The sequence below is a fragment of the Papaver somniferum genome, chromosome 3, assembly GCF_003573695.1.
Source record: "Papaver somniferum cultivar HN1 chromosome 3, ASM357369v1, whole genome shotgun sequence".
NCBI lineage: Eukaryota > Viridiplantae > Streptophyta > Magnoliopsida > Ranunculales > Papaveraceae > Papaver > Papaver somniferum.
Window position 1 is genome coordinate 127,975,660 of NC_039360.1, and position 72,089 is coordinate 128,047,748.

Here is a 72,089-nt window from a genome sequence, read left to right on the forward strand (position 1 = left end):
GATTAATTTGTTGTTCAGTCCTTTTCATCTATGAGCATTTATTTACTAGACCATCTATCCCTAATCACTGATTTTTAGTTTGCCACTCGATATCTAGTTATCGGATATTGAATTATCAAGATTTGATCAATCCCGGTAATGCTATCTATAAAATTATAATGGGTCGATTCAAATGATTTTTTCGTTCAAAAAGAAAACATACAGTTGATGTTAGGGTTTTCAGATCTAAATAATGTTTGTTTGTAATCATAATACAATGATGGGTTTTGTTTTTAATGTATAAAGTTTAAAGGAGAACTTGAAAAAGAAATTTATTATAAAGAAAACACACATACATTACAGATTTGTTGGTCTTCATCGATAATAAAAGAAAAACTTTTTAATTTATCATGTAAACTTTCAAATCTTGATAAGTCCTCTCGGAAAGTTGCACAAAAGCAAAAATTATTTCACGGAAACATATGAAAGAAATGGAAGTACAAAAGCAGACTAATGGAGATAGAGAGACCATGAAATACAAATCACAATATTAAATAAAGTATAAGGAGAGAAAAGTCCTTAATTAATAATACATGGATATTATATGTGTGTTTAACAAATAAAATACATAATAAATAATATAAAATCAGTATAACTAGATCTAAATCGTAAGATGGATATACGACGACTCTGAACTTCATTTTTGCTATCACACGCGCAACTCATAAATAAAAACACATTTGATTTAGTCTCACGCAAACAATCTTCACTTTTTAGATATAGGAACAAGATCTAATCCGCTGCATGTTTTGTTGTTAAGTTTGTTAGCATGACTCATTAGACTAGAATGGTCTCTATTCCCCGACCAATATGATCGGAAAACATCAAAGGTGGACTGTCATAAACCCAAGCACCAAAGGTGGACTATCATCATCACTCTAGTTAAGTTAGTAGTTAAGATCGACTGTGTTTAATCAATAACCCCCGTGTTTACAGTTAAGTGACTCTTTGTTAATTTAATAAGCTCACGACTATCTTCCATAACAACGTGATATTTTGAAATTTCACAAAACTTAAAACATCACAAGTACAAGTTTCATTATCTCATGTTACACATACACTAGGTTCCCATTTGAAACTTTATTATATAATATTATATCACATATATAAAAAGTGTTAGTTAATCCAATTCATTTAGTTAATTGATTATTAAAAAAAAAAACTGCGTAACAATCCCTTGTTACATGATTATAAATCTTAATCTATTTTATTTGTTAGAAAAAACCTATAGTTTATATATATAAAAATAACTTGAAACCTTTGAAGGACTTCGAACATGTATATATAAATATAATTCGTGTGTCGAAATTACATGTAAATGTATTTCTTGCACGTGTGTATTAAATTAACAGTTCATCTCTTTCAAGTGAAATATTGTATAAAAATAACCTCAATTTATGTATATATTTTTGTGGTCCCAATGATATTCTTATATACATATTTTATAGTATATGTTAAGTTCGATTGCAATAATGAAAGAAGTTGAAATCTTTTGAAGACTTTGAACATTTCTATGTATATATAATTTCTTACACGTCTATATTAGAAGTAACAATTCATATTTTTCAAGTGAAACCCTCTATATAATAATATCCTCCATGTAAGATTTTTTTTCTGTTGTCGCAATTATAATTTTATATAGAGGTTCTACTGAATGTATGATAAGTGCATAAATTCATATGATTTTAGTGTTCATTCCATACTTGTTTTAGCTATTAATCTTACATAGTTTCATATTATTACTCTTATTTTCTTTTATTTGTCTTTATTAGGTGAATCATCCAAAAAGGAGCTACAAATTTCTAAAAGGAGCTAAGAAGAGAAGTACTCCAAGTATCCAAGTTCCTAAGTCAAAGAGAAGTGAAAGAAGTGCGACGAAACAGAGCAAAAATGCTCAAAATCAAGACACGGGCCAAATACCAAGCTTAACTCATTCAAATTAAGTATTTATTATTATTATCATCTTGAATATAACTCAATTACAAAAATAATGCAAAAATAATGAGATTATTCTGAGTTCAATCGAAGAAGTTAGGGGCAAAACACGCTCATCGAATATCGACGTCTACAAGAGGGTACGCATACTGGTACGTGTACCGTGAAAACTCTAGATTTCGTGGACTGAAGGGTACGCATACTGGTATGGATACCAAAAAGTTCCTGGACACTGTTCTAAGAATATGGTATGCATACTGGTACGTGTACCATGAAGGCTAAATTTACGAACTATCTTTTAGGTCATTCTTTCGTAGTCGGTCGGGTTCTTGAACCAACTTAGATACTTGAAGGCCAAGCAATGTAAACCTATATAAATCTCCCCCTCCTTTAATGAGAGAAAGCCTCGACTGAAAACACTAAGCATTTTTTGGTGTACCGCCGTACTTTACGTTACCACCGTACATTTCGTACACCAAACGTATTTTACAGCCAAAACGTTTTTTACATCAGCCATTGGATTGTCCACATCTATAACCACAATGGTTAAGTTTATTTATTTTCTTTCTCTTCCTCGATTAATCCAAATTTTCTCTTCTGTCTCTTCTCCCTTGCCTCTTTTTCTCTTCTAAACAACTAAAAATCCATTGATCAAATCAATTTGCAATGAATGACGGAGATGAAAAGTTGCATTGGTTGTTTTTCACTTCCTCGATTAGGTATGAAAATTTTCTCAAATTGTTTTATTTTTGTAATATGAAATTCGAGGGTTTCTGTAAATTGTTTTGGTGTAATGTTTGAGATTTGGTAACTTTGTACCTTGGAATTTAGGGATTTAAATACTGATAACAATACCATTTGATGTGGTTGAACTTTGACTCAAGTGAATTGATGTTTTTAAACAAGAAAAAATTTGACGACATGTTGGTATTTACTTACAAGATGGTGGTGTTTGCTTAAAGAGTATTGTAGATTAATGAATTAGACCGTCATGATGTGTTACCCATTATTCTTGATATAGTTGTATGTGAGAATTTTGATTTGTTGCATCTTATGCAAGCATTTATCATATTGTTTTCAAAACTTTGCAGTTTCAATTATCAAAAAGGAGCTAATATTATGAACTTATTTAGCTAAATTGTTTACTGTTTAATCCAGGTATAGAAAGGAATTGGAACAAACAAATGCGGCCAAACATGAAATTTTTCCCTCCCATATCGGTATCATCCAACTCTCCTGGAAACCAAGGCCAGGTACCTTAAATCTCTTCCCCTTTAATGTGTAAATTCTAGCTGTTGGGTGGAATTTGGTTTAATTTGTATGAACATCACTTCAAAGATATAAATTGTTACTGTAAAACCCGATGAGATTATCCATTTTAATTTATTTGGGTAATTGACTTTGCAGACACCTGATCCCCAGGTAAAGTGCACGCCGAGGTTTCAGGGAAGCTTCTACATATGTTAGAAAGGATGCAGAATTGATGTTAAATATAGGTAGCACGCCACACAAGCGTGAGAATTGTTTGTCACAAATGCAATGGACAAAATGTTTGTCAGAGTAACGCTTGGGTCGGTAGTTAGTGGAGTTCGTCTTAACATGTTCACCACTGCATGTTACGGCGTACAAAATCTTCTTGCTGAGAAGTGTTATGTACATGATGCTTATAATATGTGGCAGCTGCAGGTTCACCTATAATCGCTGCAGTACTCTGCTTAATCATGCTAGGTCCCATTTAGTAGCGCATGAGAAATATGATGTTGGTTTCTTTTTTAGTCACTGTAGTTGGATTCCAAATCCACTTGCTATTACATCTAAATCCTAAATTCATTTACAAAGAAAATGTTAGACGACTCACTTTTGCATTGGTGTGTCCTAATTTTGAGAAAATGTAAAATTCGTGTAAAAAAATAGCGGCTGCCGAAGTACAAAACACGTGCTTTTCACTTGTATGTATTAGTTCATGTAGAAAGAGAATAAAAAAAGGCACTAAATTGTGAGATTTGGAGAGGAGAAACAACACATGGAGCGAAAGCTAGGGTTTCAGAACGGTTCCTCTTTCATAACGTTATATCTTTACTTTTCTTATATGTATACCATGGATGTTTCGGCATCCATGAGTATCTAAACACCTATTGATTAAGGATTAATTCTAAGTTGTAAATAAGATTTGAGTTATCATATTAATCTACTTTGAAGTTCTTTATATGATTATCACTTGTTTATACAATATCAAATATTTACGATTGATTAATAGATTGTTTAGGTGGCCAACTAAATTGATTTTTTGATTTAATCTAATGCTAGTATTGAGTTAGAAGATAAGTAATCCTTGAATAACTTGTACACCAGTAGAGAACATGAGACCTTGTAGAGGGATTCTGTGGAGCGATTGTCTGTATAATAACACTAGAAAGTGGACCTTGATCTAAGAATATAACTGCTAGGATCAACCTATAAACTCACAAAAGATGAAGCATTCGACCAAATTACACCTTGAATGAGCTATTACTAGGTGGTTAAGACGAATATAATATGGTATTAGAGAGGTTCCGAACTCAGTGATAAAAGAAATTTAGGGGGTAACACTGATCTAGCTGTTATTCCACGATTGGTGATAATCTATGATTAACGACGAGTAGATAAGTATAATAACTCATTGACGGTTTAGTAACGAAGAAGGATTCCTCAATAATCTCTCTCTCTATTGCTTAAAACTTGATCTTTTTAATTTTTTTTAATTTTAGTTTGCTTAAAAATCTAAAACAAACCCCACTTTGTGGCACTTTGACAACTAAAAATCAATGCTCTTCATGGGAGCGAACTTGACTTCCATTATATTACTAGTTAATTGTGTGGAAATAAGATTATTAATTTGATTGCACTTACGACAACCATCAAATTTTGGCACCGCTGCCGGGAATAATCAGTAGCTTTAGTTGTTATTTCTTTTAATATTATTTTTGTTCTTAGATTTTTTTTGTTCTACTTTTTGTTTTCTAAACTTGTGGTTTCAGGTACTTAATCTATGGCACCGAAAGATAGGGATTACCAGAGGTGAGAATTCAAACCCGTAAAGGAATGGTATTACAAGCACACCAACAACCAAAACTAGAACCGTCTACATTAGACATGACGAACGGTGCAGCTCCACCACCGTCACCACCTCCGGAGAGGAGGACGTTGAGAAACCTAACATCCCCATGTTTGGACTCTCAACTACTGTGTATTACTGAATGACACAGTGTAACTTATGTCAAATATTTTTCGTTGGCTTCTGAAGTTCAAGGGACTACTCGGTGAAGATCCTAATTGACATCTCCAACAATTTCATAATACAGTAAGAAGTATGAAAAAGAGTGACGACGATTCTGATACAGCTTTCTTAAAAGTTTTTCCATTTTCACTGGCGGACCAAGAAAAATCTTGGTTATATTATCTCCCTCCCGGAAGTATTACCTGAAAAAGCGGGATCTAACAACCACACCTAATATTTCGCTTAACAACCTGTATGGACTAACTCCAATATACTTTCAAGAGAATCATCTAGACAGTCAGACTCAATCTTAAGAAAAGTATATCTAAGAGTTATATCTCAATTTCTTAATTCAATATGCAATCAAACAAATAGGAATTTGCGAGCCCGAGCAACCCAAGGTCGGATTCACAAACTGATTGAACTTACGCACAACCTGTGATATTTCAATTATATAAACAAATATAATGCGGAAAAGAAATAACACATACACCAGAAATTTTGTTAATGAGGAAACCGCAAATGTAGAAAAACCCCGGGTCCTATTCCAGATTTGAACACCACACCGTATTAAGCCGCTACAGACACTAGCCTACTCCAAGTTAACTTCGGACTGGAATGTAGTTGATCCCTAACCAATATCACATTGATGAAGGTACAATCGCTTTCCTTACACCTCTAAATCCCAGCAGGAATCTGCGCACTTGATTCCCGTAGTTGATCTCACCCACAACTAAGAGTTTCTACGACCCAAAGTCGAAGACTTGATAAACCAATCTGTCTCACACAAAGAAGTCTATTGAATAGATAAATCTGTCTCCGACAGAAATACCTAAGAGTTTTGTTCCTTCTTTTGATAAATCAAGGTGAACATGAACCAATTGATACACCAGACTTGTATTCACGAAGAACAGCCTAGTAATATCAATAACCTCACAATAATCTTAATCGTATGGTAGCGAAACAAGATATTGTGGAATTACAAACGATGAGACGAAGATGTTTGTGACTACTTTTTATCTTGCCTATCGGAGATTATATCTTGAGAAAATCTTAGAGAAGATAGTACTCAATACGATAGAAAACAGCAAGATCAGAACACGCAACTATAGAGAAATAGTTGGGTCTGGCTTCACAATCCCAATGAAGTCTTTAAGTCGTTAAACTACAGGATTTTGGGAAAAAACTAATGTTAAAGGAGAATCGACTCTAGTCACAACTAGTATCACACATGAGACGTTGGGATTAGGTTTCCCAGTTGCTAGAGTTCTCCGTTATATAGTCTTCAAATCATGGTTTGCAGTCAATGTTACCTTGGTAACAAAGTATTCAATATTCACCGTTAGATGAGAACCTGATTAGACTCAAGCTAATATCTTTCAACCGTTAGATCGAACTTAGCTTGTTACACACAAATGAAAAGTGACTTCATTTAGATATGAGTAACCGTACCTAAACGTGTAGCCATATGAACACTTTCATATCAACCTTATTCATCTTAACCATAACTAGTTCCAATGACTCAAATGAAACTAGTTCTAGAGTTGTTGAATTGTTTATATTCTCATTGAATTATACAAGACACAATTGAAGAAAAATCGATTTTGATTCACTCGAATAAATTCATAAACATTATATCCACGGTTTGCAAAAAATTGCATTCCTTAATATATGAATGTATTAGTTCATGAACAAACTGATTTTAGAACATAACCTACTCAAGTATGCAAACGGGTACGCATACCTAAGTGGCTAGACTAAGTTTGGGTTCGCCAGTATGCGAACGGGTACACATACGTTCCAAACTCAGTTAAATCCCGGAACTTGAAACTCACGCCAGTGCCCAAATTCATACTAAGTTCCCGGAATTTCATTAACCAACCTGCACACATACGGGTACGCATAATATGGTTCCCAGACTTGGAATATCTTGCAACAGTTAGCATACAAGTAGGCATATTGTGCTATATCCAATCATGGTTATTTGATCTAAACTCCCATTTCAATCATTGAAACATTCTTAGAAGACGACAATGGCTGTCTCACACAAACTATTAGCTTCGAAGAAATTTTCAAGTGATCGAATAATCAATACGAAACATTCTGAGTCTACATCAAATGAATGTCTCACACAACTCATGTAAGATGTTACCAGGCGATTTTCACATGATCATCTTTTGACTTTCGTCAAGAATATAAGATGAACTTGGTTAAAGCGAAAGCTTACCAACACATATTTCGAGAAATATATAAGCGAGTTAAACTTAGCTCGAAATATCAAATGTGTATAATCGAAGTCTATATAGATATACGACTTTTGTCTCAAATATAAGATAGAGTAGATAGAATTTTGAGTGATAGATGATTTCAAGTCTTCACATACCTTTTATTGATGAAGTTCCACAAGATTCCCTTAGTAGTTATTTGTCTTCAATCGATGAACGCCGTGAAGTCTAATGCTCAACTACACTTTCTATCCTAATCCGAGACTTAGTTATAAGTAGACTAGAAATCAAGACTTATAGTTTTGGCAACTAAACTTGACAACAAGCTTGAGATAGCATCGCTTGCGAGTTTGACCGAGCAGTGCTCTAAAAATTTACCCCTTCGTCAATTTTAGTGACAAAACTATCACCAGATATGGATTACAAAATAGATAAACTTTATAGCTTCCCATCCAAATGCTTGATTTCCTTGGTTCTTCAACATTACTCAAAATATTCGTCACTTCCAAGTACTCCAGTAATTCTGAACGTGTTCAACCCAGCATCATAGTTGTTGAAGATATGTAGCTATAATAATGAGAAAACAGTAGCTCTCAATCATTGTTATACAATGTCATAATATTAATACACAACATCAAAGTCCAATTATATCACAACTTTGACAAAAATACTATGGTGATATGTATTACTCCCCCTTAGTCAATACTTCATCCCACCTGAAAACCACTCCCCCTTACATAATGATCCGTAAACCATATGTATTTGTAGTGTGAACTACACATTAATTCTCCGCCTTTTTGTCAGTATAAATTGGCAAAGGTACGAAAACTAGTGGGATCATAATGAAATTCTCATAGAGATACTTCATGAATAAAAGAGAACATATCAACTTTGTTTTGATGATTTCGCATAGTCGAAACTTAGTGTAATCATCAAGGAGTTTATAAAGATACAAGATAAATCCTATAATATTCCATAGCCGCATTCCCCACAAAGATTTGGCAATTAAGCACAAATTCAATTAAGAACTCTCCCCCATATGATGTCATTCCCGAAAGAACAACAAGAGCGACCTTACTTTACAAGAAAAGAAGGATTTCTTCGGAAATTAACAAATTATATGAGACATGAATTTGTATCCAAAAAACTCAATTAAATTAACCACAAGATAACCCATGATTAATTTAATCGGAAATGCTCAACATAAGAAAACTTACGGAGCTGCACAGTACTTTCACATAGAAGTGGATCATGGAAAGATCAATACTGCGGAATATTCAAAGATTCATTCTATTTATCATCAATATTTGCATAAAAACATATAATAGACTTAATCTTTGCAATCAAAAGTTCATCCTATCTTCTATCAATATTTGCATAATGACATAATAGGCTTAACTTTTGACATATATGGGACAATCATAGTTCACGGACGCGAACACACATATCCCATAAAAAAATTTTGCAATATATAAAACCAATAAAGATTAATACTGCAAAATCATCTTCCAAATAAACTTTAGAATTTAAGTAAATAAATCCAAAAACATTGCGAGATGAAAGTTGTTGGCAATAGCTATGCGTACTCACAATAATTGTTATTCTAAATCCTAGTTATCCTTCTTAAAACACAAGAATAAATTCTCATAAGAAGTTTCCTAGATAAAGGTTAAGCAAGAAACAAATGTCATTTCACTTACTTTAAAGACTCTTCTCATATTCCATATAATCATCAAGCTCATCTTCGATTATATGAATCATGGGTTCAAGACTATCCATCTTGTCTTCAAGTATTTTGATTGAGGATTCTAGTTTACTCTTCAATGGACGTACTTGCTCCAAGACAAGATTCATGGTTAACGAGAGTTTATCAAAAAGAGAAACAGTGGGATTTCTATCAGAGGATGAATCACGTTCATCTTGAAACATATCATTATCATAAGAACCAAAACAAACTTTCTTAGAGGGAAAGTGAACAGTCCATATATCATCTTCTTTACTGGAAAAACTTGATGAGGACATGATAGAGAAGGTAAATGAAATGCTTGCTTAAGGAAAAGAAATATTCTATTTAAAAAGAAGAAGAGATGGGAAAAATACCCAAAAAGACCTTTGACACATACCCTAACAGAAACTTAAAAGAATTTAGATATGAAGACCATCCAAGTGTTCAGAAACGGTTCATGGCTAAATAACCGAAATTGGAGCAATTTTCGGGAGATACACGAACAAGTCAGTAGAAATCTTTTCACATCCCTCTTGAGATTATAGTTCTTGTCCAAGGGAAAACATAAAAGAACAATCATGAAACTTACAGGATAAAAAAAATAAAAAAAAGGGAGCTCAGAGGATCGGCGAATTTCTGAGTCGACTCGTTTTTAATTTTATTAATGATTATTTGATTTCTTTTTATCTCTGTGATTTCACCATGGTAGAATCTATTCTAATATTTTCTAAAGATCTTATTCGAGATTTCTTTTCAACTTTTTGTTTATTATTAGATTCTTAAAATCTTTTACTAGATTTTTAGATATTTTTGTATGGCTAACTAATATTATTTTATCTCCAAATGTGTTTGCAGTTGGTGATGTCCCTAATGATGTTTACCATGTTTACAGTTGTGATTCAGGCGTTTGCAAAAGTTGTACTGCTGCTTTTTGAAGCTATTGTGTTCTTCAAGTTTGCCATGATTTTTCCTCTGGAAAATTTTCTCTGCCGATTCAACTCGGTTACTGGGTGGGTTGGTCAATGCTGTGTCCTGGTGAAATCCAAAATTCAAAATATCCGTTACATATTTACTCCGTTAATCTCTCTCGTTATTATCGGCAATCTCTACAGCTACCACTTTCCTTTTTCTGAAGCAGACTTACTTTGTGAAGGAAATAGTCAATTAAGAATATATTCTCAATTACGGGATACTAGGAATATTATCTACCGAAATTTCAATAATCTCCCTAATTCTCTAGGGTTACAATTCTATAAAAGAAATGGTGAATATTTTTTCTATAATCTCAACAATTTTCTTCCAATATCTCAAAATCATTCTCAAATGGCAGAAGACAATGCTAACTCGGTTATAGATCTAGCTGCAAAATTTATGCAAGAAGCTTTGGATCTTGGTGATGTTGATGAAGTGGTTTATGTTCAATCTAAAAATGAAGAAGGACAGGAAGGAGCTGAAGAAGAATTTAGCCTTGTTGGAAAAAAAATTCTGGAAGGTAAAATGGGTCTCAAAACTGTTGAGAAGTATCTGGGGTTCATCTGGGATTTCATACCGGCTGGTAATGTCAAAGTGTTTGGGTTAGAAGATAACATTCTGGAGTTTCGATTTAAATATGAAGACACGAGAAAGAAGGTTTTTGACACTCGTCCTTGGAATGTTAATGGGTACTTGATTAATTTTCGATACTACAGTTCTGAAATTTTTTATCAGCAGTTAGACTGGAGTAAACAATGTTTTTGGATTCAAATCAAGAAAATCCTTCCAGATCATATGAATGTTAGGGCCATTACAAAAATTGGTAACATATTGGGTTCCGTTTTGGAAATTGAACCAGAAGATGGAATTCAAATTGGAAGTGACCCTGTTAGAGTATGTGTTCAACTTGATCTTAATTATCCTATGAGAAGGGGAGTTATGGCAATTACAAATGCTAATTCAACTAGATGGATCAAATTTTTCTATGAGAAACAGCCTCATAAAATCTGTCCAAACTGTTACATCATCAACCATACAAAGGGCGCTTGTAAGGCTGCAACGGAATTTTTGGAAAAAGCTCATGCTAAATCTTATTTCTTTGATGAAACTAAGAAAGGTGAAAGAAAGAAAATAGTTGTTGCAAGGACTGGTGATCAAGTTCCTACTCTTACAAAGAAAAAAGTGGTGAAAGGTATTGATTTTGTCCCTCCAAATGGTGGGTGTTTTGTGGGGTCAAGTTCTGCAAGTGCAAATAACATTGAAGAATTTCCTGAGGGAGAAAGTATTGGTAAGAGGCAGAGAAATGATCCTTCAGTTATACATGTTTTGGAACATGTAGATAATAGAAATGGCAAACTGGGGAACACAAAGTCAACCAACATGGTCACAACAAAGGATATCAACCAATGCAACACTATGGAGACTAAGGTATTAAATTTTAAACCATCTTTCAATTTTAATTTAAACATTTTCAATTTAAAAATGAAGATTTTATCTTGGAATGTGCAAGGTATCTCAAATAAGTTTACCAAAGATCATTTTCAAAATTTAGTTAAATCCCAAAGTCCTGCTTTATTTTTCTTTGTGAAACTAAAATTGATGAAGATAGAATGATTTCAGTTGCTCACTCTGCTCACTACTCTAATTATGTTTGTATTGATAGAGTTAGGTATGCTGGTGGTCTCATTGTTATGTGGAAAGATGGAATAGATACTGAGATTATTGGATGTGAAAATAATATCATTCATATTGTGGTTCAACTATGTCCTAGTAAACCAAAAGCTCTCTTTTCCTTCATGTATGGTTCTACCTATACTGATCCTAAGAAAATGTAGTGGAATTTTATCTCTGAATTTAGTAAAGATGTTCAACAACCTTGGGTTATAATCGGAGACCTAAATTTTCATCTAGACAGGAATAATAATAGTTCAGATAAATGGGTTCAAAATGTTGTTAATAATGCAGGTTTAATTGATGTTGGTTATGAAGGTAGACATCATACTTGGACTAGTAATTCTTATGGTACTGGCCCAAAGAAAGATAGATTGGACATGGCTTTATGTAATAATGATTGGTCTCTTCATTTTTATAGTACTAACTTATTACATCTAAACTTCATTGCTTCTGACCACTGTCATGTGCTTCTCATAACTGATCCTATTCCTAAAAATCTTTGGAGACCTTTTAAGTTTTTTAGAACATGGATTAGTCATAGTACTTTTAAGCAAAATCTGGAAGTTTCTTGGAATGTCAATATTCATGGCAGTCCTGCTTTTAAAGAATCAAAGACAACATAGTGCTAGAATTGCTTTGTCTAAATGGAATAAGATGGAATTTGGTGATATTCAAAAAACAATTAATGATCTTCAGGCTTTACTTGTTTCTGTCCAAAATGATTCTAATTCTAATAATCAGCATGCTAGAGTTAAAGATATCACTAGTGATTTGGAAAAATGGTATAAAATTCAATCTGAGTTTTATAAAGAGAAGTCTAGGGACAAGACTATGTTTGATATGGAAAATAACACCAGATATTTTCACTCTATTGTTAACAAAAGACTTCATACTAATAGTATAAATGCTTTATGTGATAATAATGGTATTTGACTCAAGGATAGGAAAGATATTGGTTGGCTGCTTACTAATCATTTTAGTTCAGTTTCTTGTTCCTCTAATCCTGTGTCTGACCATCACTTTGATATTATTCCTAGTATTTTGTCTGATGTTGATAATGAAATGTTGTCTGTTGTTCCTAGTGATGTTGAAATTGAAAATATGGTTAAAAATATGCCTGCTTGGAGTGCCCCTGGTCCTGATGGTTTCCAGGATGGCTTTTATCAGTCTCAATGGAGTTTAGTTGGTAAAGATATTATTGATGTGGTTCAAATATTTTTCCAATGTGGTTATATGCCTAGATGTCTGAATAGGACTTACTTATCTCTTATCCCTAAATGTAAAGGTCCTAAACAGCCATCTGAATTTAGACCAATTGGTCTATGTAATGTCACATACAAGGTTATTTATAAGATCTTGACCAATAGAATAAAACCCATGCTTAAGAAACTGATTTCTCCTTACCAGGCTGCTTTTGTTCCAGGCAGAGCCATACATGACAATATTATAATTGCTCATGAAATGGTCCATTCTATGAAGCAAAAAGAAGGTATTAGTGGTACTATGGCTATCAAACTTGGTCTGTCAAAAGCTTTTGACAGGTTGGAATGGAGTTTCCTAATTAAAGTCCTTGAGAAATTTGGTTTTAAAACTGAATTTTGCAATCTCATTATGCAGTGTGTTTCAACTACCAGTATAAATATTTTTCTTAATGGTTCTCTTTGTGAACAATTTGAACCTACTAGAGGTATTAGAAAAGGGGATCCTTTATCCCCTTATCTTTTTATTCTGGCCATGGAGTTTCTCTCTAGGTCTTTAATTGTTGCTGAAGTTAATAAGAATATAACTGGAGTTAAAGTGTCAAGGAAAGCCCCTCCTATAACACATTTTCTTTTTGCTGATGGTATTTTAATTTTTGGTCAAGCCAATATTAAGCATGTTGATAACATCTTACTAATTCTTCAAAATTTTGGTCAATTGTCTGGTGAGATGCTTAACTTGGATAAATCTTGTGTTTATTTTAGTAAGAATCTTTCTCCAAGCTATTGTGATAACATTGCTAATGGTCTTCATATGACAATAGTTTTAGACACAGAGAAATACCTTGGTGCTCCTTTGCTGCTAGGTCATTCTAAGGTCATATCTTTTGATCCTATTGTTCAATCTTTTGAAGCTAGACTCAGGAATTATGTGGGTACCACTGTTAATCAAGAAGGTAGATCAACTCTGATTAAATCTGTTTTGAATTGTTTACCTACTTATCAAATGGGCTGTTTTAAATTCCTACTACTCTTATAAGTAAGGTTGATTCTCTGCAGAGGAATTTTTGGTGGGGGCATAAGACATGTAAGGGAATTAAGTTTATAAGTTGGGATAATATTAACAAGTCTAAATATTTATGAGGCTTAGGCTTTAGGGATATAGAGACTTTCAATATTGCCCTCATATGTAAGTTAGTCTGGAAAATTATTAATGATCAGGATGAGCTATGGGTTCAAATTTTGAGTTCTAAATATTTTCGTAACTGCAGTATTCTTCATTTGCAGAAACTGAATGAAAAGTGTTCTTGGATATGGAGAGGTCTTTACAGATGCATTGAAATTATTAAGGAAAATAGTTTTTGGCTTGTGAGATGTGGCACTAGGATTAACATTTGGTTGGACTGTTGGGTCATAGGCCTAAGTCATCCCCCTGTTCCTTCTAATGGTTTAGTTAATTCTGTTTCCTACACTTATGTCTCTGAGTTATTTTGTAACAATACTAGAAATTGGAATATTGTTCTCATACATTATCTTTTTGAACCTGAGTCTGCTAATAAAATTTTTGCTATGGATTTTCCTGGTTCAGGTAAGGATACTCTCATTTGGAAACCTGATAGAAAGGGCTTGTTTTCTGTTAAGAGTGTTTACAATGTTTTGACTAGACAAACTTATGTTCCTGCTTTTCCTAACACAGTCCCTCAGATTGTCTGGAAAACACTCTGGAAGATTAAGCTTCCTCATAAAGTTAAACTTTTTGCTTGGAAATGTATCAAAGATATTGTTCCAACAAGAGATAAACTTTCTAGATATAGGAATGATATTGAGATTCACTGTAGTCTATGTGGTCATCCAAATGAGACAAGTGAACATCTTTTCTTGAACCGTCCTTATGCTAGGTCCATATGGTTTGCTCTAAACATAAATGTTGGAATTATCTTATCACAACATGGCTCTTTCAAGAATTGGGTGATATCTTGGTTCACAACAGATGCTAATTTGAATTTTGGAACAGGTTTGCTAAGAGAGGATATGAATAAACTCTTAATGGTTTCTGCTTGGTCTATTTGGAAGGATAAGTGCTTTAAAATTTTTCAGAATCTTAATCCTAATAGATTATTGACTCTGGATAATATCAATAAGATATCTTATCATGTTCCTAACAATGATGTTACTAATATTGTGTTAATACTGAATTTCAGATGGAAACCCCCAGATAATGGTTATCTGAAAATCAACTTTGATGCATCTTTTGTTGAACAAAATTCTCAATGTGGTATAAGACTGATATTAAGGGATTTTTCAGGTACCTTCTTTGGTGTGCAAGGGCAATATTTTGATGGAGGAGTGAAAGAAGGATTAGAAGTGGAGGAACTAGAATGCAAAGCTATGAAGGCAGCTGTTTCTCTGGCCATCTCAAGGAAGCTTAACAATGTGATTTTTGAATCTGATAGCGAAGTTTTAGTTAAATCGATCAATGAATCAGCTCCCTGTGTTCATTGGCTGAATCAAGGTCTAGTTGTAGATATTAAATTTCTTTTGAATAAAATTGCACACTGGCAATGTGTTTCAGTTAGGAGAGATTGTAATGTTGTTGCAGATAAACTGGCAAAAAGGCTAGAAGTCTGAAAGTTAATTTTGAAATTTTTGATGAGTTTCCTTCTGACATAAAAGAATGGGTCTCACAAGACAATTATGTAATCTCTACTTAATCAATGAATCTCTTTTTGAATCAAAAAAAATCATGAAACTTACAATATGTAATTTTTCCCACCTAAAGAAGGATCGGGAGGTTTCACAAGAGAGGAGGATGATTCTGTTAAACCTTGTTTCAGATTCCTTTTTGTGGAGTGAGAATCCAAAGAGGATATTTTTCTTCCCTTTATTTTCTGAACAAATTGATTATCGATTTTTGCATACTATGAATGGTTCTGAAAATCTCTTTAGACAATGACTTAGATTTCTTATGAGATTTCCTTTTCTTCTTCTGATAACTTGATTTAAAAGAAGTTGTTTTAAGAACCTTTGTGCAATCAGTTTCTGGGAAATCCTGATTTTTTTCAAGGTATACTCACGATTTACTATGATTTTTACCATGTCTTTCTCATTATGAGAGAGATTAGAACACACGAAATTAAAGGAAGTAGTATGCTGATTTTTTTTTTGCTGTAACATATGGAAGAGCATCGATCTTTCTCTTTAAATTCACAATTGTGAAAAGTCGCATTTTCTTGTCTTAATGTTTTCAGTTGACATTCCATATTTTCAATCCTTTTAATCCAGGCTTCGTTTTCCAGTTGAAAATTTTCTTTTAATCAAGTAGAGATGTTTGGTCAAGAGATTGAATTTTTCTTTTGGAAAAGTTTGATTATTTATCATGGAATAGTCAGAGATGTTGGAAAAACAAGAGTGATTATCAGCAAAATAAGTGAGAGAAATTTCACATGCTTCTTCCTAAGGACAATAGTCAAGAGTTTCCATCCATGCTTTGGTTATCTTACTCACTTCCTTATTAGGAACACCCGAAATGTGATGATCACATTTGTAGCACATGGAATGAGTTCCATTATCATAGTTTTTGTGAACTTTCTTATCCATTTCATTGACTGAGGAAGATTTTTTTCAAGACCTTCTTTTTCTTCTCCTAAGAGTTTTCTTTAACTGTTGGACACACAGTGAAATAGTAGAGTTAAAGAAGTTCTCATCCTTCAGATCAATCAATTTTGGACACAGAGAACTTACATCAGAGGAAGCTACGGAATTGCAGCTCGTTCGAAGTTTTTCTCTTTTTGAAAGTTCAAGATAAAAAATCTTTAGCTTTCTAGCAAAGAATTTCTGGATAGAGTATCAAGGTTGTTTCCTTCAATGATGACATCTTTCTTAGAGTCATATTTGGCTGGCAACGATCTGAGAATTTTCATCACAATATCCGTTTCAGGAATAGTCTTACCCAACGCAAAAGATGCATTAACAATTTCAGACACTTTGTGATTAAACTCATCAAATGAATCCTAATCAGCCATACAAAGGTTTTCCCAATCAGAACATAGGTTTTAAATCCTAGATTCTTTCTCAGAGGAATTTCCTTCGAATACAATTTCTAAGATATCCCAGGATTTTTTAGACTTAGTGCACGTAGTCACATGGTGCTGAAAATCTGGGGGTAATGGCATGTATGATAGCATTTAATCCGTCAGAATTTTTCTTTGCAGCAAGAATCTCGTCAGGTTCATATCTACTAATATACTTTGGAACAGTTACATTGTCTTCTTCAATAACAGGAGGATCATAGCCATTAACAACACGTACCTATGTTTGAAAATAACGAGCTTGAAGAAAAGCACACATAGCAATTTTCCATCATGAGTAATTCGAGCCATCGAAGACTGGTGGTATGTTTACTGAGATAGCACTTCTGTCCGTAGAGTCAGATCGCTGCAAACACAGACTTATAAGGTCTTAAACGTGTTTTCCTGATCTGATACCAATTGAAAAAGCGGGGGTCTAACAACCACACCCAATATTTCACTTAGAAATCTGTATGGACTAACTCCAATATACTTTCAAGAGAATCAACTAGACAATAAGACTCAATCTTAAGAAAAGTATATCCAAGAGTTATATCTCAATTTCTCAATTTAATCTGCAATCAAACAAATAGGAATTCGCGAGCCCGATTGAATATAAGAAATAACTTGGACGGTATCAAAAACCAATATCCAAGTGTCAATCAATTTAATCAACAACCCAAAGGTCAGATTCACAAACTGATTACGCACAACCTGTGATATTTCAATTATATAAACAAATATAATGTAGAAAAGAAATAACACTGATACCAGAAATTTTGTTAAAGAGGAAACCGCAAATGCAGAAAAACCCCGGGACCTTGTCCAGATTTGGACACCACAATGTATTAAGCCGCTACAGACACTAGCCTACTCCAAGTTAATTTAATATTGGAATGTAGTTGAGCCCTAACCAATCTCACACTGATCAAGGTACAATCGCTTTCCTTATGCCTCTGAATCCCAGCAGGACTCTGCGCACTGGATTCCCTTAGATGATCTCACACATAACTAAGAGTTGCTACGACCCAAAGTCGGAGACTTGATAAACCAATCTGTCTCACACAAAAAAGTCTATTGAATAGATAAATCTGTCTCTTATAAAAATACCTAAGAGTTTTGTTCCGTCTTTTGATAAATTAAGGTGCACATGAACCAATTGATACACCAAAATTTATATTACCGAAGAACAGCCTAGTAATATCAATCACCTCACAATAATCTTAATCGTGTGGTAGCGAAACAAGATATTGTGGAATCACAAACGATGAGATGAATATGTTTCTGACTACTTTTTATTTTGTCTATCGGAGATTAAATTTTGAGGAAATCTTAGAGAAGATAGTACTCAATATGATAGAAAACAACAAGATCAGCACACATAACTATAGAGAAATAGTTGGGTCTGGCTTCACAATCCCAATGAAGTCTTTAAGTGGTTAACCTACAGGGTTTTGAAAAAAACCTAAGGTTAAAGGAGAATCGGCTCTAGTCGCAACTAGTATCACACAGGAGGTGTGGGGATTAGGTTTCCCAGTTGCTAGAGTTCTCCCTTACATAGTCTTCAAATCAGGGTTTGCAATTAATGTTACCTTGGTAACAAAGCATTCAATATTCACCGTTAGATGAAAACCCGATTAGACTCAAGCAAATATCTTTCATCCGTTAGATCGAACTTAGCTTGTTACACGAAAATGAAAAGTGACTTCATTTAGATATGAGTAACGTACCTAAATATGTACACCTTGTTGGCTCAACAATAGTTAATCGAAGTTAGCCATATGAGCACTTTCATATCAACCTTATTCATCTTAACCATAACTAGTTCAAATGACTCAAATGATACTAGTTCTAGAGTTGTTCAATTGTTTATATTCTCATAGAAGTATACAAGACACAATTGAAGCAAAATCGATTTTGATTCACTCAAATCTATTCATGAACATTATAGCCACAGTTTGCAAAAGATTGCATTCCTTAATGTATAAATGTATTAGTTCATGAACAAACCGATTTTATAACATAACCTACTCAAGTATGCAAACGGGTACGCATACCTAAGTGGCTGGACTAAGTTTGGGTTCGCCAGTATGCAAACGGGTACACATACGTTCCAAACTCAGTTAAATCCCGGAACTTGAAACTCACGCCAGTTCGCATACCGGTATGCATACTAAGTTCCTGAACTTTCATTAACCAACCAGTACGCATACGGGTATGCATACTATGGTTCCCGGACTTGGAATATCTTGCAACAGTTAGCATACAGGTACGCATATTGTGCTATATCCAATCATGGTTATTTGTTCTAAACTCCCATTTCAATCATTGAGACATTCTCGGAAGACGACAATAGATGTATCATGGCAGGCCCGGATTGGTGTATAAAATGAAGAGCAAAGATAAAGATGGCAGGGCCTGCGGTTATACCGCAAGTGCACGGTGTCGATTGTAGTATGTGTGTGCAAATAAGGGTCATTCCACAGGGACTTGGGTGTATGTTTGAAGATTTCCTAAGCTAAAACAGTGGCAGTTGAGAACTTTGAGCTGTGTTGAGACACAACTCAGCTGAGGTCAGTGAGATGTCAAAATGTGTAAGAGTGAACAATGGTTGTAATTGAACTAGTGAAGGCAGTGAAGTAAATGTGACAGTGAAGTAGAATAAAAACAATGAAGCAAAGGTAACAGTGGCAGTTAACAGGAAACAAAGCCAAATAAACCAAGGCTGTTAGCCAAGGGCAGGGAGGAGATTGCAGCTGTGGCTAAGCTAAGGATTAGAATCCACCTTGTGTCCTAGCTAAACAATGCAATTCTAGGTTTAAAATCTTAAGCATCCAACTAGAATGGGGAGAAAATCAGCTTGCTCACTGATTTGCCCCTAGCATTGACTGCCTTTTGAAAGCACAGTCAATCACAGGCATATCAGAGCACCAACCTCTTCCCATTACTCAAGCAAAACAGGCCTTCCTAGCAATTCATCATTCAATAGTACACTAAGGTTTCATCAAATCCCTAGCAAATGGAATTAAAACATCATGAACATTACACAAAACCAAACATAGAACATTGAAAATATGCAGAACATCAAAGTTCTGGACACTGGCTATTCCAGCATAACCTCTAACACACACCCATCATTCCTATTTATACACAAACCATCTTTTCCCAAAACAGGACCACATCAGTCCAATTAGGGTTTGGTGAAAATACAAATTAAATCAAAAATAATCCTACCTAACTCTGATAACAACCCTAATAGACTATCCCATACCTCAATTTAACATTCAATTGATTTCCCCCCAGAAATTTCCCAAATCAGAAAAATTAGGGTTTTAGAAATTAAAATTAGAAATTTACCTAATCTCTGACTCCAATCGAACTTCGTCCCATGCTTAGAATTAGTCTTCTCTTGCTTCCCATACCTCCAATTGCTCTCCTAACTCACCTAATTTACCAATTTTTCACACGTTAGGGTTTTGAGAAAAACGTGTATAAAAATGGGGAATTAGGTGGCTAGATAGGTTGTAATGATGGTAGTGGAGATGGGTTATGGTGTTTGGTTGATTTGAGAGGAGATGGTGGTGGTTGAGGTGGTGGTTGAGCGGGGCTGGGTAAGGAGTTGGCAGGAGCAGAGCTCGACTGCTCGAAGGAGGAAGATGAGAATTTTGGTAAGGTGCGTTTGGCTGAAGGGTATAGGTGTTCGATACTTGGGTGTTAGGCGGGTTCAGCGAGGTTTGATGATCTGCGACAAGGAGCGATGGATGGGAAGATGGTAGGTGGATCCAACGGCGATACGGAGGTAAGCGTGGAGCGACCGTCGGACGAAGGGATGTAGCAAAACGGACGACCCAAGATGGAGATGGGCGTTGCGATGTAGAGCGGGGGCTTCGGAGTTTGATGTGCGATGATGGAGCGACCGTAGGATGCTGAAATGCTTTGATCTGACGGCTGAAATCCGAGACGGGCTTGGATAGTGGAAATGTGTTTGAGTAAGGGTTTTTGGCCTTGGGTATGCCAAGCCCATATCTTCTTTAAGGACAATTCTTCTTCTTCAAGACCATTCCTAGCCTCTTAGTTTGGTGCACAACGTTCTTCGCGGCTTCCTTGCGTAACTCCTCCCGGCTTTTCACTACTTTTCTGCTCTATTCCGCTCCGCAATTCATCCAAACTTTATTTGGTACCTAAAAATGCAAAATTAGTTAATAAAAATATTTATTCTTGAAAACAAGGAAAATACAGAATATGGGATAAAATGTAGAATTAATGCACAAAAGATGAGTTAAATGCCAAGAAAAATATATAGAAATATGCACTTTTTAGCACTCATCATATCACACAAACTATTAGCTTCAAAACAATTTTCAAGTGATCGAATGATCAATACGAAACATTCCGAGTCTACATCAAATGACTGTCTCACACAAATCATGTAAAATGTTACAAGGAAATTCTCACATGATCATCTTTTGACTTTCGTCAAGAATATAAGCTGAACTTTGTTAAAGTGAAATCTTAGCAACACATATTTCGAGAAATATGTAAGCGAATTAAACTCAGCTTGAAATATTAAATGTGTATAAACGAAGTCTATATAGATATACAACTTTTGTCTCAAATAGGAGATAAAGTAGATAGACTTTTGAGTGATAGATGAGTTCAAGTCTCCATATACCTTTTGTTGATGAAGTTCCACAAGCTCCCCTTAGTAGTTCTTCGTCTTTAATCGATGAACGCCGTGAAGTCTAATGGTCAACTACACTTTCTATTATAATTCTAGACTTAGCTATAAGTAGACTAGAAATCAAGAATTATAGTTTTGGAAACTAAACTTGACAACAAGCTTGAGATAGCAACACTTTCGAGTTTGACCGAGCAGTGCTCTAACATTACCACATGGAATGGAATGAAAAAGCTATTTTTAGAGAAGTATTTCTCTGCTTCTAGTATTTCTCTGCTTCTAAAGTTGCATCTATTCGCAAGGAAATCAGTGGAATTGTACAAAATACTAGAGAATCTTTGTATGAATACTGAGAGAGGTACAAGATATTTTTGGCGAGCTGTCCAGATCATCAAATACCACCACAACTAATTATCACACACTTGTATGAGGGTTTACTACCGCATGAGAGGCACTTGATTGATGCTGCTAGTAGTGGTGCATTGGATAATAAAAACTTATGAGGAAGCTACTAGTTTGATTGAGAGCATGGGTACAAACATACAACAATTTTGTACTAAAGATTCATCAACGGTTACAATAGTTAGTGAGATGTGAGATTATTCACACATGGAACAGTAAATGAGTAATATGGAAAAGATGGTACAACGTATAACATCTGCAGTTGTTCCTTCATATGAAGAGGATGTCGAGGTGAATACTATGTTCCTAATCAAAGGTCAAGGTACGATCCATATTCAAATACTTATAATCCTTGTTGGAAGGATCATCCTAATTTCAGTTATGCCAACAAGCAAGCAGCAACTCCTAATCTATATACGAGATAAAATGGATTTCAACAACAACAATTCCAGAATCCTCAATAATCTCATAATCAAGGATTCAATCTTGAAGATTTGCTTAAAACTTACATACAGAAGCAGGATATGGCGATTAAGAATATTGAGACACATATGAGTCAATTAGCAACTTCCATAGGTAAGTTAGAAGCACAGGCGTCTAAGAAACTACCATCTCAACCGTTTGTGAACCCATGAGAGCACGTTAATGCGGTATCGTTAAGGAGTGGAATACGAATTGAAGATTCAAATATGGATATAGGGACAGTACGTGTACCCAGTACACGTAGCGATGAAATTGCGATTCTGAAATCTAGCGGGTACACGTAGCCAGTACATGTACCTAGTGACGATATTGAGATTGAAGTAGAGTCGGAAACCATACCTAAGGAAAATCCAATCTCAAGTGGCCAACCTAAGGATACGATTCCCACTTTTACCATACCACCTCCTTTTCCTAGTCGTTTTGCCAAATCCAAGAAAGAATCTCAAGACAAGGAGATCATGGATATTTTCAGCAAGATACAAATCAACATTCCATTTATTGAGGCCATCAGAACCGTACCCAGGTATGCCAAGGTTTTGAAGGATTTGTATACAAGGAAGAATAAGTTGATTGCTAATTAAATTTCTCAGGTGGATGAAAGTGCTACAACTATGTTACTGAAGAATATCCTGGTGGTTTCACAGTTCCCGTTACCATTGGTAACCGACGATTTGAGCGTACTTTGCTTGATTTGGGAGCATCCATAAGTGTTATGTCAGCCGATGTTTATGATTATTTGAATCTTGGACCTTTAAAAGATACAAGGATTACTATTCACATAATCATAACAACATTCATAAGATTATGCCGATGTCATATCTACGAAGTTCAAAAGATAAGCGTTATACTTCTTAGTTTAATTCCCTAATACTATGATCATGTGATCATGTCTCACTACTAGAGTAATATATCCAATACATAACTTTGCAGTTATGTTTTCAATATAGCACGACTTGAAGTATACGTTAGGAATGAAACAGTTCAAGTCAATATTACTAACCTCAAGAGGAAGGATGATGTCGTCGTTGTAGCTCGTTACTTCTTCATATTCTTCAGGTCTTCGAGTAATACTTGTATGTCTCAACATTCCTAGACTTTCTAGTCTAACCTAAACGAAGTTGTCTCTAGTACATAATCAAGCAACTCTTATATGAGTTTTGACTCACTAAAATATGACAACAAAACTTGACATACCAACGCTTGGTGAGTTCAACCGAGTTATGCTCTAACACTAGGGGTTTAAAGGCATATTGCATTAGCTAAGTGTAATCGTATCCTAAACGAAAGGGAGTTGTTGTATTTAGGATTAGTATAATTTAGTTTGCTCGAGGACTAGAAAAATCTAAGTGTGGCGGAATTTGATAAGCACATAATTCATATGATTTTACTGTCATTCCATACTTGTTTTAGATATTATTCTTGCATATTTTTGTATTATTACTCTTGTTTTATTTTATTTGTATGTATTATGTGAATCATACAAAAAGGATCTACGAAGTTCTAAAAGTAGTTAAGAAGATAAGTATTCCAAGCTATCTAAGTGCCCACGTCGAAGAAAAGTGAAAGAAGTGCGACGAAATGGAGCAAAAGTGCTCAAAATCAAGACACAAGCCAAATACCAACCTTAACTCATTCAAATTAAGTATTTCTTATTACCATTTTTAAGATAATTCAATTATAAAAATAATTCAAAAAGAAGGAGGTCATTCCGAGTTCAGACGAAAAAGTTATGGGAAAACAAGCTTATCGAATATCGACGTCTACAAGAGGGTACGCATACTGGTATGTGTACCATGAAAACTATGAATTTTTTGGACTGGAGGGTACACATACTGGTGTGGATACCAAAAAGTTCCTGGACACTTTTATGAAAATATGGTATGCATACTGGTACGTGTACCATGAAGGATAAAACTCACGAACTATCTTTTAGGCCTTTCTTTCGTAGTTTAGGGTCGGGTTCTTGAAACGACTTAGATACTTGAAAAACAAGCAATTTAAACCTATATAAATAGGTATTAGGCCATGTAGAAATAAATATAAAAAAAGGCACGAAATTGTAAGTTTTGGAGAGGAGAAACAACACATGGAGCGAAAGCTAGGGTTTCAGAGCGGTTCCCCTTTCGTAATGTTATCTATTTACTTTTCTTATATGTATACCATGGATGTTTCGACATCCATGAGTATCTAAACACCTATTGATTGAGGATGAATTTTAAATTGTAAACAAGATTTTAGTTATCATATTTGTCAGAGCGTTGCTCGGTCGAACTCGCATGCGTTGCTATCTCAAGCATGTTTGTCAATGTTAGTGATCAAAACTATAAGTATTGATTTCTAGTCTACTATTAGCTAAGTCTCGGACTAGGATAGAAAGTATGGTTGAGCTATAGACTCCATGGCGATCATCATACAAAGACGAAGAATTACTCAAGGAACTGGTGGAACTTCATCGACTAAAAGGTATGTGGAGACTTGAACTTATCTATCACTCAAAAGTCTATCTACTCTATTTCCTATCTTGAGACAAAAGTTGTATTGCTATATAAACTATGATTATACACATTTGCTATTTCAAGATGAATTTATCTCGCTTATCTATTTCTCGAAATATGTGTTGGTAAGCTTTCGCTTTGGCCAAGTTCATCTTTACTAGTGACAAAAGTCATATTAGTTTCAATTACTTGAAAATCGCTTTGACGAAAAATAGCTTGTGAACAACAACTATATTATGTCCTCTAAGAATATTTCTATGATTGAAATGAGAGTTTAGGATATAACCTTGAAATGATATAAACATTGTGTGATAACTCATACATGTGAAAGTCCTTATTCCTTGAACCAAAGTATGCGTACTTTGCTGCTCAGGAAAACCGGAACTGAAGTCCACGTACCAGTACGCACATCGTCGGAAGATCACATCTCGTGAATTTCTGCTGGAGTTTGTGAACTGAAAACAAACTTATTCCGGGTACTTAAGTCCGCGTACCAGTATGCGTACTTAAGTGGGTTAGTTTCTAAAAACGATTATCCGTGAACTTAAACTTATATATAAGTTCCGTCGACAGGTTGAATCATAGTCTTGAGGAGAGCTCTGTGAATCGGTGTTAAATTGGGGGGATTAACTCGGTCATCAAATTTTTCATCATTCTTCGTTTTTCAGTAGGTAGATTTCTTAATTTCAGGTGGTTTTCGTTTAGATCTAATGATTGGTGGGTACTTCTTACAGTATTTTCACCTGTAAATCATTAAAAAGCATGGGAACTCGATCAGAATCACCATTTACTTCTAGGTCAACTTCAACAAATTTGGAAAAAAATTCTTCGATGTAAAACAATTTAGTTAACAACCAGGAGCAGATTTCCAATAGTCCAGTTTGTATCATTCCTGATGATTTGATTGACGAAAGCTTAAACGACTGGAGATTCAACTTAATTGGTAGGCTGGATCTGCTAAAGCTTAAATTTGATGTTGCAGTTCCGATTTTAACAAATCTATGGAAATTGAAAGGTACTGTTCAATGTATCCCTCTAGGTAAGAGCTTCTTTATAATCAAATTAGATAATGCTGATGATAAACACTATATTTGGGAAGGTTATTGGCCTGTTGAAGATCAAACTTTAAAACTTAGAGCATGGGAACCTAACTTTAACCCAGCTAATCAAAAATTGAACACAACTTTTGTTTGGACTCATTTTCCTGGTTTAAGTATTGAATATTGGAAGGAGAGTATATTAATGCATATTGGAAGATCAATTGGTAAACCAGTAAAGGTTGATGACACAACTCTAAAAAGAGAAGCTGGTTTTTATGCTAGAGTTCTAATTGAGATTGATTTAACAAAAATTATTCCTAGCAAGGTACATGTTGATACTAAGTATGGAAGTTTTGAGCAAGTAGTTCAATTCACAAATCTCCCAAAGTTATGTAATCATTGCTCTGTTATAGGTCATTATACTTATGAATGTAGAAGCAAAAGAAAAGAACAACAACAAGATGCTCCAGTTTTTCCAAAAGCTGCAGTTCAAGTTTGGAGGAAAGTAGAAAAAAAGAAAAAACAAAAAGATTTTGATATTTGTCTTACTGAAGTGGAAAGGGCAGCAAAGCTTCAAGCAAGTCAACATCAGCCTAGCCAAGAGGTGGAGAATGTTATAACTTCCATTAGTCCAAGTGTTGGTAATGAGGCAGAGTGTTCAAAGCAACAAGAGAAAAATGTTAATTCTGGCAAATTTCAAATCTTTCAAAATATGAATAAAAATATTCTAGAATCTGTTATTGAATTTCCTACTTTATCATTTGAGCAAGTGATTCAGGCTGTGACTAGTTCTCCTTCAATAAATTCTGTGGTGAAAGTGATATCTCCTGAATTTGCAAAGCCAATTGAGAAGAATGATGTAAAGCAAAAGAATACAGTGGGTAAAGTCACTACAAGGAAGCAGGCTGCAAATATGAATATTGTTGGTAGTAAATTTGGGACTCTGAGAAGTAGTGCTTCTCAAACTCATTTTTCTAAATGAGAGTAATCTATTGGAATATCAGAGGCTTGAGGAGACCTAGAGCCAAAGATAAACTCAGAAGTTTGGTCCAATCTTTTTGTCCTTCTTTAGTTTTTATTGCTGAACCAAAGGTAAGAGTAACTTCAAGTTTTTGAAAGAGTTTAAATCTACCTAATATGCATTACAAGTTAATACATAATTCAACTTCAAATAAGAAAGGTAATATTTGGATGTTTTGGAGCTCAAATATCACAACACCTTCAGTAGTATCTATTTCTGCTCAAGCTATCACTGTGGATGTTGGAGGATCTTTAGTAACAGATGTGCATATTGCATGCTTAACTATAGATAGAAGAGAGCTTTGGGAGGAATTAGAGTTTTTAAGTACTTATAATAAACCATGGATGGTTATAGGTGACTTTAATACAATTATGTGTGCTGAGGAGAAACATGGGGGGAGAAATCCTTTAACCATATCCATGAATGAATTTCATAATTGCCTTCATGCTTGTGGTTTAATGCAAGCATTTAAAACTGGGATTGAGTTCTCCTGGTGTAATAATAGAGCAGGCTCCAAGAGAATTGTTTGTAACCTGGATAGAGCAGTTTTTAATACAAAATGGTTAGAAAAATATCCTGGTTGGAGTTATAAAGTGGGTACAAGTGGAACCTCAGATCATAGTAACCTTTTGGGTGCAAATACAGTCATACCAAAGACTGCAAATGTTCCTTTCAGAGCATTGAGAGTATGGCTCAGTCACCCTGATTTTTTGAAGTTAATACAAGATACTTGGGAAGTTGAAGTATTTGGAAATCCTGCTTTCATATTTTTAAATAAACTTAAACATTTGAAGCAAATCATAAATGACTGGAATTTGAACATTTTTGGTGATGTGAGAGTTCAGTTACTGAATGCAGAAAAAGAAGTAGAACAAGCAGCTCTAAATTCTGACAGGGTACCAGATAATATTGAATTATTGAACAAACTGGTCACAACTAGAGGCAAACAGGAAATTCTAGAGCAAAGAAATAAAGAAATAGCTCAACAAAAATCCAGAGTTCAGTGGTTAAAGGAGGGTGCTTCAAACTCCAATTTCTTTCATACTTCTATAAAGATAAGACAGGCTCATAATGCAATTACAGAGCTAGAAAGCTTAGATGGAAGTATTGTATCCACACAACAAGAAATTTCAAAGAATTTGGTGGAGTATTTTGAAAACAAATTCAAAAAGCAAGATGTCACATTTGCTGAGAATATTTTTGCAAACATCCCCATGGTTATAACAGCTAAGGATAATATGATGCTTAATGCTACTCCAAGTAATGAAGAGATTAAATCAGCAGTTTTTGAGATGGATCCAGATAGTGCCCCTGGCCCAAATGGCTTTTCTGGTTGGTTTTACAGAAGTGCATGGCATATAATTGAGAAGGATTTCATTGAAGCAATCCAATATTGTTGGAGCAGAAAATTTATACCTAAAGGAATGAACGAAAACTTCCTTACTCTTATTCCAAAAGTTCAAGGGTCCAAGAAGGCCAATCAATTTAGGCTCATTGGTTTAAGTAATTTCTGTTTTAAAGTAATAACTAAAATAATTACTACCAGAATGGGATGTGTGGTGGAGAAGGTAGTTTCCCCTCAGCAAGGTGCTTTCATTAAGGGGAGAAATATTCAACATCAAATAGTGCTAGCATCTGAGCTTATAAATGAAATGCAGACAACTAGAAGAGGAGGAAATGTTGGGTTAAAGCTGGATATAACACAAGCATATGATTCCATCAGTTGGGATTTTTTATTTCACGATATGATCACTTTTGGCTTTTCATATCAACTCATTCAATGGCTTACTGTGTTATTTCAATCCACCAGGATTTCAGTGATGGTGAATGGAGGTCCTGCAGGTTTTTCTCTATTGACAGAGGGCTGAAGCAAGGTGACCCCTTATCACCTATTTTATTTGTGATTGCACAAGAATTCTAAGTAGAAAAATATATTTACTAGTTACAGAAAGAAAATTAGTGCTAATGGTAAACATGAATGGTATACAACCAACTCACATATTCTTTGCAGATGACATTTTTTTGTTCTGTAATGCAGATAAAAGGAATATTGAGAAGATGCTGAAGATCTTGAAGGATTATCAAGTCTCATCTGGTCTGATTGTAAGTTTGGAGAAGAATAAGTGCTTTGTGGGGGGTACTTCTGATAATAGAAAGATGCAGATTGCTAGCTTATGTGGTATGTTTCTGTCACATTTCCCAGACAAATACTTAACTGTGAATCTTGTCCCAGGGAAAATTAAATCAAGTCATGTATGGGGTTGTGTAGATCAGATTCAGAGCAAGATTCCAGGATGGATGGGAAGGATGTTATCTTTTCAAGAAATGCTTATTTTAGTGAAACATGTCTTGTGCAGCATGCCAATATACAATATGTCTGTATATAAATGGCCTAGAAAAGTTCTTACTGAATGTGACAGAATTATTAGAAATTTTCTTTGGTCTGGAGACCCATAAAAGAAGAAGCTGCTAACAGTCAAATGGGAAGAGGTTAATGCTCCATACTCAGAAGGGGGACTGGGACTGAGAAGCCTAGAAGACATTAACAAATCACTCCTCATGAAATTGTCTTGGAAAATGAAGAATGGTGATGAGGAATGGTCAATGTTCTTTCAAGCTAAATTTAAAGATAAAAATGGCTTATGGATAAATTATTATAAGAAGTCTTCTATATGGCATGAAATGAAATGGGTGATGGATGAGATTTTTAACAATTCAAGATGGTTGATTGGAAATGGTGAAAACATATCTGTATGGAATGACATTTGGTTATCAAGTGAGCCACTAAAAACACTCTTCTGTGAAAATACTTTCATGCTACAAAATCCAAATATTAAGGTGAAACACCTTTTATGAGACAAGGAATGGGTTATTCCTGCTGAAATGGCACAGTTGGTGGATATAAATGAGCTACCAGTAGTGGATGGCAAGAAAGACAGGAAAATATGGATTTGGTCAAAGACAGGTGAATTCACAGTTGCATCTGCTATGAACTGCATAGGGAAAAAATTCCCTGAAAAATATTGGTCAAAGAAAATTTGGAAAAAAACTTTTCATCCAAGTATTTCAAGTAATTTGTGGAAAATCCTAAGAGGTGTATGGAGCACAGATGAAAACATGAGGAGAAAGGGTCTCAATTTAGCTTCAAGATGCTCCTTTTGCAAAATGGCTGAAGAAAATACAGAACATATTTTGTGGTATTGCAACTTCAGTGAGAGAATTTGGCAATGGCTGGGAGGTATGTTCTCTTTCTTTAATCCTATATCAATTGATGAGATACTCAGCTTAGCATATTCCAAAAGCCCTGCAATTAAGGAGATCTGGAAGACTGATGCCTTCATAACTATGAAGAAAATATGCTTCCTAAGAAACAGAGCAGTTTTTGATGATATACAACCAAATGCTAAAGAACTAAAGCTCAGGATATCGCAGTGCACAAAAGAATATGAAGTTAGAATGAATGGTTGTATGTGGAACACTATGGAGGATTTACAAATTTTAAAATTTTTTGGAATGAAATGCAGGAGAGTGAAGCATGTCAAGATACAGGAAATTTTGGAGATCAAATCTTATTATGTTGTGATGGTGCAGCAAGGAATAACCCAGGAGAGGCTGGATATGGTTTTGTTGGGAGAGATTCATATGGCACTGTCTTAATTGCTGTTGCAGGGGGAATGGGCATTACAACAAATTTCATGGCAGAGGTGTATGCAATAATCAATGCATGTGAATGGGCTATTAGCAAGGGTTTCTTGAAGATTTGTATTAGATCTGATTCCAAAGCAGCTATAACTTCTTTTTCATTCAATAAAGTCCCTTGGTATGTACTGACAAGATGGAACAGAATAACTGAAATGCTGATAAGCTGTCAGTTCATTCATAGCTATAGGGAAGTTAATTTTTCTGCAGATGATCTTGCTAAGAGAGGGGCTCTTCTTCCTAGGGGTGGAAAGAATATTTTCTTAAGTAGACCTCCTTTCATGTCAAACATGGAGAATCCTAATATTAGTTATTACAGGTTTAGTTAATTCTTGTAAAGAAGCTTGATTGTTATCTTATATTTCTGAGTATTGTTATTTGTGAACAATCTTTTGTAAACTCTTTTTGAAATCAATACAATTATTATTAAGCAAAAAAATAAAACTTAAACTTATATAAACTAAGGAATGCATACTTGTAAACCGTGGCTATAAAGTTCATGAATTAATTCGAGTAAATCAAATAGTTTTTGCTTCGATTATATATTATATACTTCTATGAGATCTAAGCAATTGAACAACTCTCTAAATAGTTCTCTTGAATCATTTGAACTAGTTATGGTTAAGATGAATATGGTTGATATGAAAGTGCTCATATGGCTGACCATTTGGTTAACTACTGTTGAACCAACAAAATGTACATGTTTGGGTACGGTTACACAAACCTAAATAAACATGCATTTCATTTGTGTGTAACAAGCTAAATTCGATCTAACAGTAGAAAGATATTAGCTTGAATCTAATCAGGTTTTCATCTATCAGTGAATGTTGAATGTTTTGTTACTAAGCTAACATTGATTGCAACCCCTGATTTGAAAGACCATATAAAGGATACTCTAGAAACTGGTAAACCTAATCCCCATACCTCATGTGTGATACCAGTTTTATTAGCTAGAGTCGATTCTCCTTTAATCTTAGGTTTCTATCGAGACCATGTAGGTTAAAGACTTGAAGACTTCATTGGGATTGTGAAGCCATACCCAACTATTTTCTATGTTGTTGTGTGATATGATCTTGTTGTTTCTATCGTATTTGAGTACAATCGTGAGATTGGCTTGAGATTAATTTCTTCGACAGCCAAGATAGAAAAGTAGTCACAAACACCTTCGTCTCATCGTTTGTGATTCCACAATAACTTGTTTTGCTAGTCGATTAAGTTTATTGTGAGGAGATTGATAATACTAGGTTGTTCTTCGGGTATATAAGTCCGGTTTATCAATTGGTTCCTGTTCACCTTGATTTATCAAAAGACGGAACAAAAACTTGTAGGTATTTATGTGGGAGACAGATTTATCTATTACCGTTGACTTTTCTGTGTGATACAGATTTGTTTATTAAAGTCTTCGATTTTGGGTCATAGTATCCTGTTGGGATCATAGACGTAATGAGCGCAACTTTACCTTGGATCAGTGTGAGATTGATTGGGGTTCAACTATAGTCCAGACCGAAGTTAGTTTGTAGTAGGCTAGTATCTGTAGCGGCTTAATACAATGTGTGTTCAATCTGGACTAGGTCCCGGGGTTTTTCTACATTTGCGGTTTCCTCATTAACAAAACTTCTGGTGTCTGTTTTATTTCTTTTCCGCATTATATTTTATTATAATTGAAATATCACAGGTTGTGCGTTGAATCGATCAATTGGAAATCGAACCTTTGGTTGATTGATTCTTGAACATTGGTCTTTGGTACCGTTCAAGTGATTTCTCTTGTATTCAATTAGACTCGCAGATTTCTATTTGCTTGAGTAAGTAAAAAATCGAGAAAGAGAGATATAACTCTTTGATATACTTTTATTAAGATTGAGTATGACTGTCTAGTTGATTCTCTTAAAAGTATATTGGAGTTTGTCCATACAGATTGCTAAGCGAAATACTGGGTGTGGTTGTTAGATCCCCACTTTTTAAATTGATATCAGAGAAGTCAAACACGTTTAAAGACCTTACAAGTATGTGTTTGTAGCAATCTGAGTCTGTAGACAGAATCTCATCTCTGGCATAAACGCATGCCAAGATGTCTTCCAAAGCTTTTAAATATGCCAAATGTCTTGGGATCACCTCAAAGGGTTACTCCTTAGCTGATTCTTCCGAATCCCGAGGTAGAAACGTAGATCTATCAAATGCTGATATCAGTCCCTCTAATGGGACATTTGACACTATCGCAAAAGCTGAAATGGAGCTCACAACAATCTCAAAAAATTCTACCGAAGCTACTGATTTTCAGAATCATGCTCAACTATTTGATGAATTTGAAAAGTCTTTTGGTCGAGAACGGGAACTCTATAATATCATTGAGTCCTTCTCTAACAATATCGAAAAACTTATTCAAGAAACTACTCTACAATGTGAAAAGATTAGTGTTCTTGAGGATATTGTCAAGGAAGATTCAATTAGAGAAAAACGTTTGATCGAGGCGCATTCATCATATCTAAACATACTTCGTGTCGAAAAAGAGAAACTAAGTGCATCCCTTATTCTAGGCCATGAACAGTCCAAATCCCTGGAAAAGGAAAACTCTGTTTTAAGGATAAATTCTTCTGTACCAGTTAATTCTCAGTCTGAATTACAAAAAATGAAGAGATGTTTTCCAAAAGAAGTTTTTGTCAAGAAAGGATTACATGACTTGCAAACTTGTAATACAACTATGAATTTAAAACCGGTTCCGGTAATTGTTTCTCCTCCACGAACCTGTTCATTCTATGGGAAAAAGAATCACTATGCTATTCATTGTTTTGCTAGGAGGAAACAAATCTCTAATCTCCATAATTTGCTTCTTTTTACTATCAATTGAGTGAATCGTCTGACGACATCCACAGTGAATCTCATTCCCACAGAATACCAGAATCCTTATAAAATTGATCTCTCTTCTAGAAATCGTCACATGTTAGAAGTTCATCCTAATGGTATAAGTTCTTGTGCACTAATGAACACATTCCTTGTGTTTATAAGAATGAGTCTGGTAAGTCTAGGAAATGGATGCTCAAGAGGTCCTAGATTTTGTCCTCAGAAAAATCCTTCTGACGGAGATGTTAAAAAGGTTGGTTCCTACTCACCTGTGATGAAAGTCAACCGAAGAAAGGAAAAAACACAAAGGTCAAACATTCAGATGATGTATACAACTCCTTCCTCAATGATCGTAGTGGATTACTTCTCCACTCTACCACCTGATTCCAGGTATCCTTATCCTTGTTTCTAGCTTGAGAGGTGCAAGGATGATGATTGAGAAATACTCAAGTGTGTTGTATAATATTTTTTTTTGTGCTGGTTGTGTTTTTATTGTTGCCGGTCCACAAACGTCGTGTCCTCCTCTTGTGAGTTCATAGGGTTTCCATAACAAAAGTTTCTTTCTCCTGTTTACAAACATATATATATATACTCTATGTTGTGTTATTCCATCCCTAACAATAAATTATATGGAGAACTCTGCGAAATCTCAAGAGATTGTGCATCTTGATATGGAGGAAGACACTCAAGGACGTGAGTCGATTCAAGAGCTGAATCTAAAGAAGATGCTTGCAAGAAGGGATCACAACTCCTGGATTGATGATTCTGTCAAGGATTTAACTCGTTTTCAGAACCGATTCAAAGGTCGAGTTTGCAATTCTTCAACTGCAAATAAATCAACTCTTAGATGGTCAGGCCAGAATCCTTGCTAATCAAAATATTCTGATACGGAATCAAAAGAAACTCATCATGGACTGTGTCAAGGCTAGACAGCTTGCTCGGGTTATTGACCGTAAGGTTAGTGTTCTAACTCACGAACATGGAGTGTCTACGGTCGAGAGAGTAAAGGAAATCAGTAATACCTTCTATGATGGATTCATTGAAAGGTATGAGGTTCTCAATGAACTTTAATTATGTCTAGTAAATCTTCTTATGAGAATTTTATTCTTGTGTTTTTAGGAAGAATAACTAGAGTTTGGAATAGCCATTATTGTGATTACACATAGCTATGTCCAACGTTTTCATCTTCATTGTTTTTTAGGTTTATTTGGTTAAATTCTAAAATTGTTTGGAAGATGATTTTTGCAGTATTAATCTTTATGGTTTTATAGATTGCAATGTGTTATGGGATATGTGTGTTTGCGTCTGTGAACTATGACTGTCCCATACTTTGTCAAAAGTTAAGTCTTTCACATGTCGATATGCAAGTATTGATAAAATAATGAATGGACTTTTGACATTACATAAGTTTAAGCCTATTGTATGTCATTATGCAAATATTGATGGAAGATGGGATGGACTTTTTTTTACAAGGATTATGTCTATTATATGTCATTGTTCAAATATTGATGGAAAATAGAATGAATCCTTGTCTATTCCGCAGTATTGACCTTCCATGATCCATATTTTTATGTATACACTGTGCGGCTCCATAAGTTCTCTTATGCTGAGCAATTTCGATTAAATTAATCATGGGTTTTCTTGTGGTTAATTTAATTGAGTATTTTGGATTCAAATTCATATTCGTATGTGATTTGTTATGTCCAAAGAAATCATTATTTTCTTGTGAAAGTAAGGTCGCTCTTGTTTTTCTTTCGGGAATGACATTTTGTGGGAGAGAGTTCTTAATTGAACTTGTGCTTAATTTCCAAATCTTTGTGGGGAGTGCGGCTGTGGAATATTATAAGGGTTATCTTGTATCTTTATAAACTCCTTGACCAATGCATTTATCTTAGGCTATATGATGGCATCTAAAAAAATTTGATATGTGCTTTCTTTTGGTCATGAAATGTCTCCATGGGAATTTCATTAGGATCCCACTAGTTTTTGTACCTTTGCCAATTTTAATGACAAAAAGGGGGAGAATTAATGTATAGTTCACACTACAAATACATATGGTTTTCGGATCATTATGTAAGGGGGAGTGGTTTCCATGTGAGATGGAGTATTGACTAAGGGGGAGTGATACATATCACCATAGTATTGTTGTCGAAGTTGTGATACAATTGAACTTTGATGTTGTGTAATAATACTACGATACTTTGTAACAATGATTGAGAGCTCTTGTGTTCTCATTGTTATAGCTACGGATTTTCAACAACGATGATGCTAAACTTACAACCTTTGGAATCACTGGAGTACTTGGAAGTGACGAAGATTTCGAGTAATGTTGAAGAACCAAGGAGATCATGCATGTGGAAGAGAAGCTACAAAAGTTTATTTATTTAGTTTTTTATTCCATATGTATTGATAGTTTTGTCACTAAAATTGACAAAGGAGGAGATTGTTAGAGCATTGCTCGGTCGAACTCGCATGCGTTGCTATCTCAAGCACGTTTGTCAATGTTAGTGATCAAAACTATAAATCTTGATTTCTAGTCCACTATTAGCTAAGTCTCGGACTAGGATAGAAAGTGTAGTTGAGCTATAGATTCCATGGCGATCGTCATACAAAGACGAAGAACTACTCAAGGAATTGGTGGAACTTCATCGACTAAAAGGTATGTGGAGACTTGAACTTATCTATTACTCAAAAGTCTATCTACTCTATCTCCTATCTTGAGACAAAAGTCGTATTGCTATATAGACTATGATTATACACATTTGCTATTTCGAGCCGAGTTTATCTCGCTTATCTATTTATTGAAATACGTGTTGGTAAGCTTTCGCTTTGGCCAAGTTCATCTTTACTGGTGACGAAAGTCATATTAGTTTCAATTACTTGAAAATCTGCATTGACGAAAAATATCTTGTGAACAACAACTATATAACGTCCTCTAAGAATGTTTCAATGGTTTAAATGAGAGTTTAGAATATAACCTTGAAATGATATAAACATTGTGTGATAACTCATACGTGTGTAAGTCCTTATTCCTTGAATCAAAGTATGCGTATTTTGCTGCTCAGGAAAACCGGAACTGAAGTCCGCGTACCAGTATGCGCACTGTTGGAAGTTCACATCCCGTAAATTTCTGCTGAAGTTTGTGAACTGAAAACAAACTTATTCCGGGTACTTAAGTCCTCATACCAGTATGCGTACTTAAGTGGGTTAGTTTCTAAAAACGATTATTCGTGAACTTAAACTAATATAAACTAAGGAATGCATGCTTGCAAACCGTGGCTATAAAGTTCATGAAGTGATTCGAGTGAATCAAATCGTTTTTGCTTTGATTGTCTCTTATATACTTCTATGAGATCTAAGGAATTAAAAAACTCTCTAACTAGTTCTCTTGAGTCATTTGAACTAGTTATGGTTAAGATGAATATGGTTGATATGAAAGTGCTCATATGGCTAACCATTTGGTTAACTACTGTTGAACCAACTAAATGTACATGTTTGGGTACGGTTACACAAACCTAAATAAATGTGCATTTCATTTGTGTGTAACAAGCTAAATTCGATCTAAAATTTGAAAGATATTATCTTGAATCTAATCAGGTTTTCATATAACAGTGAATATTGAATGCTTTGTTACTAAGCTAACATTGATTGCAAACCCTGATTTGAAAGACTATATAAAGGAGAACTCTAGCAACTGGAAAACCTAATCCCCACACCTCCTGTGTGATAATAGTTGTATTAGCTAGAGTTGATTATCCTTTAACCTTAGGTTTCTACCGAGATCCTGTAGGTTAACGACTTTAAAACTTCATTGGGATTGTGAAGCCAGACCCAACTATTTTCTCTGTATGTGTGATCTGATCTTGTTGTTTCTATCGTATTTGAGTACAATCGTAAGATTGGCTTGAGATTAATTTCTCCGGTAGGAAAGATAGAAAAGTAGTCACAAACACCTTCGTCTCATCGTTTGTGATTCCACAATAACTTGTTTTGCTAGTCAATTAAGTTTATTGTGAGGTGATTGATAATACTAGGCTGTTCTTCGGGAACATAAGTCTGGTTTATCAATTGGTTCCTGTTCACCTTGATTTTATCAAAACACGGAACAAAAACTTGTAGGTATTTCTGTGGGAGACAAATTTATCTATTACTGTAGACTTTTCTGTGTGATACAGATTTGTCTATTAAAGTCTTCGACTTTGGTCGTAGCAACTCTTAGTTGTGGGTGAGATCAGCTAAGGGAATCAAGTGCATAGTATCCTGCTGGGATCAGAGATGTAAGGAGCGCAACTGTACGTTGGATCATTGTGACATTGATTGGGGTTCAAATACAATCCAGTCCGAAGTTAGTTTGTAGTAGGCTAGTGTCTGTAGCGGCTTAATACAGTGTGTGTTCAATCTGGACCAGGTCCCGAGGTTTTTCTGCATTTGCGGTTTCTTCGTTAACAAAACTTCTGGTGTCTGTGTTATTTCTTTTCCGCATTATATTTTATATATAATTGAAATATCACAGGTTGTGCGTTGAATCGATCAATTGGGAAATCCAACCTTTGGTTGTTGATTGATCCTTGAACATTGGTCTTTGGTACCGTTCAAGTGATTTTTCTTGTATTCAATTTGACTGACAGATTTCTATTTGCTTGAGTAAGTATTGAATTGAGAAAGAGAGATATAACTCTTTGATATACTTTTATTAAGATTGAGTATGACAGTCTAGTTGATTCTCTTAAAAGTATGTTGGAGTTTGTCCATACATATTGCTAAGCAAAATATTGGGTGTGATTGTTAGATCCCCGTTTTTTTAATATTAATCTACTTTGAAGTTCTTCATATGATTATCACTTGTTTATACTGTAACGAATATTTGTGATTTATTGATAGATTATTTAGGTGGACAACTAAATTGATTTGTTGATTCAATCTAGTGCTAGTATTGAGTTATGATATAAGTCATTGTCGAATAACTTGTAAACAAGTAGAGAACACGAGACTTTGCAGAGGGATTCTTTAGAGCGATTGTGTGTACAAACAACACTAGAAAGTGGACCTTGAGCTAAGAGTCTAACTACTAGGATCAACCGATAAATTCATAAAAGATAAAACATTTATCCAAATTACACCTTGACTGAACTACTACTGGGTGGTTTAGACGAACATAATTTGGTATTGGAGATCTTCCGTACCCAGTGATAAAAGGAATTTAGGTGGTAACACTGAGCTAGCTGTTATTCCATGGTTGGTTATAATCTATGATTAACGACGAGTAAATAAGTATAATAACTCACTGATGGTATAGTAACGAAGAAATATTTCTCGATCATCTCTCTTTCTATTGCTTACAACTTAATCTTTTTAATTATATTATTTTAGTTTGCTTAAAAATATAAAACAAATCCCCCTTTGCGACACTTTGAGAACTAAAACTCACTGCTCTTCATGGGAACGAACTTGAATTTCATTATATTACCAGTTAATTGTGTGGAAATAAAATTATTAATTTGATTGCACTTATGACAACCATCAATGTAACATGATGGACCGACTACTGGGGATGAACAGAGCTGTATTTCTTGTTTATGACCTAAATGGGAGGTTAAATTGCTGAACATATGATTTTCGATCTAAGGATGGAAGGTGGTGTTTAACTCGAAAAATTTCAATTATTCTAACATTGTGAGCATTGTGTGTATCTATCAAAAGTGGACATCCAAAAACTGATATGTATTTAAATGCTGGCCTATTGATGAGAGAGTTCGTAAACAATGATACTATTGTTGCTGCAAGGATATTTTGCTTGGATGAGCCTAATAAGGATGTTGCTGGTCTTGCTGGTTGTGTTGATATAACTGAAGCTTATTTTAGTCAGGCTGGAGGTGGTGGTTATGTTGGTGAGGTTGAAGGTGGTGGTCATGCTTGTAGGGTTGAAGGTGGTGAAAATGATTCATATAGAACTGAACAAAGTTACTACATATTGTCAAAGATTGTTCAAATGGTAATGTTAGCATGTAGGTAGATCTGAGAGGTATCCGTTCAGGTACTAAAACTAAGTTAGATGCGTGTTGATCTTAGACAGATTTAACATAAGTAAAACCATAATACTCTTTTGGCGAGCTATGTCATTTATATTGAGTAGCTATCATTTGTTAAAGTATTAAGCTATTATATAAAACTCTGAATTCCAAAGATCATTATGAGTAAGATTTTCTTTATTTTAGACATGTTTAATTAAGGTCACTTTAGTATGATCCGGACGGAGTAACAATGGGGTTAGATACACCAGAGTCACAAAGGATCCACTCCCCAATAACTTTATCCAATTGTGAGGAGAATTTAAATGGACGGCTGAGATAGAGATAACTGACATATAAGTGACAAGACAGCGAAGGAATTGTTGGACGAGTGAGAGAATATTACATTTAACATTAAATGTTAAATACATGTTGTAAAGTATGTGTGGCATCAAGTGTATGAACTGATCACAGGCGAGAGCATCAGTATGTGAGCAAGAGCTGAAGCACCGAGTATGATCCGCCGCAAATTCTATAAATAGAGACCTTGGCACCTTGAGAAGCAGGTTGGCCCGGGTGAGAGAACGTGTAACTTAGATTGAGATGCTTCTAGTCATGCTCGCTAATATAAAATTGATAAAGGATATGGTGTAACCTCCATTGCTCATAGTGAAAAACCAAACTCAACACCCCGTGGACGTAGGCTCTGCCGAAACTCGTAAACCTTTGTGCCATCTCCTTTCAGCATTTGATATTCATGGCTTTCTTAATCATCCAAATTATTCTGGGACAGTGTAGGTTATTTTGAGTCGAGCCTAAGCTAGATTCACTAATTGGGTTTTATTAGTTCCAAACTTAGAATATTTCCTTAGAGGTCATAGATTTTTCCACGTAAAATTCCTTAGTGATTTTATGTTTGAGTTACTAGCCCTTATTAGTTGACGCATAATATTATCATTTGTGATTTACAGGTCATCCAATCAGGTCTTAAAATTAGGATCATGAATTATTAATATATAGTGTAAGACTGCGTAAAACCTACTATATTATTAGGTTGTCGTCCAAATAAGTAAGACATTTTTTTTCTCTTCGACAGATAAAATATTAGTACCCATGATAATCATTAACATTATCATCCAAAAGTTCTACCACTCTACTGAGAGGTTAATTATTGGCAATTAGGATATCTCATCTAACAATGTTATTACAGTAAATAAATTGGATACAACTTTCTAACTAGAGTCTTAAGTCTTAACATATTTCATACAAACTAACAAGAAATTGGCTCTTTGTATTAGGGTCCAGAATAATTTGAATTATTCGCTCATATGCCCAACGATTTTGTAATAAATAAAAAACTGATACACCTTCGTAACACAGGTCTTAACATATTCATACCACAAAATATTCTACCAATTCAATTTAGGGTTTATTGTAAAATTAAAATTAGCACAAGTAGTTTCCCTAGTCATAAGTGAAGAACTAAATCCAAACCTTCTCAGCCTTAGATCAAACTGAATAAGATTATTCTCAATTTGATGTGCACCAATCACAACTGAGGTTGTTGCGTTAATCCCGCCATCTACGAAGCCTAAACACCATTTACCACCATCACCATCATCACTAGCATCATCACCCGGAATCCTAACCATCAAATTTCCACCAAAAAACCTCCAATAAACTCTATCATGATGCATCACAAAATCAACGGTAGGAACAGCTGGTCCCACTCTTGTATGCCCTAGTACATCCGACTTGAAACAAACGCCATAAGGCCTCACCGGTTTTGTCATAGTAAGGTTCATCAAAGCAGCTTCTTGTATAAACATTTTAGTAAATGCTCTGTAAATTGAACTCTCCATTGTGGTGTACGGTACAACACTGTTTATCTTGGTCCCACCATATCCGTTCTCATCAATGGTCAATAATTTCTCGTTAATCAGCACAGGTTTTCCGTTAACCCTAACGGAACTTACACCGATGTAATACTCCGGTGATGGGATCTTGTGATAAGTCATAACGGTATGACTAACGGGGTTCAGTATGAGCGGAGTGTAAACAAGTGAATTCGAAAGGTCAATTTCCGGATGAAATATAAAAGGTCCACGAGTACCGAAAAAACCAACACCTGGAGCAGAAGGTGAGCTTGATAGACACAACGTAAATATGTAAGGCAAAGAGAAAGCCCTGCTGACCTGCGCCGGAAACGATAAGTCCGACCGGCCAAGTGCGAAAACACCACTAACATCCGCTGGCAATCCGTGAAGAAGTTGTGGTTGAGAAGAAGAGGCGAAAATGAAATCGGACACGGAAGTGTGCGGCCCCGGGTTACGACCGTCGGTACTTGGCAAAGCCACTAAGTCCTGGACCGAGGCAGCTATAGTAGCTCTCCGGGTTAACGGGTTTTCGGGGAAGAGTGAACAGGTTTGGTTAGAACATGCCAAGGAACCAAGAGATTTGCAAAGTGGGGAATCGCAAGGAATTGGGTTGTGGGAATTAGAGGTGAAGTTTGTAGTATTATAGTGAATCCAACTAAAGGAAGAACTCAAGTCGATAAGTAATTTAGTTGGCGTAAATGGAGTACCATGGTGAATTGTGGTTGTGTGTTGAAGACTAGGATGGTCTTTTTCTATCGGAGTAAGAAGCGGTACCGGAAGTGAGAAAACAGTATTAGTACTTGAGAAGAAGATCAAGAAGCAGAAGAGGAGATGAGGAAGAGAAGATGAAGACATGGTTTGTAAGATTGGCTATGAGCTGGTTTGTGTGATAGCTAGCCAGGGTTGGTGTTTATATATGTGAGGGTTTGGTAGAGATAAAGCTTATAAAAGTGCATGCATCAGTTAGGTTAAGTGACAAGAGCATTTGGAAAGTAGTGTAACAAGGTGTCGGGAGAGTAGGATTTTCGGACAAGAGTGTTGGATTTTATGTTGTGTGTAGCTTTCAGATAATGGTTCTGGAAACCGCTTTTCATGCACAAAAAAATATAAGGCCGTGGCATATATTGGCCGGATTGAGACAGATGCTTTTCAGAATAGTATACGGAAACGGTGTTTCATATGAGACACGAAGGCCAAAGCTAAAGCGTGAACAAACAAGATTCGAGTTTATCGGACAAAGTTGTCCGATCTCCTTTTCTGCAAAAAAAAAAAAAAAACCGACAAAAAAATTACTCCCTTGGTATGTTTTTTTCCTCAAATTAAAAAAGTGATAGTAATTTTTTTCTAGAAACGAAGAATATAAAATTACAATACTCTAAAAAAATCCAGACGAAAAGAAATAATAGAAGCAGCAGCTCTCTAATGAGCCAGTATCATGAGAACCCACTCGCACACCCGTTCACAATGTTCTTTCGTGGTGTCAGACATTGTACTGCAGGAGTACTAATCCCTGCCTACATGACATGCACAGCAAATAGAAATCTAACCAAATGCTTCCCATCTGACTAAGTCACCGAACCAAATTTGTACCCTTTTGTTGTTGCACCTTTTCCATCAAAAGAAACATCGAAAGAAGCTTTTCTATGTTCAGGGGAAAATACAAGCGTCTCTGGTGAAATGTGAACTACCAAATCACCAGGAGAATCTATTTTCACATTGTAAGTTGAATTTTGATGGCCAACATTTGTTACTGTCCGTGTTATTGTCCGAGCACCATGAAGCTTGCTAATAGAGATAGAAGAATAGTTGATATCGGAGATGAGATCTTCTGAGGAATTGGTTGGACAAGTGAATTTGCCATCGACCATTGAACGCAAAATTGTGGTGTTATATCCAAAGTAACAAAGGAAGTTAAGATAATCTGTCTTATCGGTCTTGTAAACTAATCCTGGATGAAGAGTTCTACTTGGACTTACTTCTCCTGTAATGGCAACTGCAAGATGAAACTTAGCTTATATAAAGACAACTCTCTTTATTGATGTTTAGAAAATCTCTCAAAACTAAACACAAGCTCTAATCTTGCTCATATGATCAACCACAACTTTGGTGATCATATATATATAGAACTATGAATTCCTTTTCCTAGTCCTATTACCTTATTACATGTCTTTCCTTTTCTTAGAACTAGATGACTTCTAATTCCCTTAGGATTACATCAATTGCCTTTTCTTATCCTAACAAACTTGTTAGAGATTATCTTAGGCTTAATGTTGAAGTTTAACCAACATTCTCCCCGTTAAGCTTCAACCTTACCCGTGACATATCTTGTACTCCAATCAGTTGTCTCATTTCTTCAATCTTGATCCGAGCTAATGCCTTTGTCAATATATCTGCCTTCTGCTCAGTTCCAGGTATGTGTTCTACGTTAATGACCTCCTTCTCGATGCATTCTCGTATGAAATGATACCTTTTGTGAATGTGTTTCGTCTTCCCATGAAACACTGGATTTTTAGTGAGTGTAATTGCAGACTTATTATCAATCTTGATGAGAACTTTTTCAGGTTCTCTTCCTTTGATTTCACCCAACGGTTCTTGAAGCCATATTGATTGTTTAGCTGCTTCTGTTGCGGCCATAAACTCAGCTTCACAGGATGAGAAGGCTACAGTGTCTTGCTTCTGTGAACACCATGTAATAGGTGCTTCACCTAGATAAAATATATGACCAGTTGTACCTTTTCCATCATCTTGGTCAATATTATGACTGCTGTCACTATACCCAACAATTCCTTTTGATCCTCCTCGACTATATTTCAATCCATAGCTGATTGTTCCTCTTAGATATCTCAAGATCTGCTTATTACATCACCATGAGACTTGCGTGGACTCTGTATATAACGGCTTGCTACTCCCACAGAGAAAGACAAGTCTGGTCTTGTGTGTAACAAGTATCTAAGGCATCCAAAATTTCTTCTATAACTCGTTGGATCAATCTCAGCTTCTTCTTGTGCCTTTGAAACTTTAAGTCCAAACTCCATTGGTATCTTAGTTTGATTACAAGTTTCAAGTCTTGCTTCTTTCATAATTCTCCTTGCATAAGCTCATTGTTTAATCTGAATCCCATCTACTACTTGATGGACTTCTATGCCAAGGTAATAAGTGAGTTTTCCGAGGTCTGACATCTCAAACTTTGATGACATTTCTCTCTTGAACTCATTGATCACCTTAAGGGAGTTGCCAGTCAAAAATAGATCATCTACATAAACTGCAATCACAAGAAGCGTTCCCTTTTCTTCTCTTCTGTATATTGATGTTTCTTTAGAGCACTTAACAAATCTGATTTCTCTTAAGATTTGATCTAACTTTGTATTCCAGGCTCGAGGAGCTTGTCTTAGACCATATATATCTTTTGATAACTTATAAACCTTATGCTCTTGTCCTTTTACTTCAAAACCTTCTGGTTGTTCAACATACACATCTTCTCGCAATTCACCATGTAACAATGCTGTCTTAACGTCTAAGTAATGAATTTCCCATGAGTTTGATGCTGCTTATGCTATTAAGAGACGAATTGTCTGTAGTCTAGCAACTGGTGCGAAAACTTCATCAAAGTCTATGCCTGATTCTTGAACGTATCCCTTAGCTACAAGTCTTGCCTTATATTTGTTAATAGTTCCATCAGCATTTCTTTTAACCTTGAAGATCCACTTGAGACCAATCACTTTTACCCCACCTGGCTTATCAACTAGAAACCAAGTCTTGTTTCTGTTGATTGAAATAATTTCTTCTCTACATGCTTGTGTTCATTTAGTCGAGACCTTTGCTTCCTGAAAATTCCTTGGTTCATCATTAACAGAAAGTAGCATAATCTCACATTCTTCTGCAGCTTGAAGAACATAATCCTCCAGATACTGTGGCTTTTGTATCTGTCTTGTTGATTTTCGCAGTGGAATGGGTTGAGTTATTTCATCGATCTCCTCTTCTTCTTCTTCTTCTTCTTCTACTTCTTCGTTATTCTCAGTGTTTTCATTATTCTCTTCTTCTTCTTGATTAACATCATTGTTTCCATTGGTATTGATGATTATGGGTCCTTTGCCTTCATCAATTACTTGACCCCATCTCATGTGAAACATTCCTGGATCCCTACTTGGTCCATCATTAGTTTCTTTCCAGTTCCAGTTTGCTTTTTCATCGAATACCACATCTCGACTCACTATTACTCTTTTCGTTGTTGGATTGAATAATCTGTAAGCTTTGGATCCAGGCTCAATTCCTAGATGCACAAGAGTCTGAGATCGATCATCCAGTTTCTTAAGAGTTGCAGAATCAAATTTTTCGTATGCTTTGCAACCAAACACTCTTAAATGATCTATGTTTGGTTTTCTCTTTCGCAAACTTTCATATGGAGTCATGTCTTTCAGAGCTTTCGTAGGTATCCTGTTTATTAGGTATGTGGAGTGTCGTACAACTTCTCCCCATAGATAATTAGGTACCTGCATAGCCTTTAAAGAACTTCTTTTCATCTCCATTAGAGTCCTGTTTATCCTCTCCACCACTCCGTTTTGTTGTGGTAGCCCTCGAACCATCTTGTTCTGAGACATAGTTTTTAAGGTTCTGAAACTTATGTGTCCTAACCTTGCGTTCCACTTCCATGTCTGATCTTCCAGTCTCATATTCAGACACAATGGCCTTCCAATCATGAGACTTATCTTGTAGAGTCTATTCTGTGAGCTTGAGACTCTAACTAAAAGTCTTCCACTTGGGTCATGAACTGTTAGATAATCTTGTCGCATTCTAACATCACATCCAACTTCTGTAGCTTGTCCTAAACTTAGAATGTTGCTTTGTAAGTTTGGGATGAAGTAGATGTTTGTGACAAGATTCTGTTCTCTAGTCTTGCTCTGAAATAGAATTGATCCTTTCCCTTCAATTTCTACAGAAGATCCATCCCCAAACTTCACTTGTCCTTTGATTTTCTCATTGAGTTCAGAAAAGTAGTGTCTCTTACCAGTCATGTGATTGATGGCTCCATTATCTAAATACCAGATTCCTTCTTCTCCATCCTTTGATTTGTAGTTCTTTGGTATTAGTTTCCCTTCGTTTAAGAAGACAACTTCGTGCATGAAAAGAGCTGTATCTGCTTCCCTTGTTTCATTCTTGTTTGTTTCTTCCATCTTTTGTATTCTTTCAGGGCATACAGAGGAGAAGTGTCCTGGTTTATCACATCTGTAACAAATAATGTTTGATCTATCATTCTTTTCTTTCCCTTGGTTTTGATCATTCTGACTTGTTGTTCTATCTTGTGAGTTAAACCTTCCTCCCCTTCCTCGGCCTCTGTTTACTCTACCACCTCTTCCACGACCTCTTCCTCTTGTCGCAGAGTTTTGTTGGTAAGAGTTTGTGTACAAGAGTTTTCTTTGAGTTTCTCCATTGTTTTCTTCACCAAGAATTCTCTCTTCATATGCTTTCAATCTTCCAATTATATCTTCATAGCTAGTCTTCTTTAAATCTAAGACTTGTTCGAGAGAAGCTATGATATGAATATACTTGGATCTTGGTAAACTATTGAGAAACTTCTTTACCAGTTTATCTTCATCAATGGATTGTCCAAGTGACGTAGCTTTTGAGGCTATCTTTGATAGCTTTCCTGCAAAGCTATCAATAGTATCAGTGTCTTTCATCTTCATTCTTTCAAATTCAGACATTAAGGTTTGCAGACGGGCTTCTTTAACTCGATCAGCTCCGAGATTACGTGCCTTTATTGCATCCCAAATTTTCTTTGAAGTTTCCTGTTCACCAACTTGTAGAACAAGACATTCTGGTATTGCTTGAAAGAGTAATCCAATGGCAACATTGTTTTTGTCTGGGTCCAATGTACCAGGATCAATTGTTTCCCAAACTTTGTATATTTTCATCAGTACCTTCATTCTCATGGCCCATACTGTGTAGTTTGTGGCGTTGAGGATTGGAACTTGTATTGATGGTGGCGTGAACTGTTTTACACCCACAATGGTGGTTTCGTTTTCCATGGCTCAGAAACAAGCTCTGATACCAATTAATGGCAACTGCAAGATGAAACTTAGCTTATATAAAGACAACTCTCTTTATTGATGTTTAGAAAATCTCTCAAAACTAAACACAAGCTCTAATCTTGCTCATATGATCAACCACAACTTTGGTGATCATATATATATAGAACTATGAATTCCTTTTCCTAGTCCTATTACCTTATTACATGTCTTTCCTTTTCTTAGAACTAGATGACTTCTAATTCCCTTAGGATTACATAAATTGCCTTTTCTTATCCTAACCAACTTGTTAGAAATTATCTTAGGCTTAATGTTGAAGTTTAACCAACATCCTGCACCCATTTCATGTGGACTTGAAAAAGCCTCTGATTCGTTCGTTATCGGCTTGCCAACGTTATTGGTTATTGTTGCTGCATAAATTGCAAAAGACTTAATAATATAATCTATATATGTATGTTCACATGATTATAGTCAAAATGAAATAACCCATAAAAATAAAAAATACATACCGGTTGTCCATTAGAGCTGATCTGAGCATTGAAGGGGTCCATTTTGGGCGTAGCGAAATCATGCATGCAGCCGCACCTGAAACATGAGGACAAGCCATAGACGTACCGGTTTGAATAGCAAGGTCTGTTGGTTTGCCCATGGTAAAGCCTCCGTTGCCATCACTTGGTGGAACTCAGGCCAATATGTTAACACCTGGAGCTGTCAAGTCCGGCTGATATTAACACAAAATCGATGAGTATGGTTAGAACACTAAATTATGACACTCATTCAATGATTCACGATTTTCCTTAAGCTATTAGGAATTAATACCTTGAGAATGCCTTCTGTTAAATTTCCAGGGCCTAGAGCCGAAAAATCGGGGATTGCAGGTGCAGGTGTAAACTTAAGTACATCCACCGATGGAAAGATAATCGTAGTTGGATTTCTGTAGACCAAAAAGAGTCGGAGAAGAAATGACTAGAACACCGTTATCATGGTGGGGAGGGCCGATCGGAAAAAATCAAACACCGTTATGGAAAGAAATTTTCATACCAAACAAACCACGGTGATGAAGGCTCAGCGTAATATTGAGTTATAGATGGTGTTCTAGCAGATAGCTCGTGTCATAATGGCTCAACATTGTTGTGGTGGCCGCAACAGCCGTCGAACGGGTTGAAGTTGTGCACGCACAGATGGATTCAACGGGGTCGGGTTGATTTATGTATGGGTAGTTGGGTACCCTTCGAGCGTGTATAATATGAGATATCAACTATCAATTTTGATGTACTACTTCAGTTTTGTTTCCACGAGTCATAAAAAGCAGATGCGTGGGTGACGCGTGTACATAGCTAAGCTAAGGGTAGTACAGTAGTTTCCGTTTATGAAAAATGAAGTAAACCTAATCCTTGATGTTCTTGTCCGCAGTCCGCCTTTCTTCCTCCTCGTCTCTTTCCTAAACTAAAGGTACCACTGTTACATTTTTCAGATTTAAATGAGTAATTGAAAACTCCATGAATAAATTGGATCTTATGTGCTTCGTTCTTCATTTCTTTTGTATTTTTTCTTTATCTTTGTTTGATCAATTTCTTAAAATTAAAACGATTCAATGGATAATTTGATGAACTTTAAACTGCAATTGTGTTTGTATAATGTAATCGAATAAAATTGTTGAACAATTTTTTCCTTTTTTTTTTAATTAGAAGGTTAAATTTATTAAAAGAAAAATAGCTTCAGCCATGGGAAAAAACCCAAACTCGGAATACAGTTCTGCTAATGGTGTTGCTGGTGTGGCAGTGGTGGTGGAGATTTTGATTAGATTGATTATAATATTTCTTGTTAGTTTGGGTATGATTGATTGAAGTAGAATCAGTTGAAGGGAGGGTCAAACAATATTCAATTTAAAGAGTTAAGGTGGTGCTGATGTTTTTCCTGGTTACGGTAGTGGGTTGTGGTGGGGATTATGGCGGTGGTGCATCTTATGTTCTTATTTTCTGATTGATTTTTTAATTAATCTCTAGTGTTAGTATTGTTATCATTTGCATCAAAGATAGAAGAAATAATATAGTTAAAAGAGGTTATGGCGGTGACGGTGGTGTTGCTGCCGGTGACGGTGGCTGAGCTGATGAAAAAAGAGGTTATGTGATAGATATAGAGGAGGAGGTCTTTTTATTGGTGGTGAAAGTGTTGCTGGTGGTGCTGTTGATGAAAGTGGAGGTGGTGCTATTGATGGAATTGAAGGAGCGGCGGCGGCGATGTGATATAGAAAATGGTTTTTAAAATGTTTTTTTTTGTTGGTTACGGTTATGGTGGTTTGTTGGAGAACAGGGAACTGAAAATTTTTGCAATATTACTGTGATGTAGGTGTGCCGCTGGTAATGATGGTGGCGGAGGTGGTTTTGCCGTGCTGGTGATAGAGGCGGCACTGTTGGTGCCATTATGGTGGTGGTAGGTGAAGAACATGGCGGAGGTGTTGGTATAAGTGGCGTTTTGGCGAGGTGAAGTGGAGGTGGTGTTGTGGTTGGGGTGATGGTGGTGCTGTTGTGTGGCGGTGGTAGCAGTAGCGAAGGTGGTGGCGGTGTCTGTGTCGGTGATGATAAATATTGATAGTAAATGGTGACGGTGAGTAACTGTGTATGGAGGGATATAATGGTCTTTTCATTTGCATAGTAAATAGTAACTGTTACGGTGGTGCCGAATATAATGTCGAACGACTGGGTGAGATGGGATATAATGGTCTTTTCATTTGCATAATGAGGGATGTTTCCGTCCAATGAAAAAGTAACCAAAAATCCAAAAATTTCGACACCGAAAATCAAATTTTTTGTGAAATTGAAATTTTTCGTTATTCTACCATAGACAAAAAAGTGGCCATATAGACAAAAAAAAAAAAAAAAAAAAAGTGGCCATAAAAGGGACTCTCTCCTACGGGTCCTCCGATTGGTCGGCCCAATTAATTATTTAGTTCATTTTAACGGGACAAATTTAAGTTATATACCAAGTAGTAATTGTGTGCTTATCGCGGTTGCTTACTTGGTGGAGTTGATATATTCAAGTATTTGAGCTGCAGCAGTGCTATCAACTTGTGAAAACGAGAATTCGCCGCTGTCTAATGGGAAAGAACGATAAGTTACCTAGGGCTGCATAACGGGTAGGGTGGGTAGGATATGCTGCACAACGGGTAGGATATGGCCTATACCTGCCACCCTATCCGTTTATTGGCGGTTAAGAAAATCTTTACCTGTCATCCTATTTGGCGGGTAGGATACGGTTACAAAAATGGCGGGCAGGGTAGGGTTGGCGGGTATGGGTAGGGTATGTGCATCCCTAGTAGGAATTGCTCGAAGACCAGTAGGTAGGATAATTTTGAGCTTTACCCGCCACCCTACCCGTTTATTGGCGGTTAAGAAAATCTTCACCCGCCACTCTATCCGCCAAATAGTGGATAGGGTAGGATACGGTTAAAAAACTGGCGTGCAGGATAGGGTATGTGCACCACTAAAGTTACCTTGTCAACCAAGATTATTCCCTGCGCTTGTGCAGTTGCCGCGGTTACTGCTTTCTCTGCTCATGTTACGTTCGGGAAATCTTATCTTCAATGCACAGTATTATCTTTCCTTCCACCTTATTTTCGTCTAATGATCCTGTAGCGCAGTTGCTATACGTCCCCAGGAACATAAATAACAAAAAAAAAAAAAAAAAAAAAAAAAAAAAAAAAAAAAAAAGAAGGAAATCGGAAACCAGAATTTATTACTTTTCAACGGATATCAAAATATGAGAAATGTACCTTGCAGCTGCAACGGAGCTGGAGTTGATAGCAACATCCCTCCCAAACACAAGCGGAAACTCTTCGCAACGATTAACGGCAGAAAGGTTTATGCCAAAACCCTATGTACAAGACAATAAAGTTATAGTTTAGTTAACAGAGTATACTGCAGGGAAATGGTATCGACAATACCGAATTATGAGATCACGCTTACTTGGATGACTTTCTTATTACCAAGGACTATGCTAGAACCAAAGTCCCTATCAGTCGTAGATGCTGCAATAGTCATAATCTAGGGCGCGGTATTAGCTACAGTGTATGGATTCGGCCCAGCATTCCCTGCCGCAGCAATTATCATAATACAAAATTTGTTAAAAAGACTAAAATCAAAAATTTCTGGATGAAAAAGACATCTAGATTTTGATACTGTTTAAATAGACAAAGATATAATTTACATCAAGATGCATCCAGTTTCATCCTCGCTACTTTTTAAGTTTAAGCCAGGATGAATCCAGTTTCATCCTGCTATTTTTTTTGTGTTCATTTCATCCATAATAATTTTTACTCGTCCATTAGAACCATGTTTTAAAATTTTTTGGACAAATGACCCATTTTCCGTTACCATAATCCCAGCCTGAACAACATGCAAAGAACCTAAGGCAATTGGATCTTCTAAAAACTCCGCATGCGAAACCGTTCCTATTGAAGCTGATATTATATGTACTCCATCTTCAATTGCTTTCATCAAAAGCTTTCAAAATGACTGAACCAGAACAGTCGGTACCCGTTGAACAAACTTTGTAGCTTGCAATTCTGCTGGAAGGAAAACCACCCCTAGCTAATCCTCTTGCGAGGCTCCCTTGTAAGTTAGCATTGGGTATTAGATTACCAAGAGCGGTCGATGCCACGTGAGTCCCGTGACCTTGACTATTCCTCGGTGAAACCGTTGGTTTTGATTTACTTGTATCGCTGCTGCTTGAATTAAGGTCGTAGTATCTTGCACCTATCAATTTCCTGCAATAGTTTTTGGTGTCAATGCATTTTGCGCAACATACAAATTTAAAAAGTTTGAGGCGTATTGCTACCTGTTACAGTCAGACTTGTTAAAATCACTGCCTTCCATTTAAGTTCCTTTCCATCCTGACGGGATCTCGCTGAAGCCATCATCATTAAAACTCGGGGATTCCGGCCAAATTCCTAATGATTCGAAAGAATAAGCTAGAAGAATCAGAATTTTCAATGAAAAACGAAAAGCATAAACTAGAAAAGAGAAATCAAGAGGAGAACCTGTGTCTATGACTCCAATAATGACCTCGCTGGAACCATTTGGATATAGGCGCTGAATTCGCGCCATGCCTGAGGTACTTTCCGCCAGGAAATCCCATGAACGTGTTGTATGAAGCTCTAGCTTCGTATCAGGGAAAATGGTCAAGATCTCATTGCTCTCTGCATTGAGAGATATTTGTAGCAAATTAAGAAAACTACGTATTTTTTTTCAATAAGAATGCAATTGTGCTTTTTAGTTACCAGATAGTAATGAAGCTTCTTCTTCAGTAAGCATAGCTGAGAACCCTTTAAACGAATGATGGTATACGTGTTTGAGAAACAATCTTTCGCTCGCTTCACTGCAATATCAATTATGCAACAAATAACCATCGTTAAGCACATGGCACCAATACATGCATGTTAAGCCTTGTGGTCGATTGGCATAAAGACTTCTTTTTTGTGCGGAACACTGGATGAAATTCAGTGTGCAAGTAGTACTAACCTTGGAATGACTGAGGATAACAGTGCGATGCAGGGCATACTACAATTCCAGAAGATTCCGCTTAGAGGTTTGGCTTCCATGGTTTCCTAGTTTCAGTCTTTCTTATTTTTAGGATTCTTTTAGATTTCCTTTTAGTTTTCTGTTTCCTAGTTTAGTTATTCTTCAAGCCTATATAAAGGCTAGATTAAGTCTTGTAAGAGCTATCTATTACTCAATCAAATTATTAAACACAAAACTTATTTTCTTCTTGCTTGAATTCTCTTCTCTTCTTGCTTATAGCAATCTAGTATTGCTTTCTTTTACCTTGTTCCACATTAGTTGGTATCACCCGCTTAGTTTTAGGTTTTCATCCTATCACTTGATCCTTTACTTCGCTTCCGCACACCTTTTCTTTCCTTTTAAGTACAAAAAAAAAAAAAATGACTGCTCAACCAGTTACTCTAGCAGCAATCGAAGCTCTCATCAAATCTCATACCGAGATTTTGGCAAAAAACATTACTGAACTCTTGAGAAGTCCATGGAGGAAAAATTAGGGTTAAGAGATAACAAGCTTGAAGCAATGCAGAATCACTTTTCAAGGTTGCAAAACATAAATATAGATTTGGATATGCCTGAGCTTGTAGACTTAGAAGAAAAACTAAAAACGATACACTTCAGTTTTTACAGAATGATGAAGTACCTAAAGATGTATTGCGTACTTTAAACATTAAGAAACCGTATGAAGGTTCATAGGTCATTCAAAGAAGAAGCTAGTTTCTCCTACACTCGACAGTGATGATGAAGATGAACGTGAGAACGATCTAGAGAAGAATTGGATTGAAGAACGACGTTTAAAAACTGGTCACAACCCTTACAGTTCTTTACCGAATATAAGCTAAAAGCTGATATTCCCAACTTCTCTGGAAATTTTCGTATTGAAGAACTAACTGATTGGTTCTTTGAGGTAGAAGCTTTTTTGAATTATGGAAGTCCCTGAAGATTCTAAGGTCAAACTTGTGACTTACAAGCTCAAAGGAGGAGCTGCAGCCTGGTGGGATAAGATCTGTGATGATCGTAGAAACGCTAACAAACCGAAAATACGTACTTGGAACGTATGAAAACTTTGATCAGGGATAAGTTCTTACCTAGAGACTTTATGCAGCAACTTTTCATCAAATTGCAAACATTCAGCAGGGGGCACAACTGTTGAAGAATATGTGTCGATTTTTATAATTTGGTGGCACGAAATCAACTCAAAGAATCTGAAGAACAGTTAGTTGCAAGATTCATTGAGGGCTGAATAGATTAATACAAAATGGTATGACTCATTCAGTTTTTACTATGGTCGAAGCTGTGCAGCAAGCTATTAAGATAGAAAATCCTTCTTCGTTCTTCTAGGACTTATCCATCCAGACAAGGGCGTTATCAAAATAATTCCAGGGGTACCAATTCATCTCAAAACTTTTCTCCAGATACTGTTTTGACTATTCCCAGGCCTCCTTATGATGATGTTAGCCATTCACATCGACAACCTAGCCATATTGTGCCTTATACTCCACCTCTGGCTACACCTATCTTAGCCAATCCAGTTGATCTTCAGCCGGGTCAGCAGTCTCACTCTCTGCAACCAACTCCTCCTACTACAGGGAATCGGTTTCATAACAGGCAACAACAATTTCCACCGCAACAGCGAACTACTAATACTTATGCAAAATTTCGTGGAGATAAGTGCAATAAATGCCAGCAATCGGGGCACACGTCTAGTGATTGTCGGAAATTCAATGCTTTGATTGGTGAACCTCAGTTCATTAATGAAGTCACTGGTGCGCTTAATGAGTTCGAAGATGAAGACTCACCTGGTGATGACGATGAGTTTGTTGGGATGATTCGTCCATTATTTCTTACTCAACAATGCAAGTCTCAGAGACACAGTATTTTAAATCCAGATGTTATATTGGGGGTAAAATCTGCAAGATGATAATTGATAGTGGCAGTGTGGATAATTATATTGCTGATCACGTAGTTAAGAAGCTTGAACTACCAGTAACTTCTCATCCAGAACCTTACACTGTAGGATGGGTTAATGCCTCTAGCACACAGAAGATTACTCTTCAGTGTTATGTGTCATTCTCTTTTGAGGGTTATGAAGACACAGTTCTATGTGATGTCATTAATATGACGGCAACCCATCTTCTTCTTGGCAGACCTTGGCAATACGATCTTCACGCGGTTCACAATGGATTAGAGAATACTTACACTTTTGTTCATAATGGGAAAACCAAGGTTCTTCGTCCATCCAATTCCACTTCAAACTCTTGTGCGCAGACTGATGCTGTCGTAGCCACTGTTATTCGTTCTTTGCACCCACAACATTCTTTACATTCCCATGAAGATTCTAAGCCTATGATTGAGTTTCCTGCAAAGGTGAAGCCCTTATTATTTCAATATAATGTTTTATTTCCAGATGAACTACCAACTGCATTACCTCCTTTACGGAATATTCAACACTGCATCGATTTTATTCCTGGAGCCTCTTTACCAAACCAGGCACACTATCGCTTGAGTCCTGCTGAGCATGAGATATTACAGGGACAGGTAAATGATTTGCTTACAAAGGGTTTGATACAACCTAGCAACAGTCCTTGTGCCAGTCCTACCTTCTTGGTTAGTAAAAAAGACAATGGATGGAGGATGTGTATCGATTGCAGAGCATTAAATCGCATCACCATTCCTTATAGATTTCTGATCCCACGTATTGATGATATGATTGATTTACTGTCGGGCTCTATTATTTTTACTAAGTTGGATTTACGCAGTGGTTACCACCAAATACGCATTCGAGGTGGAGGTGAGTGGAAAACAGCATTCAAGACACGTGAAGGTTTATATGAATGGCTGGTCATGCCATTTGGGTTATCTAATGCACCTAGTACTTTTATGCGACTTATGAATCAGGTTCTCCAACCCTTTCTCAGTAAATTTGTTATTGTCTATTTTGATGACATACTAATTTTTAGTCGCTCTTTCACAAGTGTTTCAAGTTCTTGCTGACAACTCTTTATATGTTAATTTGAAGAAGTGTACCTTCATGGCTTCTTCAGTAACATTTTTGGGATATGTGATTTCTACTGATGGTATTCATGTCGATCCTTCTAAAGTTCAATCAATTTAAGATTGGCCAGTTCCTACTTATATTCGTGATGTTCGTAGTTTTCATGGTTTGGCTTCTTTCTATCGAAGATTTGTGAAGAACTTTAGCTCTATTTCTGCACCTTTGACTGACTGTCTCAAGAAGGAGAAGTTTGAGTGGACGGAAGCAATGGATAAAATATTTAATCTTCTTAAAGAAAAGCTTTGTACGACACCAATTCTTGCACTTCCGAATTTCAACAAGCCTTTTGAAATAGATTGTGATGCATCTGTTGTTGGTATTGGTGCAGTATTATCACAGGAGGGTCATCCAATTGCATATTACAGTGAGAAGAATTGAGATGCACAAAAGAAATGGTCTACATATGAATTAGAGTTATTGGCTCTTGTTCAATCTCTTAAGCAGTGGCATACTTATCTTATACATAGGGAATTTGTTGTCAACACTAACAACCATGCTTTGAAGTTTTTGAATACTTCTGCTAAAGTTAACAGAATGCATGATCGATGGCTTTCCACAATCAACAAATACACTTTCTCCGTGAGACATAAAAGTGGCAAATTGAATCAAGTTGCTGATGCCTTAAGTAGAAGAAGTCATCTATTAACAACAATTCGTAATGAGAGTTATGCATTTGACTATATCAAAGACATTTATCCAGAAGATGAAGATTTTGGAAAACTATGGGATCAATGCAGTTCTCAAACTCATGGGGTTGATGATTTTCTTATACAAGAAGGTTTTCTTTTTAAAGGGAATCGATTATGTATTCCTCAAGGGTCTTTACGTTTACATCTTATGCGAGAATTACATGGCAGTGGTCTTGGTGGTCATTTTGGGAAAGATAAAACCATTGCCCTGATTGAAGAAAGATATTTCTGGCCATCTTTGAAACGTGATGTACAAAAGTTCGTACAAAAATGCATGGTCTGTCAGAGAGCAAAGGGTACAATTCAAAATACCGGGTTGTATACTCCTTTACCAGTTCCTGATGCACCTTGGGTTGATATAAGTATGGATCTTATACTTGGTTTACCTCGTACTGCTAGAGGTAATGATTATGTTATGGTCGTAGTTGACCGTTACTCTAAAATGGCTCACTTTGTAGCTTGTAAGAAATCAACTGACGCTTCTAATGTTGCTTCTTTGTTCTTTAAAGAAGTAGTAAGATTGCATGGGGTTCAAAAGTCTATCACTTCTGACAGAGATACAAAATTTTTGAGTTATTTCTGGAAAAGTTTATGGATGCGCTTAGGCACAGTTTTACAATTCAGCACAACTTCACATCCGCAAACTGATGGACAGACTGAGGTTGTTAATAGATCACTTGGGAATTTGATTAGAGCTAAGTGCCTGGATAATAGTAAGCAGTGGGATGTGTTATTTCCACATATGGAATTCGCTTTCAACACTTCTGTGAATCGTTCTACTGGGAAAACTCCATTTGAGATTGTGTACTCTAAAGTACCTAATCATACTCTTGATTTGGTAGCCTTACCCACCACACAGAGTACAAACACTGCAGCCGACTCTTTTGTAGACAAAGCAACTGAATTACATAATGAAGTAAAATCTAAACTGGAGAAGTCCAATTCTAAATATAAAGAGGATGCTGATAAACACAAGAGGTTTAAAACCTTCAAGGAAGGGGAGCTCGTGATGATACATCTAAAAAAAGAGAGATTTCCAGTGGGTACTTATAACAAAACCAAGATGAAGAAATATGGTCCTTTCAAGGTTTTAAAGAAGATCAATGATAATGCTTATGTTATTGATCTACCAAATGATTGGAATATCTCCAACACATTTAATGTTCAAGAGATTTTTACGTTTCATGGTGACAATGAACTTCTGGTTTGTTTGGACAACTCGAGGACGAGCTTTACTCTAGAAGGGGGGACTGATGCAGGGCATACTACAATTCCAGAAGATTCCGCTTAGAGGTTTGGCTTCCATGGTTTCCTAGTTTCAGTCTTTCTTATTTTTAGGATTCTTTTAGATTTCCTTTTAGTTTTCTGTTTCCTAGTTTAGTTATTCTTCAAGCCTATATAAAGGCTAGATTAAGTCTTGTAAGAGCTATCTATTACTCAATCAAATTATTAAATACAAAACTTATCTTCCTCTTCTTGCTTGAATTCTCTTCTCTTCTTGCTTATAGCAATCTAGTATTGCTTTCTTTTACCTTGTTCCACATTACAGTGTCAGATGAGATAGTTTTGCAGCTTCAATATCTCCTTATTCCTTGGTACTTTTTCCCATATACACAATGTACGACTGTGTCACGAATTTAAAAAAGAAAAAACTAGTAAATAAACAGTTTCAAGTATTTATGCTACAGATAAACATATGCCCGATTAAGCATTTAAACATGAACGGGTTGGTTCTCTCCATTATGTACCTTTGCGGCCGGATTAGCAGCAGTTGGATGGAAGAGTGAAAGAACAAGGAGTGAAGAAAGAGTAATCAGATAGAAAGGATTACGGTGAAGGTGCTCCAATGACAATGCCATGATTCTTAGAAAATCAAGTAGATATGTTGTAATTAGAGTATAGCTATAGACTATATCTATATATGAATATGAAGATATGAAATTTTTGTGCTTTTTGAAAATCAGGAATTTTTAGATATGTTTTCCGTTACTTTATAAATTGTTATTATGACAAAAATGCAGCCATCAGAATGCTTTCTCTGATTCCAGAAAAAGATTACCCACTTGCATTTCTTTATCTAGGCACAACGGGTTGGACTCCAGTTAATTGCTAACAAAATTACTTCAAACAGTGGATTCTTCTAATGTAACGAGTCCTAGCTTATGCCGTCCTTGAGTAACTTTTATATTTAACCGGTACTAATATGGCAAATGCATACTATAATAGTTGCATTTTTCCACTGCTGCTGTCTAGGATTCCAAGCTCATCGCACTACTTGTTCTTAAGGGAAAATTATTGAATTTAGATATGGCGTACGATGCACTCGTTCGCTGAAAAAGCATGTTCCTAGACCTACACCCGGCGGCTTAAATCATGGATATAAAAGTATTAAAGAAACAATAGGGTATTATGAATTACACATGTTTTTTACTTTTTCTTTTTTTCTTGAAAGGGAATTTTTACTTTTTTTTTTTTTGTTTGTTTGTTTTCTGTTTGTTTGTTTTTTTATGTTTTTTTTTGATAAATAAGGAACCTTTTCATTAATGGGATTTTAAGGTTACAATGAGTTTAAGATCGAAATTAAAAGAATACAAAGTAACAAGAACATACCGTAAAAGTATGGTCAAATAATTATGGTCCATATGTGTCGGCAATATAATTGTTTTGATGGCTTTGTATTGTGCACAGTGTTCTGCCTATGGAAGCAGCCAAGTAGGTGCCATAAGCGATATCCATCTTCCCTTTCTTCACATGAAGAATTCATAGGATCTCTATACATATCCCTATCTTTGCTCTGGTTATTTTATTCATTTAAGATCCAAGGCACTTACTTAAAAACTATATATTTTGGTTGACGTCCCTAAGGTAATTGATCAAAAAAAAAAAAAGAAAAAAAAAACTACGTCGCTAAGGTAATTTAGTTGGAAAATTTTGAAGGGTTTTCTATCTTTTGAATGACACACATTATTTGCATCGGGAACAAATAACAAATAAGTTTTTGTTGTTTTATGAGCAAGGATTCATGAACAATATCTTATATACGATTGGGATTTTTCGGTTCAATTTTTCTTTAAAATGCAAATGATAATAAATTTGAAGTCAATGCTTTGGTGATATGTTCTTCTTTTTTAATTCGAAAAAAATAGATTTTTCAGGAGTGGATTAAAGCACACCTATTTTGTCCACCCCTTCATTTACATGATCGATGCGAAGGAAATGAACCTCAGAAGATATGTTTACTGAACATTGTCCAGGAAAAATATAAGAGAGCGTAAATCAAATCCAAGCCAGTTTTGGATTGTACGAAAATGACTGTATATTCTTGCCAGGTTCTTTGCCACTCTATTAGTTACGATACTCATTAAATTTAATTTAGTTAATTCGAAGTATTTCCTGATTAGGGTTCATTCCCCTTTCGATTGTTTGTGTTTTTTAATCTTCTATCTATCACAACAACATGTTCTTCTATCAACATGTATATGATTCTTCTTTCATCGTTTTCAAACTCCATTATGTGACCTAAATCCGCCACCCATTGAAAAGATGTTGCTCCTCACTACTTGATCAAATCCTCTTTGGTGGTGAAGGAGGTTGGATATTGCTTGGCTCCTTAGCAATTACCTGTATAATCCGTTAGTATTAAGCTAAAACCTGTCATTTCCATATCATTCCTTGGTACCGGTATTCCAACATTTATTTTGTGGCATAAAAATTCAGGTTTTTCCCAGTTGAGTTTATACATGATATGTTTTTCTCGGTCTTTGTGTTTATTGTAATAGACATGATAATAATTAGACTTCTCCTTATCTTTGATTGCCAATCTTGTGATTATATTATTGATGATTGCTCTAGCTGTTTCAGTAGGACTTTCATGTTTGTCTTGGAAAACTAGTAGACATCGAGCCTTCCATATATGCCAGGTTATGGTATTATAAATTTCAGACCATTTTAGAGTGCCAATTGACTGTCTATTAGTGTGGAACCAACTGTTCACCACCCACACTTTTTCTATTTACCACCCACCTCACAATTTTTAAAGTAAAAGTAGTTTTCAGTTCTACTTTTTCCCTAAGGTTTTACCTATTCACCACTCATACTTTTCCTATTTACCACCCACCACATAATTTCTAAAGTAAAAGTAGTTTTCAGTCAGTTCTACTTTTTCCTAATTACCACCTACAAAAGTCAAATCAAATTTGAGTATAACTATTATATTTTGTCGTCTTCTTTTTTAATTTCTCTTTCTATTAGAAAACCATTAAAACCAAAAACCACAAACCCTAAGTTGTGATTCTATTTAATTACGATATACCAAAATCTTTACTTCTTTATGTTTAATCATTTAATTCGTCGATAGTTAGAAGAATTAATCAGTGATTAATCTTTAAGTCATTATTATGAAGGGTTCCATTATTGAAAATTTAGGGCAAAATATCCAAATTTTAGATGAGTCTAACATCCAACAAGGATATATCAATTCTACTGAAAACAAATTGAGTGGACAATATTTGGAGGTAAATAAGCGATACACTAGATATTTGTTTTGTGTTTTGTTGTTGTTTTTTCATGTGAATTCGTTGAGCTAGTCTCACATTTCTGGACGGCTAAAAGGAGTCATAATAGTCCAGATACAAACGACTGCATGCTTTCACTAACAGTAGTTTCTGGACGGCTACAATACTTTGTGATTCATGTAAAGCTAATGACTGTGGTTCTCTATTTTTTTTTTGTGTTATAGGTATTTCATAACCAATTAACAGGTCCTTCCCAACCCGAGTGTATTGAAGAAATTATTAATGATGAAGGACAACCGAAAGAGGTAGTTTTAGGTGTCCTCGACCAACATAATGTGGAGGAACCCGAACCTATCAATGTTGTTGGATTTGATTCTACTGCATAATTTAATACCGATAAGGTAGTGTACGTTATATTATATCAGCAATCCTTTTTGTCGTTTTGTAATGCTTGCACTGATATATGTTTTATTTGTTGTGTGTAGACATTTGACTCAAGAGAAACCGTAATAAAAACGGTGTCACAACATAGGTATAAAAAACAATATGGTTGTTGTGATTGCAAGGTCGTCGAATAAGATTGAGAATCAAGGCGGAAAAGGTGGGAATTGTAAGAAAGGCAAACATACAATGCGTTATTCTAAATGTTGAAAAGGAACTGCCTTAAAAAAAGATGTATGTTCCTTTAAATTGCGTTCGCCTTGTGTAGCAGCTTCAAAATGGAATTTGGTTGTTAAAATTAGACACCATAACCATCCTCATCCGAATACTCTTGTTGGACATTCATTTTCCGGTAGATTAACAGAAGATGAAGAGAAATTTGTTATTTATTTCCACGAACACGGTATGCCACCTAGACAGATTCTTGTTGCTTTAAAGTAAAAATTTAAATACAATCATTCAACTGCGAAGACCATTAACAATTGCACCCAAAAGCATCGTCAAAGCGACGGTGCTTGGAGGACAAGAATGCAACTACTTCATAAATATCTCGACGATGCCCATTACGTAATAAGCAGTAGGAGAAATCCTAATACAAGTTAGGTGACTGATATATTTTGGACCAATACCCAATCCCCAATCTTCAATATGTGCTCAGTGTTTTCCTTTGATCGTGATTATGGATTGTACATACAAGACAAACATGTGGAAAATGCCTTTGTTGCATGTGGTGGGTATGATATCTATGGGAAATACATTCTCGATTACTTTTTCATTCATGAGTGCCGATCTAATAGAGAATCACGAATGGGCCCTGCAAAATCTGATATCACTTTACTTTCCAACAAACTTGCTTTCGGTTATTTTCACCGACAATGAACAAGCATTGGTTAATGGTATTGGTATTTGTTATAGCATAGCTCGGTTGAACCCACCAAGCGTTGGTATGTCAAGTTTGGTTGTCATATTTTAGTGAACCAAAACTCATTTAAAGAGTCGCTTGATTATGTACTAGTGTCAACTTCGTATAGGTTAGATTGAAAGTATTATGATATGATACATTACAAGTATTACATGAAGACTTGAGTAATGTGAAGAAGTACGGAGCTACAATGACGACATCATCCTTCCACTTGAGGTTAGTAATATTTGACTTAAACTGTTTCATTCCCTAATGTATCTTTCAAGTCGTGCATATTGAAAACATAACTGCAAAGCTATGAATGATTATACTCTAGTTAGACGTAGTATCAAGGAATACAATACAAAGTGTAACGCTTATCTTTTGAACTTCGTATATAAGACATCGACATAATCGTTTGAATGCTATTGTGATTATGTATGGGTATGAGGTGAATATTTCATCCTAGGAAACAATGTTTTACATTCGTTTAAAGGAAGTAAATTGATGAACTTGTTTTGTGAATCGAAAGGGAAATCGCTAGGCTTATTGGTATTATTATTCATTGCATATATTTTGAACTACCAATATGTGTTATTAGTATAACCGCTCATGACTTGCTTATGTTCTTGGTAAAACTATTCACACGGCCCGACTTTTGTATATATTGGTATGACTTTTATTAGTGAAACCGATCTTAATTAATCACCTGAGATGGTATGCAAAGGGGAACTGAAAAAGCGGGGGTCTAACAACCTCACCCAATATTTCGATTAGCAATATGTATGGACTAACTCCAATATACTTTCTAGAGAATCAACTAGACAGTCAGGATCAATCTAGATAAAAGTATTTAATATCTCAATCTTTCGATTTGATCTATACTCAAGCAAATGGAAATATGTGAAATCAAAATATTAGAGAGATAAACTTGAATGGTACCAAAGATCAATATACAAGTGTCAATCAATTTAAGTCAACAACCAAAGGTTGGGTATTCTAATTGACTGATCTTAACGCACAACCAGTGATATTTCAATTATATAACAAAATATAATGCGGAATAGAAATAACACAGACACCAGAAATTTTGTCAACGAGGAAACCGCAAATGCAGAAAAACCACGGGACCTAGTCCAGATTGAATACCACACTGTATTAAGCCGCACAGACACTAGCCTACTACAAACTAACTTCGGTCTGGACTGTAGTTGAACCCTAATCAATATCACACTAATTCAAGGTACAATTGCGCTCCTTACGTCTCTGATCCCAGCAGGATACTACGCACTTGATTCCCGTAGCTGATCACACCCACAACCAAGAGTTGCTACGACCCTAAGTCGAAGACTTTAATAAACAAATCTGTATCACACAGAAAAGTCTACGATGATAGATAAATTTGTCTCGCACAGATAAACCTAATATTTTTGTTTCGTCTTTTGATAAAATCAAGGTGAACAGAAACCAATTAATAACCCGAACTTATATTCCCGAAGAACAGCCTAGAATTATCAATCACCTCACAATAATCTAAATCGTATGGTAGCGAAACTAGATATTGTGGAATCACAAACGATGAGACGAAGATGTTTGTGATTTCTTTTTATCTTGCCCTAACGGATATATAATCTGAAGTCAATTATTCAATTGAACTCGTACGATAGAAAATGGCAAGATCAGATCTCTCAACTACAAGAGAAGTAGTTTCGTCTGGCTTCACAATCCAAATGAAGTCTTTCAGTCGTTAACCTACAGGGTCTCGAGAAGAAACCTAAGGTTAAAGGAGAATCGAATCTAGCAAAACCAACTAGTATCACGCAGGAGGTGTGGGGATTAGTTTTTCCAGTTGCTAGATGTCTCCTTTATATAGTTTTCAAATCAGGGTTTGCAATCCAAGTTACCTTGGTAACAAAGCATTCAATATTCACCGTTAAATGAAAAAACTGATTTAACCAAGCTAATATCTTTTAACCGTTAGATCGAAACCGAGCTTGTCACACACAAATGAAATGTTTTTCATTTAGGTTTGAGTAACCATACCTAAACGTGTACACTAGTTGGTTCACAAATAGTTAACCAATGGTTAGCCATATGAGCACTTCCATACTAACCATATTCATCTTCTTCACATAACTAAATCAAATGACTCATAAGAACTAGCTGAAGTGTTGTTCAATTGCTTAGGTCTTTATGAATAGACACGATTGAAACAAAATCGGTTTCATTCACTTGAATTAACTCATGAACAATATAGCCACGGTTTGCGAAGATTGCATTCCTCATTGATTTATTGTTTAAGTTCATGAACTTCCGATTTGAGAAATATAGCCAGCTTGGGTACGCGTACAAGTACGTGTACCATGGCTACCGGATTTGACTGGTTTAACAGTTTGCAAACTTACAAACTCAGCAGAAATTTTCGGTTCGAAAACCGCTGGTACGCGTACCCAACCTGTCTCCTTCACCAATATCGTATGCACACACTTGGTTTCCGGCACATGGATTTATACGCTATTATGCGAACACACTATATATGCTTATATCCATGGTTACGTAATCTCAACTCTACATTTCAATCATTGAAACATTCTTCTATAAAGTTATAACAGTCGTTATTCATAACTATCGTCATCAAAGCTATTTTCAAGATTGAAACGTCATCATGACTTTCGTCACGGGTTAAGATGAAAAGTGGTTAAAGTGAAAGCTTACCAACACATATTTCGAGAAAAAGATCGGCGAGTAAACTCGGCTCGAAATAGCAAATGTGTATGTATGAAAACTATCATACTTATACGAGTTTGTCTCAAGAGTAGGAGATAGAGTGACTTTTGAGTGATAGATAAGTTCAAGTATCCACATACCTTTTAGTCGGATGAAGTTCCACTGGTTCCTTGAGTAGTTCTTTGTCTTCGTAAGATGATCGCCATGGAGTCTGGAGCTCAACTACACTAAACTGTCCTAAACCGAGACTTAGATATAAGTAGTCTAGAAATCAAGACATATAGTTTTGACAACTAAACTTGACAAACACGTTTGAGATAGCAACGCATGCGAGTTCGACAGAGCAATGCTCTAACAATCTCCACCTTTTTCAATTTTAGTGGAAAAACTATCAATACACATGGATTACAAAATAAATAAAACTTTGTAGCTTCTCGTCCACATGCTTGATCTCCTTGGTGCTTCAACATTACTCGAAAACTTCGTCTTTTCCAAGTACTCCCATGATTCCATAGATGTTCAATTCAGCATCATAGTTGTTGGAGATCCGTAGCCATAACAATAAGAAAACAAAAGCTCTCGATCATTGTTATACAATGTCATATAATATATTTCACATTATCAAAGTTCTTATATCACAACTTCGACAACAATGCTATGGTGGTATGTATCACTCCCCATTAGTCAATACTTTCATGTCAACATGAAAACCACTCCCCCTTACATAATGATCCGTAAAACACGTAAACCATATGTATTTGTAGTGTGAACTACATATTAATTCTCCCCCTTTTTGTCAATAAAATTGTAAAATGTACGAAAACAGGATCCTAATGAAATTTCCACGGAGATACTTAGAAAAGTACATATCAACTTGTTTAGATGCAATCATAAAGCCGAAGCTAAATGCATTCATCAAGGAGTTCATATAGATACAATATAACCCCTAAAATATTCCACAGCAGCACTCCCCACAAGATATGAAAATTAAGCGCAAGTTCAAAAGAACTCTCCCCCATTTGATGTCATTCTCGAAAGAACAACAAGAGCGACCTTACTTTTACAAGAAAAGAAGGATTTCCTTGGACACCAAAAACCATAAGAAAATGATTTTGTATCCAAAAATTCTAAATTAAACTAATCACAAAAGAACACATGATTAATTTAATCGGAATACACAACCAAATTAATCACAAACGAACCTATGACTTGTTTAGTTGGAAATGCTCACATGATAGAACTTATGGAGCCGCACAGTATATACATAAAATATGGATCAGGGAAGATCAATACCGCGGAATATACAAAGATTCATTCTATCTTCATCATTATTTGCATAACGACATATAGTAGACACAATCTTTGTAAACAAAAGATTTTAACCTATCTTCCATCAAAGAATTGACATAATAAGATTAACTTTTGTTTGTCAAAAGTTCATCGATCTTGTATTAATACATGCATATCGACATATGAAAAGAGATAACTTTTGACATCGTATAGGACAATAATAGTTCACGGACGCAAACACACATATCCCATAACATATTGCAATATATAAAACCATAAAGATTAATACTGAAAACATCATCTTCCAAATCACTTTAGAATTTAAATAAATAAATCTAAAAACATTGCAAGATGAAAACGTTGGACATAGCAATGTGTACTCACAATAATGGCTATTCCAAACCCTAGTTATCCTTCTTAAACGAAAACAAGAATAACAATTCTCTTAAGAAGTTTCCTAGAAAAATCTATCCAGACGGGAAATCAACGCTCGAACACTTTCAAGTTCCTCATTGGCTTCCTTTAGTTTGATCTTCACAAACTCGAGATTCTTAAAGGAAATGACAAATTGATCACGCACGACTTCAAAATCTTTAAGAAGATTTCCTAGTAGTTGTGATGACATTTGAACTGGTTGTCTGTTTTCATGATCAATTGCATGACATCAATTTATAAGAACACGATTCTCGTAAAACTCAGCAATGTTGTTTCCTTCATCCTTGACTTTCTCCATGCTTCCATCCATAGTTTGCACCATTGTCTCAATGAGAACTATTGCCGTTACCGTACGAGTATATATATATCAACGAAGAATTTCATGATATATATATATATATATACACATGTGCAAGACATATAATGGAACCCTAGGGTTACTCGTTTAAGAAACGGTAATGGGCCAGGTACGCAAACGTTTATGGTTATGAACCAGGTTCTAAACCGTCTAAGCAAAGGAGCCTTAATTCAAAAAGGCTTTGTCAGAGGATTTTAAAACAAGACATGATTTCCTAAAGATTTTATATTGATCAACTAAGCTTTATTGTGAAAGGAAGGCCAAAAGAATGAATTAGTTCTAAAGAATCAGACGAGTATTACAACAACCATTTTTGTCAAGACAAGTTGTATCTTGAACTCTATGTGCATTCTCCTAAGGTTGGTATGAGAATGCACACTTAGAAAGTTGGTTAAGTTGTAATCTGAGAATGTAGCTCATCATCGTTTTCCTTCTCTGGGATACAGGGAGAAATAACGGAAATATTTTCAAATGAATTATTACATGGAGGACAAGTCATACCTGACGATGCTTTCTTCCTTAAGTTTTTGATTTTCCGTTTGAGATTGTTTATACTGGTCCTTAGATCAGATGCATGATTATTGATGTGCATATAATCAGGGTGTGATACTTTAGAAGCAGTATGATCCTTGCCAATAGATGATATTCCTTCCTTGGTTGAACCATCCCTCTTCCTTTGGCGTCTTTTTCTCTTTAATGGAACGCCAACCAACTTAGTTGTCCATTTGACTTTCTTTCCTCTAAAATTGTAGAAAGAGTTAGTATCATACATATAACTAAGAGAGGACTTGTCACAGTGCTCTTTTAAATTGGAGGCACAGATGTTCTCAGTGTGGAGAGAAACATGTTTGATTACTTCTTTCGACATCCATATAAGAATGTTATGAAGTTTTTCATTCCTTATCCGAAAACGACATTTCCGTTCAACATGACCATTGTTTCCACAATAGTAGAAGTTAACGGTCACGTTTTTAACGGTTCTTATATGCCCTGTCTTTGAAATATGACAATCTTTGTTCATAGAAGCATCAGCTATAATAGATGATTTTTCACATAGTGAGTTATTACTAGCACATACAAATTAATCTTTCCAGTGCTTGGAGCTTCTATTGTTAGAGCACTGCTCGGTCAAACTCTCATGCGTTGCTATCTCAAGCATGTTTGTCAATTTAGTGATCAAAACTATAAGTCTTGCTAAACTCTCTGCAAAATACTATGGTCCTTTAAAAGTTGTGGAACACATTGGTGTTGTTGCTGATAAACTTGCGATGCCAGATGATGTCTGTCGTAAGTGCAATCAATTTAATAATTTTATTTCCACACAATTAACTGGTAATATAATGGAAGCAAGGATCGTTCCCACGATGAGTGATAGACACATTTTTGTGTCCAATTTGTTCTCAATACTATATATTGTTGGCACTCGATTTTGTACTAATTTTGTTATTTTATGTATTTGTAGGTATTTTTTGGAAATAAATATTTTAAGAAAATTCGGCTCGAAAAGTTGATTTTGGCACCCGGAGGACACGTGTTATTCGGACTCCGAAGTTTGGATAAGGGGTAACCTAATTACTAAGGGGCACCCCCAGGTCACCCTCAAGGCATCTGCTATTCGCACCCCAGTCCAGGATAAGGGGCACCTTCTTCAACAATTCAAATTCTCAAAATTGGCGGGAAAAATGTTCACACAGGAGAATTTTCGATCGAAGAAATGAAGTAGTGGTAGGTCGATTCAATGGCTGAATTTTGGTAGAAAGATGTGATTTAGCCTAAGGAAGATAGTTTGGGTGTCGAATTTGATCGGAATTGGCTGGAAATATCGATTTGATTCTCGAGCTCAAAACAGAGCTACACGGAGTGAACACGGCCTGTACATGGTGTTGTGTGTGTTTTGGTTGTGCATGGAAGTGTTTTGGAGGAGTTGGATGACTTATGAGGCATGTATAAGGCTTACTAGAGCGTGCAGGATCAAAGTTTACGTGTGACAAAGTTATAATTGGAAATTATCGTTAACTAAGGGAAGCGAGCAATGACGGATTAAATGGAGAATATACGCAAGTAATGGTCGGATATTTTGGTCCTAAAACACTATAAATACAAGGAAAAAGAGTTTGGAAGGGTTAGCAAGTGATTGAGAGAGAGTTAGAGCCGAGAGAATCGAAGGAAAGGGTCGACAGCAAGAAGAGTTCTGCTGTTGCTCAGCTAAGAACACGAAGAACCAAGACCAACCAGGAAAGTCGTAGAGGAGTGTCGCTGAACTGCGATAATTCCCTATTCCTTTCCCGTGATTTCACAACAGCGTCAACTGCACTTCTCATGTGCCGTTCTTTTCAGACGTTTCTTATGTGTTGCAAAGGACGGTCATAAATTGATTTTCTTGTTATTTCATCATTTGTAATCAACTTGTGAGCATTAATAAAATCTTTTGAGATGTATTATACCATGATGAGCTAAACTTATTCTCTGGGACGACGGAGGAAGCAATTCCACCAATAAAAAATTGGTAATTTCTATTTTTATTATTTATGCAATTAAATTTATTTAATTATTTGCCTTGAGTATATAGGATTTTTTCCAAAGATTTTTATTAAATAATTGTTATTTTGATTGATGGATTATGCTTGACTTAGAGTTTTTGATATTCCATGCTTTTAACTTACAGTTATTATTTTTAAAAATCAGTTTTAGCAATAATTAAAATTATTTTAAAGGAAAAATTTGCATAATAAATATTAGAAATATCAATTTAAATGGTAGAAAAGTGAAATCCTTAGCCCCAGCTTCCTCCAAAAATATTTCAATCACTTTGTTATTTTCTTTACAATTTCATTAAATCTAAAAAAAAAGGTTACCTTCACAAGTTCGAAAGAACCTAGTTTTTACCACTATCTACAACAACATTTGAAAATACATCAAGTTTTTGGCGCCGCCGACGCGGACCTGTGCTTAGGTAGAATTTTTTTTTTAGGTTTATTATTTTTTTTCCTTTTTACGTTTCTTTTTGTCTTTGATTTGCAGGTTCGAAGTGGAGTACTAAGGACCTTGGAAGGAAAAGCTTAAAGCGAAAGGAGCGAAAGAGAATTTTTTTTTTTTGTTTTATATATAGAAAAGAGAGAAAAAAAAAAGAGAGAGATTTTTTATATTTTTTTTTAGGTTATTTTTCTTTTTCTTTTTCTTTTGCACTTTACTTTATTTGGACTTTGGACTGGACTCTTGGACTTTATTATTTTTTTTTAAACCCTACGGAAGGTATTTAAATACAAACTGTGTGCAGGGAAGGACGGTGATTACAATATCACCTCGGCCCCTCGGGTTCGCACACGGCATAGGAGTCGTGGCCCGAGTCGACGACAACGGTTCATCCCCCGTCTGGTACGGGAGGTAAGTCCAATCGAAACACTCGCGAATCTCCTGCAAGCGGGTTACTGTATTCCTTAAGGTGATCATTGATTGAGGACGAATTTGGACTGTCTTTATTTTCCTAGTAAAGGGCAAGGCCTGGCCTAAACAAGATAAGGGTTCGGATTTCATCACCGCTCCCTTCTTGCCCGCTTTAGGAGAACAAAACCTAACGCGAACCCAAGCTTTAAAATCTGATTAGAAAGAGACCTATAGGGTATCGAGCTTGTTAGGAAAAATTTTCGAAGGATATTGGTTATTCTTTTAGCATACTTCGAAGTTCATGACGGTTTCTGTGAGTTGAATGCGTGACTGCGCCGCCTTGTACTGCGGTGAGGCCTTGGGTATCAAAGCTCCACTAAGCTTCCCTCGCCTCGATTCAACTTACTTTGACTCGGATTGATTCCATAGGGGTTTGCTTAAATTGTAACGAATTCCCCTTCGAGAGATAGAAGCTGGTCTAGAAACAATCTAAGTGAGCCATCATGCTTGTTGTTTGCTAGAAATCTCTAGGTTTGCTGTGGTAAAGTCGAGTCAGCCTGCTGTGTGATTGCTAGAACCTTCCTGTTAGGATTTTTATTTCTTTTTGATTTTTTTAGTGTATGCCCGATTTTTTTTCTAGGGCTTGGAAAAGAAATACTCTAGGTCGATTGATTAGCGAAAAACCTAGTAGTTCTTCTGATTTAAGCAGGGAGCTCGAAGACTGTTCTTTTGAGAGCCCTGTTTTTGGAAACTTCAGTTTTGAGAATCTGTCTCTTCGTGAAAATCTCATAACCCCTAGTACTTCTGTTGTGCCAGCGATGGCAACTTTGAAAGATTACATGTTCCCAACTAGGACCAACCGAGCTTCGTGCATTAAATTGCCAGCCACTACGGCTAATTTCGAGATAAAACCTAGTATTCTCCAAATGATCCCTATATTCGTAGGAAAAGATGATGAGAACCCTTATTTCCATATTAGGGACTTTGAGGAAATTTGTGGGACAATTAGAATAAAAGACCTTACTGATGAAGTCTTGAAACTTAAGATGTTTCCCTTTTCCTTGAGAGATAAAGCCAAGA

At 35.7% G+C, this 72,089-nt stretch overlaps 3 protein-coding genes, 1 long non-coding RNA gene and 1 pseudogene across 4 annotated transcripts; 3 read left to right on the forward strand and 2 right to left on the reverse strand.

Annotated features, from left to right (window-relative positions):
- Positions 1-27,328: 27,328 nt before the first annotated feature.
- On the forward strand, positions 27,329-29,669 carry LOC113359966. Its single transcript, XM_026603522.1, has 2 exons — positions 27,329-29,054; positions 29,251-29,669. Exons 1-2 carry the CDS (start codon positions 27,329-27,331, stop codon positions 29,667-29,669), a joined length of 2,145 nt encoding a protein of 714 aa, XP_026459307.1.
- Positions 29,670-30,095: 426 nt separating this feature from the next.
- Positions 30,096-31,240, forward strand: LOC113359968. The gene is made up of 2 exons (XM_026603523.1): positions 30,096-30,662; positions 30,737-31,240. Exons 1-2 carry the CDS (start codon positions 30,096-30,098, stop codon positions 31,238-31,240), a joined length of 1,071 nt encoding a protein of 356 aa, XP_026459308.1.
- Positions 31,241-41,166: 9,926 nt separating this feature from the next.
- Positions 41,167-42,489, reverse strand: LOC113359969 (basic 7S globulin 2-like). Its single transcript, XM_026603524.1, has one exon. The coding sequence runs from the start codon at positions 42,487-42,489 to the stop codon at positions 41,167-41,169; it is 1,323 nt and encodes a 440-aa protein (XP_026459309.1).
- Positions 42,490-43,148: 659 nt separating this feature from the next.
- Positions 43,149-53,217, reverse strand: LOC113359970 (annotated as a pseudogene).
- LOC113361616 lies at positions 49,016-50,483 on the forward strand. Its single transcript, XR_003365229.1, has 2 exons — positions 49,016-49,112; positions 50,010-50,483. It is a non-coding gene; the product is annotated as an uncharacterized LOC113361616 (long non-coding RNA).
- Positions 53,218-72,089: the final 18,872 nt, after the last annotated feature.

What these genes read in the sequence shown, in the direction of transcription:
- LOC113359966 (XM_026603522.1), top strand. Translation starts at nt 27,329, where the DNA reads ATGCATTACAAGTTAATACATAATTCAACTTCAAATAAGAAAGGTAAT. An exon ending in GGTGAATGGAGGTCCTGCAG is followed by an intron (nt 29,055 to 29,250) that starts GTTTTTCTCTAT and finishes TCTGTAATGCAG; the next exon opens with ATAAAAGGAATATTGAGAAG.
- LOC113359968 (XM_026603523.1), top strand. Translation starts at nt 30,096, where the DNA reads ATGGCACAGTTGGTGGATATAAATGAGCTACCAGTAGTGGATGGCAAG. An exon ending in AGTGCACAAAAGAATATGAA is followed by an intron (nt 30,663 to 30,736) that starts GTTAGAATGAAT and finishes AATGAAATGCAG; the next exon opens with GAGAGTGAAGCATGTCAAGA.
- LOC113359969 (XM_026603524.1), bottom strand. Translation starts at nt 42,489, where the DNA reads ATGTCTTCATCTTCTCTTCCTCATCTCCTCTTCTGCTTCTTGATCTTC.